Genomic DNA, 72,089 nt, shown 5'->3' on the forward strand with positions numbered 1-72,089 from the left:
TATACAAATACAAAAACATGGGCCGAAAATTAGATCTAAAAATATGAATTCCCATAACCTTGATAGATACCTCGATTAATTGAGAATCTGTCGAGCTTCATTCATTAAATCTTGATAGATAGTTATCTGTCGAGCAGCTATCGAGCTATCTGTCCGTAGGTGTCGAGCTATCTATCTAGCTTTAATGAATAGCCCTTCTTCACTTGTATCTTGGTCCGATCTTCATGGCTTTAATACTAGACTTGAACAACATGTTTCTTGAAGTATTAAACACATCCTAGATCTACCCAAATACAAGTAAAGTGCGTTTTGTCAAAGGATAAGCCAATTACATAAAATAGTGACATATGTTCCTAATAAGTGAATCACATATGTCCTAACACTTAGTTTAATTGGTGATTTGTTTGTGTTACCATGCATTTGCATGTTAATTTGATTAATTAATAAACTTGGCTAATTAATCAATTAATTTATCATAAGGGCTCAATACGTTTTTGGCCTATCACATAATAAAGATGTGACCAGAAATTTATGGGCAACATCGTATGTCATACGATTAATAGGGTATATTTCAGACCCGGTACAAAGAAGACTGCCCATGAATTATGGAAGGGAAGAAAGTCAAATGTGAAGTATTTTAAAATCTTTGGAAGTACTTGTTTCATCCTTAAGGATAGAGAGAATGTGGGAAAGTTTGACTCTCGAAGCAATGAAGTAATATTTTTAGGATACTCCACAACCAAAGCTTATCGGGTTTACAAGAAAAGAACCAAGAAGGTGATGGAAACTGTCAATGTCGTTATTGATGAAGCTTCAGATTCTGGTTTTGAGAAAATTAGTGAGGAAATACCTAAGGAAATTCTTCCTTCAGAGCCTAAGGTTGTTCAAGAAGAAGTTGATCAAGAGTCTGTCTTTCCAAGTACTCTAAGTGTTGTAAAAGTCTCAGCAGATATTCCTACATCACCTGAGTCTGAATCTCATTAAGAGAAAGGACCTTCCTCAAGGATCAAGCTGAATTAGCCTCCTGAAGTTATTGTGGGAAATATGAATGAACTTACACTAAGAAAGCATACAGTTGATAAATGTGTTACTAACTTTTTGTCGTATTCTTGCTACTTGTCATAGGTTGAACCCACCAAGATTAAGGATGCTCTCCAGGATGAAAGCTAGGTTGAGGTCGTGCATGATGAACTACTCTAGTTTCAAAGGAATGATGTTTGGACCCTAAGACCTAGACCAGAAGGAGAGCACATCATTGGCACAAAGTGAATATTCCGCAACAAAACTGATGAGAAGGGAAATGTGATCTGCAACAAGGCTCTTCTGGTGGCCCAAGGATACTCTTAAGTGGAAGGAGTGGATTTTGATGAATCATTTGCTCCTGTAGCTCGCATGGAATCCATCATGGTTCCCCTAGCCTTGGCTTGTCACTTGAAGTTCAAGATTTACCAAATGGATGTGAAGACTACATTCTTGAATGGTTTTCTTAAAGAAGATGTCTACGTTGCTCAGCCAAAAGGATTCATTGATCCATACTTTCCGAATCATGTGTTGTACCTCAGGAAGGCTCTCTATGGATTAAAGCAAGCACCTAGAGCTTGGTATGACTGACTTACAGAATACCTAGTCTCATATTGCTTCACAAGAGGACAAGCTTATCAAGCTCTTTTTATCAAAAAGGAGAATGGCGAGTTAATAGTAGCTCAAGTTTATGTTGATGATATCATCTTCGGGTCTACAAAGGATGAACTTGCTCAAAATTTTTCAAAGCTTATATGTAGGTCGAGTTTGAGATGAGTATAATTTGAGAGTTGAATCAATTCCTTGGATTGCAAATTTGTCAGTAAGAGTCAAGTATATTCATATCTTAATCTAAATATGCTAAAAATCTTATAAAAAAGTTTGGATTGGAATATGCTAATCCTGTTAAAACCCCTATGAGCCCACATGTTAAACTCACTGTTGATTTGTTAGGCAAAAGTGTTGATTCTTCTTTATTTAGAAGCATGATAGGTAGTCTCCTGTGCCTTACTGCTAGTAGACCTGACATTAGTTATAGTGTAGGAATGTGTGCTAAATATCAGGCTATCCGCAAAGAGTCTCATATGATTGCTTTAAAAAGAATCATAATATATGTCAAATCCACAGTTGATTTCAGAGTATGGTATAGCAAGGACACCAATGATGTCTTAGCTAGGTATTTTGATGCAGACTGGGCAAGGAATGCTGTGATGGAAATATGCATGTACGCAGTAGAAAATTAACGAATCTACTTCATTCGCAATTGATAACATGTGCTATGTAAGTTTCAGAATATAAGAACAAGAGAGTGTACTTTGGTGTGGTGAAATTCAAAACCAACGATCGGAAGTTCTTGAGAACACCTTTAATCTTCACTCTAATTCCACTAACGTCCAAGAAGTGTGGTCTCTCAATCAGTTTCTATAAGTTTGTTCAAAGGAAAATGAATGAGTGTCCAACACTCACATACACCATTTCATGTTCATACAAAAAATATATATATATATGTATGTTTCTCCTTTACAACTGATTATCTAATTGGACTAGCATTTTGGGCCTTTTCAAGTGGGTTTTAGTATGTGGCTTGGAGTGGAACCAAAATGGAACAAATAAAATACTAGCTTTAATAGGCCTTGGGCTTTTCTGTTTACTCTTGACAAGTCCAAAGTTACCATTAATTATATTTAATACCACTATATATATATAATTGTACTTTAGACCTCATTAATAAATTATATCCCAATACTTTATTATACATGCAACCCCTTCATAAAATATTCGTAGTAATACAAAGTCATAAATGAAGACTGCCACTTTGTAAATTACTACATCTTAATCCTTGAGTATCCGGTTTAATCATTTTAAGTTATTCATTATATATTTATGAAATCCAATTCCATAAATATATACTTTAGTAATTTCTTACTAAAATGGTTAGGCCTAACACTCTGAATAACCGTACCCATTAAATTAATCTCAAGGGAATATTTTATATCTCCATTAAGAGACTATAAATTTCATTTTGAGAATATATGTTCCATCAACACTAAATGTGGCTGCAACATACTGAGGTTTTAACCGTTACTTTAGATCTCACTCCTGATATATCAAAGCAACCTACACTTCATGATCATGTCCATTATTCTCTCAGGATTAAGAGTTTATGTAAATAGAAGTCGTGAGATTTATTATTGAATTGACAATCATTAGGAGAATAATAAATCTCACAGCGGTCCAGTTCAATATGTCTTAACTCTTAAAACATATCAATATATCAACTAAAAGTCTCCACTTCCATGATCAAGACAAATCATCTTAGTTGATATGTTATAGTATTCGCAGATGAAATGTCCAATTTCATCACCGACTATGAACTATAATTCTGAGTTTACAAAGAACTTGTGATTTATATCTTTTGTGACTTTTCACATAAATCACATACTATGCATCTCATGGATTATATGATAATGTTCGAATATTTATGTTACCATTATTTCAGATAATAATAAAACAAATTTATTAATCACAATATTAAGTCATACATAATGTCATACTTAATATCATACATAGTATCATACAATAGAATTTAAGGGCACTAATCCTAACAATCTCTCACTTGCCCTAAAGACTATTGTGCACTAATCTAACTCCCATTCCCTCCAAATATGACTCTAAAGTCCTTTGAGGTAAGGCTTTGGTAAATAGATCTGCTAGATTATTTGCACTTTCAATCTTTGCTACCACCACATCTCCACGAGCAACAATATCTCGAATAATGTGATACTTTCTCTCAATGTGCTTTCCTTTCTTGTGATTCCTTATATCTTTAGATTGTGCAACTGCTCCACTATTGTCATAAAACAATGTAATTGGAACTTGCTCCATTCTCATTACACCAAGGTCAGAAAGAAATTTCTTGAGCCAGACAACTTCTTTTGCCGCTTCACAAGCAGGAACATATTCTGCCTCCATGGTGGAGTTTGCAATACAAGATTGCTTAATACTCCGCCAACTAATGGCTCCACCTCCCAAGGTGAAAACACATCCTGAAGTGGATTTTCTAAAATCTAGATCCGATTGAAAATCTATATCTGTATAGCCAATGGGAATCAAATCCTCACACCGGTAAACAAGCATATAATCTCTCGTTCTCTGTAGATACTTGAGAATATGCTTTACAGCTTGCCAATGTTTTGGCCCTGGATTTGATTGATTTCGACTGACCATGCCAACTGAATAACAGATATTTGGTCAAGTACAAAGCATGGCATACATGAGACTTCCCACTGCAGAAGCATAAAGAACTTGTCTCATCATATCTACTTCCTCTTGAGTTTTAGGCCTTTGGTCATCAGACAGAGGAACTCCATGTCTGAAAGGAAGTAATCATTTCTTGGAGTTTTGCATGCTAAACCGTTCTAGAACCTTATCTATATATCCAACTTATGACAAGCCTGACTTCTTATTCTTGCGATCTCGCCAAAGCTTGATCTCTAGAATAAAGTTAGCCTCACCCAAGTCCTTCATATCAAATTGGCTTGACAACCAAACCTTTACTAATGACATTACTCCTACATCATTTCCAATGAGTAGAATATCATCAACATAAAGCACTAGGAACATTACTACTTTATCTCGATGTCTTTTGTACACACATGGTTCATCAAGATTTTGCTCAAAACCAAATAACTTGATTGCTTGATCAAATTTGATGGTCCATGACCTAGATAGTTGCTTAAGTCCATAAATGGACCTTTTTAACTTGCATACCATATGCTCTTGGTTCTTTGCTATGAAACCTTCTGGTTGCATCATATAGATTTCCTCTTCAAGATTGCCTTTGAGAAATGCAGTCTTGATATCTATTTGCCAAATCTCATAATCATAATGAGCAGCAATGAATAAGAGAATTCTGATAGATCCTTTTGCCACTAGCCTTACTTTAAAGGTTTCAACCTTTCCATCTATCCCTCTCTTTCTCTTGTAAACCCATTTGCAACCAACAGGTTTAATGCCGTTAGGCGCCTTTACAAGATCCCAAACTTGATTGGAATACATAGAATCTAATTTAGATTTCATAACTTTGACCCAATGATGTGCATCTATATCATTCATTGCCTCTTCATAAGTGTAGGGATCCAATTCAGCCTCTTCTGAGATAGCTTCATAAGTTTCTCCCAAACCTATGAATCTTATAAGAAGCCGAACAATTCTCCCACTACGACGAGGCACCTTTGTACTAGACATCCTATGAGTGGTATCTTATGGTGTATCTAATATAGCCACATCATCCCTAGTTTCATCTATTGATTGTTCATTTACAGATTCTTTCATTTCAGCCAAAACAACTCCACTTCTAGGAATATAATCATTCATATAGTCATTTTCCAAGAATTTGGCATTTGTACTAACAAACACTTTTTTATCTTTATGACAATAGAATAAACCTCCAACAGTTCCTTTTGGATACCCTACAAAGAAAACCACTTTTGTTTTAGACTGTAACTTGTCAGACTTTCCTTTCAACACATGTGCTGGACAACCCCAAATATGGAGATGTCTCATACTAGGCTTACGCCCATTCCACAATTCTACAGGTGTTTTAGGAACAGATTTCGAAGGTACTAAATTCAAAAGATATATTGCAGTATTTAAGGCATATCCTCAAAAAGAAATAGGTAGAGTTGAATAACTCATCATGGACCTAATCATATCTAAAAGAGTTCAATTCCTTCTTTCTGCTACACCATTTTGTTGTGGAGTTCCAGGTGCAGTTAATTGCGATATAATCTCATTTTCAGTTAAGTAATCCTTGAAATCCCCAAGAAGGTATTCACCACCACGATCAGATCGAATGGCCTTTATGCGTTTACCCAATTGATTCTCAACTTCAACCCTAAATTCTTTGAACTTTTCAAAAGTTTTGGACTTCCGTTTCATTAGGTACACATAACCAAATCTAGAGTAATCATCAGTGAATGTAATGAAATACTCATAGCCACCGCTTGCCTGGATTGACATAGGATCACATACATTTGAATGCACTAGCTCTAGCAAATCTTGTGCTCTTCTACCTTTTGCATTAAAAGGTCGTTTGGTCATTTTACCTTCCAAACAAGATTCACAAATTGGAAATTCATCAAAGTCCATGGCTCTAAGAGTCCATCTTTGATCAGTCTTTGAATTCTATTTGAATTAATATGACCTAAACGCAAGTGCCAAAGATATGCATTACTAGTAGAAGGAAACTTTCTCTTTAATGATTTCACATGAGAGTCATTATCTAATTCAGAATTATATAATTCATGCTTATTAGGAGTTAAAATATAAAGACCATCTACAATATTACCAGAACAAATAAACATTTTACCCTTCTTTTTTACAACATTGTCTTTAAGGATAACACAATATCCATGTTTACCTAAGTAAATAGCAGAAATTAAATTCCTACGAACATTAGGTACATATAGACAGTCTTCCAATATTAAAACTCTAGACTCAAAACATAAATTATAAACACCAACAGCTACAACCAGAATCCTGCTCCCATCAGCCAAAGTAAGAAACAACTCCCCTTTTTTAAGCTTTTTGGTCTCCTGGAACCCCTGCAAGGAATTATAGATATGATTAGTACAACCTGAATCCACACATCAGGAATCTGTGGGATTCTGTACTAAACATATTTCAAGAAGGAATGTATTTTTCATACCCTTATTCTTGGCAGCCTTAAATATTGGACAATTCCTCTTCCAATATCCTTTCTCACCACAACGGAAACATTTTCCTTTGAGCTTCTTTCCTTTATCAGCAACCCCTAAGGCAATTTGTTTATCCTCTTGCTTAGTGAAGTCTTTCTTCTTCTTTTTCTTACTTTTGCCTTTCGACTTAGGTTGAGGTAGAAACTTTAGCCCTATTGGCATCAATACTAGAAGTACCAAGAATGCCTTCCGCCGCTACCAATTCATTCATTAATTCAGACAAAGAGTAAATTTTTTGTTCATATTATAATTCAGTCTGAATTCCTTGAATGATTCCTGTAGTGACTGGAGTATCATATCCACTTGGGATTCTCCATCAATATCAACACCTAAAACCTTCAATGTATTCAAATTAGAGATCATTGTAAGACAATGCTCTCTCATTGAACTGCCTTCAGTCATTTTGGTATTATAAATTTGCCTCATGGTCTCTTGCCTTGCAGAACGGTCTTGCTCACCAAACATCTCCTTCAAACTTAGCATGATGTCTGAAGTTAGTTCTACATCCTTCATTTGATGCTATAGAACATTTAAGATAGATGCTAGGATGTAGCACTTGGTCATCTCATTAAATTTCTGCCAATGATCATATCGTTGTTTTTCCTCAGGAGGAGCATCTACTGAAGGAAAGCGAGGACATGGTTGAGTAAGCACATATTTGTGCTCTTCAGCTGTAAGAACAATGTCCAAATTTCTTTTCCAGTCAATATAGTTGGATCCAGTCAGTTTGTTTTGATTAAGAATAATAACAAGTGGGCTAAATGATGCCATGTTCAAATCTGAAAATAATAAACATGAATATAATAAGTAAACTGGACATTATCAATTTAGCATATAAACATATAGTATGGAACCTTAATAAAACCATAATATAATATATGTAAAGACAACCCAATCCCATATTCAATATCCCTCAGTATAGAGTGAACATTAAATACTATGATTGATTGAGAACTATTCTCATTATTAATGTTATCATGATAACTCTTATCAAACACTAATAATATGCCGTTATACATTTGGCCTCTAAATAACAATAGTAAGAACTCAGCATAGAGGATACTATAATATTTAGTCTATTGTATACCATTGTCTAGAATCATGTGTTGCCACATTTCATCACCTTAACAGGCTTATTTTATAGTACCATGATACAAAACACCCTCCGCATGGAATGCAAAGCTCGAAGCTAAAATAAGGTGTTTGATCAAACCATTATAAACCAAGAACTTCAATCTTATAGGACCATGAAATAAATACTTTCTGCATGGAATGCTAAGCTCGAGGCAAAGACAAAGTATATATTCCACACTACTATGAACCGACAATGGAGGCTATGAGATCCAACCTTTGTATCTCTCTCCCACTAAATGTTTTAAAAGAAAGGTTTTTCATTTTGAAACATGCATAATCTAATTACACATAGCCTTGCTCTTTATAAATGTGAAAACACTTAGAAAAATTTTTGAATTCCCAATTTTCGATTGATCGATTGTGCCCCTCGATTGGTCGAAAAAATTAAAAAATTCGAACCTGACCGTCTGCCTAGCTCAATCGGTACTCGATCGCTTCTCAATTGATCGAAAGGCAAATTCTATCGATCAACTAGCAATCGAATATCAATCGATTAAAAAAGATTGGTCAATGTTTCACTCGATCGATCGAAAGCAATTTTCGACTGATCGAAACCCGTGAAACTCGACTTTCTAGAAATTTTCTATGGTAGTTTTCTACGGTTTTTCCTGAACAAACAACCAACATATGAACATGATAGATAGAGATTGGTATCAAAACTGAATTTCATTGATGCTATAGCCTTAAATATCAATTTCACATACTTAAATTCAAATTTAAACAACATCATAACATCAATATCAGTTTTTATCAAATCATAGTTTCAACAACCATGCAGAAAATTAAATATGTAATCTTCTAACAACATGAAACTATAACCTCTAATTCCAAAACTCACAAAACATGTTATACAATTCGAAATTAAAGACCGCTCTGATACCATTTGATGGAAATATGCATGTACGCAGTGGAAAATTAACGGATCTACTTCATTCACAATTGATAACATGTGCTATGTAAGTTTCAGAATATAAGAACAAGAGAGTGTGCCTTAGAGTGGTGAAATTCAAAACCAAAGATCAGAAGTTCTTGAGAACACCTTAATCTTCACTCCAATTCTACTAACGCCCAAGAAGTGTGGTCTCTTAATCAATTTCTGAGTTTGTTCAAAGGAGAATGAATGAGTGTCCAACACTCACATACACAATTTCATGTTCATACCCAAAAAAAAAAAAAAATTGTATGTTTCTCCTTTACAAGTGATTATCTAATTGGGCTAGCCTTTTGGGCCTTTCCAATTGGGTTTTAGTATGTGACTTGGAGTGGGACCAAAAGGGAACAAATAAAACACGAACTCCAATGGGCCTTGGGTTTTTTTATCAACTCTTGGCAAGTTCAAAGTTACCATTAATTATATTTAATACCACTATATAAATATATTTGCACTCTAGGCCTCATTAATAAATTATATCTCAAGACTTTATTAAACACGTAACCCCTTTATAAAATATTCGTAGTAATACAAAGTCATAAATGAAGACTGCCACTTTGTAGATTACAACATCTTAATCCTTGAGTATCCTATTTAATTATTTTAAGTTATTCATCATATATTTACGAAATCCAATTCCATAATTATATACTTTAGTAATTTCTTACTAAAATGGTTAGGCCTAACACTCTGAATAACCATACCCATTAAACTTATCTCAAATGAATATTTTATATTTCCGTTAAGAGACTATGAATTCTATCTTGAGAATATATGTTCCATCAACACTAAATGTGGCTGCCCAACATACTGAGGTTTTGACCATTACTTTAGATCTCACTCCTGATATATCAAAGTAACCTACACTTCATGATTAGGTCCATTATTCTCTCAGGATTAAGAGTTTATGTAAATAGAAATCAGAGATTTATTATTGAATTGACAATCATTAGGAGAATAATAAATCTCACAGCGGTCCAGTTCAATATGTCTTAACTCTTAAAACATATCAATATATCAACTAAAAGTCTCCACTTCCATGATCAAGACAAATCATCTTAGTTGATATGTTATAGTATTCGCAAATGAAATGTCTAATTTCATCACCGACTACGAACCATAATTCTGAGTTTACAAAAAACTTGTGATTTATATCTTCTGTGACTTTTCACATAAATTACATATTATACATCTCATGAATTATATGATAATGTCCGAATATTCATGTTACTATTATTTCAGATAATAATAAAACAAATTTATTAATCACAATATTAAGTCATACATAATGTCATACTTAATATAATACATAACATCATACAATAGGATTTAAGGGCACTAATTCTAACATGCTGATGATGGAAAAAGTACTTCGGGGGGTTGTTTTTATGTGGGTAATAATCTTGTCTCCTAGATGAGTAAGAAGCAGAATTCTATCTCATTATCCACTGCGGAGGTTGGATACATTGCTGCTAGTAGCTGCTGCACCCAACTTCTATGGATGCAAAAACTCCTCCTTGATTATGGTATTCGTCAAGAACATCTTACCATTTATTGTGACAATACCAATGCCATCAACATCTCTAAAAATACTATTCAAAATTCTCGAATAAAACATATAGAGATACGACACCACTTCATTCGAGAGCTTGTCGAAGATGGCACACTAACTCTTGAGTTCATCCATACTGATGATCAGAAGGCCGATTTGTTCACTAAACCTCTTGATAGCAAATAGTTTGAATTCCTACGCCAAAACATTGGTGTAATCTCCATGGAGTGATCTCTCCTCTTTCTCATGCATTTGCATTTAGTTTTATGCTTTGTTTTGTTTAACATGTTTTTGTTTGTTTGTTTTCAGTTTTTTTTTTTTAATAAAAATAAAAAAAATTGAAAAATCAGAAAAATACAAAAATAATGTGTGTTTGTGCATGTTGGTACTTGTGTACCTTGGATGGCCATTGAAACAAAATTTTCTAAACTTTATATCTTTTGTAGTTTAGATAAGCATATCAATGCACAACTAAGCAAGTGAACTTTGTGGCTCGTGTTTGTGATGAGTATAATTAAGTAATCTCTTATACTTAACAATTATATCACTTTTTTTTTTTTATGGAAATGACTAAAAAATCCTAAAAGAAAGACATAAATAATCATCTTACCATTAAAGCCTGCCAATCATGTATAAAATTTGTGTGCTTTGGTATATCAAAATTGTGATGTTTTTGACTTAACATAATTGGGTATTTCTTCTCTCTCTTATATGCCCATGCATGATATTTTCAAAAAGAAAAATATGCAAAAAAAAAAAAAGTAAAAAGAATCAAAATGCTTTTAAATATGGTTGCAAGCGTGTTTCTAGGAGGATGTGGAAGTTATAGGATGTACTTCGAAGGAGATAGTCCTCATCAAGTAGTTATGATTGTGTGTGAGTGTATTTTTTTTCTCATATCTTAAATCTTCATAATATGAGACACTTATGCACTTTTGCTATATTTTCACACACAACATGCAAATTCTTTACTATTTTTAATACATGTGTAGGTACAATGTGATTTGGTCATCACAAGGAATACATGTGTTAATATATGCTTACTAAACTATCATAACTTATCTTTGAAATATAAAATTGGTTAGACTTGTTTTTTGTGTGTGTGTGTGTGTGTTTTGAATCTATGAATGCGTTGTTTTTTTGTTGAAAGATGTTTTTTAGAGCTTAATATGTTGATTAGATCTATGTTTGAGTAGCTTGCTTGTTGCATTCATCTCTACGTGTTTTTCCCTTCTTTGAAAACACCTTTTCTTTGAGATCAACAGCTTCTCGACAAATCCTTGACAAATTCCCTTCTATTGAGCCCCTCTTTCTTCTTTTCTCGATAGATCTTATCGCAATCTCGATCCATTGAGGTTTCTGGATTTCTTCTCGATAGATTCTCGATAGCTTCTCGATCCATCGTGGTGTTTTTGCCGTTGACAAATCCTTGAGAGCGCCTCGACAGATTCATTTCTGTCAAGATTTAGTGCTCGATAGATCTCGATAGCTCCTCGATCCATCGAGCTGCGATTTCTATTTATATGTTAAACGCGAAATCAGATTCATTTTTTCATTTCTCTCTCTCGACAAATTTTCTCCTCTCTCACCCCAAACACTTCTCCCTCACTCAAATCTCTCTACCCGCTTCATTTTCGACCTATATCAAGCTCAGATTATTTGGTATATGTTCTAAATCCCTTCATTTTCATGCATTCATGCATTTTAGACCTAGGTTTTGGGGTTTTTGAAAATTTTTTGGATTTTTTAGATTTTTGTGAAATTTTTGGGTTAGGTTGTGTTGATTTGATTCTATATGATCATGCATTGCATATTCCTTGCATTTAACAATGTTTCATGCATTTAGATGTGTGCTGATAGGTTTGGATTGGGTTTTTACCCATGATGTAATTTCAATTTTGCACGTCACATATTCATACATATTTCACGCATACTTATCCTTTCATTCCTATATCTAGTTGTGATTGTATTTTCTCTTTCCCTCTTTCACAGATAGACTGTGTTATGGCACCTAAGTGCAAATCTACTCCAGGCTAGAATCCTCTTCAAGGTTCTGGTTTCTTTTCCTCTTCTGATTTTATCCCTCATTTTCATGTTTGGTTCCATGATAGGAAGGCCCAATAGGACTTCCTTGAGAACTTTTAGAAACGTGGCGTTCATTAGGAGCGTCATGTTGTTTTCTCGGACTTTTCTAATAGTCCTCTACCTAGTGGCATTCAGACTCGGGGCTGGGATTCTCTTATGGAGGAACCCTTGAGGTGTCATATCGTGTTTATATAGGAGTTTTACTCTATATACACAGTATCGATAACTTTTTACCTCGGTTTGCCACGACATTTCGAGGTACACGTGTCGTAGTTACCCCAAATCTTATATCCAAGGTACTACATGTCCTAAGGGTATCACATCCTGATTACCCCAGCTGTGAGTGTCTTCAAATTGTGTCCAAAGACAAGCTTCTGTCTCACTTCTGTGAGACACCTTCCATATAGGGTGGGAAACAAAACACCCCATGCTCGAGCTTTGCAAAAGGTATGAGATTCCTTAACATGGTGATGACATTCACTCTTACTCCATTGTCTCATTGTAACTCTATCACAGAGCCTTGTGCTCGTTTTCTCTTGTCCTTCTTAGAGGATCTTTCTATTGACTTTCCCTCTCACTTCATCACTTCTATCCTTGATGTCTATCAGGATATGGCAACCCGTGATAAACTCATCTTTCCTTTAACTATCACAAGGATCCTTCATCATTTTTCCATCCCCATTCCTGACTCTTCTTACTACACCACCTTAGGTGCCATATATGCCAGTTCTATTCAACAGAGTGAGGCCCAACTTCGACTGAAGTGGCCACATGTGGAGACTACCGATCTTGCGACTTCTGTTGTTTCACTGCTTCTCCATCTCTTTCTCTAGAGGCTTCTAAGGATTAGGATCCGATGATGGTGATGATGAGGACATTACTAGCTCTTCTAGTGATGATAAGATGACGACCTCTCATTGACTTATCCTTTATCATTTGTGTCAAAAAGGGGGAGTAGTTTTGGGATGAGAGTAGTCTTGTACTTAGGGGGAGAGTTAGCATAGGATATTTTTGTTAAGGGGAGTGTCTATACATTTTGAGGGAGGTAGTGAGGTTTACATGTTTTTTTTTTCCTTTTACTTTAGCTTCATGTATACTGGTCTTGTGACCATTTATTGACATACATTTTACTGATCTTTTATATATATATATATATATATATATATATGATGATGTATGTTGTTTTTCTCCTATCTCTCTATGTGTTGTTTCTTTTCTCTGTTTATACACATGTTTCTTTATGTATGCAATCTTTATTTTTGTTTCACACTAAGATGCCTTGATGGGTTTTGTTTAAAGTGTTTCGAAAAGTCAGGTTGTGAAAATCTATCATGCCATGAACTCTCCTCTTGCAAAGTTTTTCAAGAGTTTATGTCAGGGTTAGATTTTTTTTTTTTTTTTTTTTTTTTTTTGTATTCCAACAAGTGGTTATAAGTTTAGTGATTTAAGACTTCTCTCATGATTCATTTGTTTGTTGTGATTTTGTCATGGATTGCCAAAATGAGGAGATTGTTAGGACATATATGGGAATTATTAGAGATATATGTGATGTAAATTGGCTAATTATTTGACAAAACGCACTTTATTTGTAATCGGGTAGATCTAGGAAGGGTTTAGTACTTCAAGAAACAAGTGTTCAAGTTTGGTATTGAAGTCATGCAAGTTTGACCAAGAAATAAGTGAAGAAGTGCAGTTTATTAAAGCTCGATAGATGTCTCAACAAAATTCTTTTCTCACAACCCTAAACATATATAAGGATTACTTTATGGGCCATCACGTGTGATGCAAAGTGATGCAAAGGTTGTTGCAATTATTGTTACAACGCATATTGTGATCGGAGACATTCTTGCCCTAGTTCATCATATTCTTTGTAAAAGTTTTTGCATCTTTGCACCAAGGGTTTTGTAACCAAGGAGCTTCCTGATCTTCATTGTTGGATGAACTGAAGAACTTTGTAGCCAACATCTTCCTCAAGTTCGTGTGTTAGTCATGTATTGGGATCTCTACATAATTAGTTAGTCACGTACTAGAACCGTGCATTGAAAGTAGAGATTGCCACCATAATATAAGTCCAATTGGGCATTGGGGTAAGGGTTCAACTGTAGGTTGGTATTAGGTACTAGGATTCCTTTTACTTGTAACCGCTTGTTTTGATAATAGTGGATACTTGAGAGTGGTGAACTTAAATTCACCCAGTGGAGTTCTACCTCGGTGGTTTTCTCCATTCGTAAACAAATCACCTATGTCAAATTTATTTTTTGCTGCATTTAACTTAGTTGGTGATTTATTTGTGCTACTACGCTATTGCATGTTAAAATGACTTAATTAATTTACTTGGATAATTAATTAATTAATTTGCCAAAAGAAGTCAATATATTTTTGGCCTATCACTTTCTATGTCCAAGCACGATAAGATGCTAGGCTTGGCTCCCTTAGAGCAAAATCTCCCCTTACTTGAGAAACCATAAGGTTGGAATCTCTTAGTACTCTTATGTGCTTGATCCCCATGCTAAGGGCTATGGTTAGCCCTGTCAGATATGCCTCATACTCAGCAACAATGTTTAAGCAAGGGAACTCAAACTTGAAGGAGAATGGTATGGTTCCCCCATCCTCACAACTTAGCACAATCCCTATGCCATTTGAAGTTACTATTGCTGATCCATTGAAACTCATGGTCCACTTCTTGCCTAGGAGCTCCACCACTACTACTTCTCCTAGGATCTCCTCACTCAACGGACATTCTTCTTCTCTTCAGAACTAGGCAAACAAGTCTGCTATGGACTGACTTCTAAAAGCCTTGGGGGTCCTCATGCCTATATCATATTGAGAAAGCAGCACCAACCACTAGGTCACTCTTCCAGTTAGCAAAGGCTGATGAAGGAGAGCTTTTATAGGATGAGACCTTGTTACCAAGAGAATTTGATGAGCTGAGAAATAACGCTTCAACCTTTGAGAGGCATAAATGACCACCAAGCATGCCTTCTTTATCTTGGGATACCTTGTCTTTTCATCTTTCAAAACTTTATTCACATATTAAATGGGATGCTCATTTCCTTTGTCATCTTCTTGAGCCAACAGTGCTTCAATTGCTTGGGAGTTGGATGCCAAATACAACAATAGAGGCTTTCCACGTACTAGTGCTTGCAGGGTAGGCAGATGGTTCATGGTTTGTTGGAGTTTCTGGAAGGCATCCTACTGCTAAACTCCTCACATGAACTTAGTTTCCTTTTTCACTAGTTTGGATAGTCCATGAGTGACTGAGGCCAGACCTGGTATAAACCGCTTGATATAAGATCTCTTCCCAAGAAACTCTTGAGCTCCTTAACTGTGGTGGGTCTCTTTATGGTTGCTATAGCAGTGGCCTTGGTCGGATCCATATTTATTCCTTTATGATGTACTAGGGAACCAAGGAACTTTATAGCGGACACTCTAAAGGCACATTTTAGTGGGTTCATGCATGGCTTGTACATTCTGCATCATTCAAAGACTTGTTTAAGGACCTGAAAGTGCCCTTTCTTGCTCTTTGACTTTACTACAATATCATCCACATAGTCTTCCATCTCCTGATGCATCATATCATGGAAGATGACTGTCATGGTATGCTGGTACATGACTCCAGCATTTTTAAAGCAAAACAGCATTACAGTATAATAGAAATTTCCATATGGGGTCCTGAATGCTGTTTTCTCCGCATCCTTAGCTATCATTTATATTTGATTATACCCACTATATGCATCCATAAAAGAAAACATTGAGCACCTTGTGGCTAAATCTACAAGGAGATCAATATTAGGCAAGGGGAACTCGTCTTTAGGACATGCTTTGCTGAAATTATGAAAATCCACATAGCATCTTATCTGACCATTCTTTTTCTTTATAGGAACTATATTAGAAAGCCAGTAAGTCCATGCAAATACATCTACATATTTCTTCAATAACTCCACTAATTGCTCCCTTTCTTGTGCTGACAGTTGACTGTTGATAAAAACGGGCTTAGGATTTCCTAGGTCAGCCCCCAGGTTTACCTCTTCCAACTCCTTTTTGGGTAGGATCTGTGCTTCCTTCTCCATGTCCTGTAGGATCTCCTCTTGAGCCATCATACAATCCGGTGGTCCAGAACTTTCCTACGGGATGCATTCAAGTCCCGCGTACCTTCATAAACAATATATCAACCTTCCCCAAGGCTCTCAGACAACCACACACTCCTGGGATCTTGATGAATTGGCCTCCTTCTTCTGTCTTTTTCTATCCAAGAGGTCCCTCAGGTCAAGTGTATTGCTTCCTTCTTCCTCTTTCAAGATAGGAGCCCATAGGGTCCCTGGCACAAGAAACTCATCATTTGGGGCTAATTCATCATAAAACATAGTCTCCAAAAAATTTACTTCTCCCCTATTAAAAGGGCTAGGATCTGGTTCTTCTCTCTCGTTCGTTTTTCTAGATAGAACTTCATTTTCTCCTATGGGTTCTGATGCTGTAGGTGGCACATTGGTACCTTTGCTGTTAGTCTTGGAGTCATGCTTGCGAAGGGACTTCTTCTTCCCTCCCATTTTCCCAGTCCCTAGTAAAGTCACCATTTAATGTGGGTTCCTTCTTTGGACAGAGCCCAGGCCTAATGGGCTAGGGGGATCTTGGGCCTCCAAAGGATGGTATAGATAGTTGGTGGACTGGGCTTTGTTGGACCATTTACGAGCCAATCTATAGACAAGACATGGGAACCACAACACAAATATACATGGACATATATATATATATATATATATATATATATTTATATATATATTTGTAAAATGAATAACTAAGGAATAGTGAAAATTCTAAAAGAGTGTAAGTAAAAAGAACATTAGGGATCCTCAAAATAGAGTGAGATTATTATTTTTATTATATCAAGTATTTGAATACATTGAGTCCTACTTTGCTGGGATATATCACAAGGTTCAATAAAGTTCAAAAATCACAAACTTAGATAGCTCTCTTTGGGCTTCCAAGACTTGTGAAGTTTGAATCCCTTTGAATCCAAATGTATCCTTAAGTATTTTCTGTAGGATCCTTCACAGTATCTCACTCTACACTCTATTTCAAACTCACAGCTCACTTTCTAGTGCATTTTCTAGTATATTAAGTGCTTCTTGCTGATCCCCTTTTTGGCTAGAGCTTTAGCCCCTTTTACAGTGCTACTTCTAGGGTTTTTCCAGGCCATTGATCCATTCTTTTGGTGTTCTGGGTACTAGAATCAATGTTATGTTCTACCCTTTCAGTAAAAAAAAAGAACCAATGTTATGTCTGTAACATTGGTGGTTGGTCCTTTCCTTTTTCTCTCATTATTTCCTCTTTTGAGGTTTGGCAACCAAAAACCCCTAACTGACCTTCCTCTTATGGGAGATCATGTTTGAGTAAGCCCAAATGCTTTTCCCAAGGTCTTTAGAAAAGACACCTTAGAGCTCTGATTGCTTGACACTTCGTCCTTTTCCTCTAAATGGGCAGATTCCTCTTTGTTGATGATGAAAGCCAGAAAGGCTTCCAACCACCTTCCTTCTTGGACCACCTTTCCTGCTTTACCTGAGGTCCTAGGCTCCTTCATCAGATACTGACTCTTAAGCCACCATTTGTTCTCGTAGTCTTTTTCTGAATTGTGGGTGGTTGATGGGACATAACCTCCTTCGTTTCTTGTGCCCATAGGCATGCCACCCTGAGCTGTCGTCCTAGTTGGTTTTCTCCAGCATTTCCCAAGGATCCCCCCTAACTCTGATGGATCCTGTGCAACTTGACCTAGCTCCTACTTGCCTCCCTTTTGGGCTTCCTTGGATGCCACCTCTTGCTTAAGTCTTTAGCCTATGCTTCCCTTTGTGCCTCTTTTTCTTCCTAAGGCCTAACACTTTATTCTTTTCTCCTTATGGGCTGGGCTCTTCCCTTCTTTATTGACCAAGCCTTTCTTCTTTATGTGCTGGGCCTCCCCACTTTTAAGGGCTTGGTTCCTTCTTCATGTTCCTCTCCTTCATTCAAATTCTGCTCCATCAACTAAAGATGACAAACTCGTGAGTTGTGAGAGGAAATTTTTATAGCTGCCAAACAATGAGCATCAGTTAATTCCAATCTCACACATGATTGACAGAAAAATTGCTGCTCCTTCAGGCAAGATTGATAGAGAAATTGCTTATTTGAGCCCAATGCCTCTACAATCTGCTGGTGCTGGGTTATTGAAAGCGTGGGTGTGTAGGCAGATACAGCACATTGAGTAGTTACCTTAGAAGCTTTTGTCTACTAACTGCTTTAAATATTTCTAGGGGTTCCAAAACGAAAAAAGAGAAGGCCCTTATGTTGGAACCAAGGGGTTCTGTGCTCCAGAAGTGAAGTCTTGATGCCGTCTTATTCCTTACATGCATTATTATTTAGGCACTTACAAATGCATTTTTATCATTAAACCTAGAATGCATTCAATTGTTATTTTATTGGGCTCATATGCAGGTCCTGTTAAGATTTCTGAATTCAGGTCCCAAGGTCCACCATCTTTTATTTTTATTTTTAGGAGGCCTTCGGCTAATAATACTGCAAAATGTATCAACATCTTTCCATCTCACCAATATTCACATGAATCTACAAGTTTGTTGCAGTTGGAAATGAACACTTCTTGGAAACATACAATGAAAGCTTTCTCAAAACAACCTTCCTTCCTATGCAGAATGTCCAAATTTCCCTGGTTATGTAATTAATTTGCATTGATTAAATATTGTTATAGTTTAAGATTTGTGTCTTTGTTAAGGTACTTGTCATTGAGGTACAGATCTCTTTGTTCCTTCCACCCACATTCAAATCTACCTTTTTGTTTTTGTCTGTTTACTTTCACATCTTCTACTAGATTTTTCTCAACAAAATTCCTAAGAAAAATTTGAGTCTTTAATTGCTTCTAATTGTCTTTCTTTATTTGGAAAATTATGGTTGTTTTTAAATTTACAAGTTTTGCTTTGGAGATCTTTGATGGATTTTGACTAAGTTGTTGAGCTTTGCTTTGATTAGTCTTAGCTTCCTTTCCAGGTTTGTTTTCTCACACTTTCTTTCTTTCTTTTCTTTGGGTATATCTAGATGCACAAGGCAAGTATTATTTTTTTGGGATTTGCTAGAGTAAGATGGGAGTACTATATATATATAAATATATATATATATATATTTTTTTTTTGGAATTAGTAAATTTATGTTTATCTAGTAGAAGTTGGGTTAAATAGAAAGTAATTAAGCTATTTGATTCTCTTGGTGCTCGATATCTTGGCTCTATAATGAAAGTTATGGCTCAATGATGCTAACAATGATTAAATGTGCTAACTTATGTTTATGCATCCTATGGATAGATGAATGCACCCTAGGTGGCTGACATTCAGTACTACTTGAACTACCTTGGGAAAAATGGTGACTCTCTTGGTGGAATTGGATGGAGCATGAGTGAGTTCAGTTGGGAAAAATGTGAATTCATATGTTTGTGATAGATAAAAATTAATTTAGTTTGCCATTTATATATTCTTGTTCTGCACACTTTTCTTTCCTTTATCTTACAGTCTTACTATTGATTTAGTTGAGTTAAAGAGAATTTGAAGGGTTGGTTTTTTTTGTATAGCTAGTTATTTGTATCTACTTGTTGTGCACACTTTTCCTATCCTTTGTTTTTAGTTATGTCAAGAGTATTATGACTCATGTTTTGGCTGTTAATGTATATGTTACAGATCTTCACTCAATTAGTGGTTTGGTTCATCTTCTTTGTTACTTGAAAAACTCCCGCCCAAATATTCATGCCAAGGTTACAGAAGTTGTAAGAACTATTGTCTAAAACAATCCTCGTAGTCAATAACTAGTCATGGAAGCAAATGGTTCAGAACCTCTCATTTCTAATTTTACTTCAAACCCTGATGCGACTATTTGAACCAAAGCACTTGGGGCGATATATTGTGTTTATAATGAGGATGGGGAATTGTGGCTTAGAAAACTGTTAAGTCAATTCTTCAACTAAATGAATTTATCTTCTACATTTGTATTTGGTTATAGTACATTGGACTTTTGATGTATTTAGTTGTAGTATGTGGTTTTTGTGCATGATTGGGGGTTTTTTTTTTTTTTTAATAGAAAATCTTATTTTAAGGGTCAAAAGACCCTTAAATAACCTTATTTATCAAGGGTTGTACATGTAAGGGTCCATTTGGTTCGATGTCAATCGAATTTTGAGTGTAAAATGAATGCAAGGAAAAATGAATTCCTGTAAGGAAATTAAAATCCGGGCGTTTGGGTGTGCAATGGAAAATAGTTCGGAAAACGATTTCTAGTGTTTGGTAACATTCTGAAAATGCTATTTTCCTACAAATTTTTCACATTTTCTCAGCCATTTTTTTGGCTTCCAAACAAATTTTATATTAGAAAATCCACCAACACCCACACACCAGCGCCCACAGTAAATCCACCACTATCCACACAAAACCCACCACCACATAACACAAAAACCACCACCCACACCATCACAACAACAACAAAAAAAGATCAGAGATCAAAGAGAGAAAGTTTAAGAGATTGAGGGAAAGAGAGATAGCGGTGACATTAAGGAACAACCACCATTGAAACCCATGAATCACCCCAACCACCAATCCTCCAAAACCCAAGCAAAAATGTTATTTTACAATTAAAAAAAAAAAATTTAAGGCAGTGACGGCGTGGGTGGAAGAAGGATGGGTCTGATGAGAGAGAGGACGAAGGTGAAGTAGATGTGAAACTACCTTCATTGGTAGAGGGGCTTGCAGGCACAACGGTAAGGCTGTGGGTCGGGGACTGGGATGTGGTGAAATCGGGGTGGGTTTAGCTGGGTTCATCGGAGATGGGTTTGAGCACGACGAAGAAGCTGAGGCGACGCGATTAGATCAGCGATGGGTTTAAGTGGTGCGATCAAACCAGCGGGGCCGTGGGTCGGGGACTGGATTTGGGCTTCACCGACAAAAGCTCTCTCCATCCTTCGGTTTGGGCTTGGCGTGAGTGATGTGAGTGAGTGAGGCGAGAAATTTTCTGAGGAAATGGTTTGAAGGTAAAATAAAACTGTAATTGGTTTTCAGTTGTGAGGCTCTCTATTTTATGGTCAACTGAAATTCATTTTCAGTTTGACCAAATTTTCATGCGTATCCAAACACTCTCAAGGGTGTAAAATATTTTCCTGATTTCCTTTACCACCGAAACAAACGGACCCTAAATCTTTTAACCCTTGGTAAATAAGGTTATTTAAGGGCCTCTTGACCCTTAAAATAATATTAGAGCACTTGTTTTGAGGGTTACGAAGGACTTCAAAATTTCATTTTTGACGGAATAAGTTTTGAAGGTTATTAGAGGTCGATTAAATTTTTAAAATAAATTTTTTCGAGGTTTTTTAATACCTTTTTGAAGGATTATTGGCCTTTGAAAAAAGTCAATTTTTTTGTAGTAAGTAGAATAACACTATGTTAGAGTTTAATATAGGTTGGGGTGAAAGTATATGGTTTAATTTGTTAAAATTTTCAATATTCAATTTGTTATTTTTGAAATTACATGGTTACTTCGAGATTATAGGATTTAATAATCTATGTAAAATTAAAGAAATTCGACTATTAGTTGACTTCATAATACTATGCTACATAAACTTTCAAAACTTCACAATTTTACAAATATTTTTCAATTGAATTTAAATTCAATTCTATATTTAATCTCCATTAGAATCTTATTATATCATTTTTTTTTATAAATTTTAAAATATATAGTGTCATATATAAATATAATTGTAATACATATACCTATTACTAACTTCCACAAGTATAGTTTTCCCCAAAAAAAAGAACTTCCACAAGTATATTCAACTGATTGACACCTGCAGTTTCTCTGTCCACTAGCAAAAGGTGGTGCTTCTATGTTTTCCTAGGGCTATAGAATTTTGTTCCTTATGTGTAAGGATTCTTTTGTTCCCTTGGATAAATATTTGTTTATCCATAGGGCTTGTGGGTTTTTGTTCTCTGGGGTTTGGGAAATACTTTTTGTCATGGAAGGTATCACCAAAACTTGGAGTCATATGTCTCTCTTTGATCAGGAGGATGGCAGCTTCCATCTACGTAAAGAGCTAGGTTCTAAAGTTTATTATTGCGGCTAAATTCTATACGAGGCGGACTCTAAATGTAGAAGTTGTAGCCAGGACTTTCAAACAACTTTAGAGGTCTAGGAATGGCTTTAAGATTAAAGATTTAGGTAACAATATTCTCCTTTTTATTTTTGATAATAAGCTTGAAACTGATAAGGTTTTTGCGAACGAACCTTGGAGTTTTGATAAACACCTTGGTATAATTCAAAGGTATGATAAGGTCAGGCATATTCATGATTTAGATTTCAAGCTGGTCACTTTTTGGGTGCAAGTCCACGATATCACTATTAGATTCATGAATAGGGAAGTAACGGAGGGCATTTGCTAAGGCATTGGGATTTTATTTTTATTTTTTTCAGTTAGGGGAACATGGATGGCGAGAATGGTATTTTTATGAGAGTGCAAGTCACTATTGATGTGTCCATACCACTTAGTTGTGGGAGAGTTATCTCTTTGGATGATGAGGGTAGGGACTGGGTGTTGTTCAAATATGAGAGATTGTCGAATATTTGTTATTGGTGCAGTTGTCTCACTCATGCTGATAAGGATTGCGATTTTTGGCTAGATAGTGCAAGTACTTTATCTACTGAGTCTCAACAATTTGGTTCTTGGCTTCGAGCAGCGTTGGTTCTCCCTTCAAAGAAAACCATGATCTCTGTGTCGAGTTTCTATGACAAGATGAAAGAAAAAGCCACCAGACCCTCCCCTGAGGTGCCTTTGTCCCTAGTGGCTCCAACTATTAATTCAAATGATCCCCCAGTTTAGTTTACTGATAAGGAAACTCCCCCTATTAAGGTAATTTCAAATTCACCTTCTCCCCAAAAAAATTCAATTCCTAAAGATATTCCTACAAAATTCGAGGGAAATGTTAATGTTGGGGATTTATTTGATATGCAAATTAAGGGGATTGACCATGATTTACGGAAATATGATTTTATGGACCGTGATGGTATTATTGAGGAATCCTTTCATCCCTTATTCCCTCTGATCTCTTGACCCCAATTAGTGCTCTCTTAAATATTTCAAATCATAGAAAATTAAAGACTTAGAAAAAACAAATGCAAACCCCAAAATGGAAAAAAATTGGTATGATCTGAGCTTTCCTTAGGTAACAGTTTTGATCCACTCTCAGGTTAGAAATGACCCCCCCTCTTTTGACAATGATCTCCACGGGGTACCAACAAAAAAAAAAAGAGTGGTTTCCAATGGCAACAAGGAAAATTCAAAGGGTTTCGCGGCAACTAGTTCCCAGTCCCATGGGGCAATGAGTATTTTATGTTGAAATTGTCGTGGGCTTGGAAACCAAAAGACAATTCAGGAACTCAGTGATTTAGTATGGGCACAAGATCCTATAGCCATGTTTATAGCCTAAATATGGATGGATGAAGAAAGGCTACATGGTGTGTTGAAGAAATTGAGTTTTAAGCATAATCATTGTGTGACTAATGAAAATTGGGGTGGGGGTTTGGCCCTACTTTGGAATGGTGACTTGGATATTTGGGTGGAAACGTCTTCCCTTAATCATATTGATGCTCTTATCAATAAGGGGATGGTAAATGCATGGAGGTTCACTTGGTTCTATGGTGCCCCTGAAACACATAAACATGGTGAATCTTGGGATTTATTGAGAAGCTTGGGTCAACGATGTGATCTCCCTTGGCTTTGTGTAGATAGCAAGTTTACTTGGAGTAGGCAGATTATGGGTGAAACTACGATGTGGGAAAGACTTGACAGAGCTCTAACAAATGATGATTGGATTTCTATGTTTCCAGCTACCAAGGTTATGCACTTAGAGTGTGGTACTTCAACTATAAACCTCTCATTATCCTCCCTTTAGTATCACTCCTAAGCGACAGAAACCTTGGAGATTTGAACAAGTTTGGTTGGAAAAGGAAGGCTGTCATGCCATGGTCAGATTAGCTTGGAGGAGTGAAAATGTGGAAGTTTCCATGGCAATGGTGGAAGAAAATTTACAGTAGTGTCAGATTAATCTAAAATGGTGGAGTAGAGTGGTGTTTGGAAATATAGTACGCAAATTGATTGATAAAAGGCAATAGTTGAAGAAGCTGGAATGGGTAGCTATTAATGGTGGTAGTGCAGATCGGGTTCATCAGCTGAAGGGTGGCATACGAATTCTTCTATCTCAAGAGGAGAAATTATGGCAACAAAGATCTAGAATTCCATGGCTAGAAGTTGGAGACCAAAACTCTCACTATTTCCATAGTCGGGCCTCACAAAGGTTCAAGAGAAATCAGATTAAGGTTCTAAAAAATTTGGCTGGAGTGTGGTGTAAGGGTGAAGATTGGGTTGCTGACTTGCTGGTTGATTATATATATATATATATATATATATACTTTTAAAATAACACTCCAATTTAGTCTAGGAAGATCAATCCCACTCCAATTAGTACTCTTAAATAAATTCAGGTTTACACGTTAAATTCATTTCCTATTTGGGCTAGAATTAATGTTTACTACTTGAGCTGGAATTTAAAACCCTCTAAAACTTATCTCTTTAGCCTTCAAGAAGCCCATAAAACTTAAATAAGCTTCCAAGACTTTAATTCCTAATTAAACTCAAATTAAGGTTGTTTAGATAGGCCAGAACTTTAATCCAAATAGGTTTTAATCTTTTATCCTTTTCTTTAACTGATAAGGAGACTAAAATTTTAATATGAATAATCCATAAAATAACTCTCTACATTACATTTTCTTTTATTCATTTTCTTTGTAAATATAATAATATAAAATAATACCACCTTTAAAATAAATTAAATAATTCATCAATTTCACTCTAAAAACAATTAAATTAACTTTAAGTATTGTCTCAAAAAAAAAATAAATTAAAGTAAGGTGGGTGTTGCATCTTTTCTATCTTTCTACTTTTCTATCCTTTTAACATTTTCTACCCTCTCACTTTCCACTCCTCCAATCAAACGTACTCGAAGATTATAAATTTGAAAAACCTTAGGACAACTTGTTTTTTACTCTACTTTACCAAGTCCGCCAAAAACAGACTCTAATTCGATACGGTAAAACCATAAAAACAAGTGATTCAATTGTGAGAACAACCCATCCAACTAGGAAGTCTCGTTTTTAAAGCCATGGTAGGAAGTAGAAAAAAAAAAAAAAGAAAAAGAAAAAGAAAGAAAAAAAGAAAAAAGAAAAAGACTTTTCGGCCCAAAATCAGCCCGTGGGCTATACCACTTTTCAATTCAAACTCACTCTTATGGGCTTTTCATGCAATTCATTCACACCATTCAAGCTCATCACAGATTCATCTCTCTCTCTACGCCCACGGACTCTGGGATCAGAGGCAGCCGGCAGGAACGCATTGAGATCGGTAAGAGACCACTCCCAATTTTCACATTCATCGATTCGCTTCGCTTCAAATAGTAATCTTTTATTTCCTTTTTCCTTTCTCAATTATTCAATGAGGCTGATTTTGAATTCCTGCTCTATGTTTGGTTCCCGAGAAAGCTCAGCTCAGAAAATGAAAATAAAAAATCAAACCTTTAAGTTTCGAAATTTGTATTTCAATACCGTTTTCGTTGTAATGTAGATACTGTTACGAGTCTTTTATCTGTTGCCTCTTTACGAATTTCCCCGGATTTTGGATTTGAATTCTAGGGTTTGTTTTATATCTCTTATCTTCGATCCTAATTGCAATCTTTCCTCCATTTTAATCTGTTTGGTTACCGAGAAATGAAGAAAAATGCTTGCAATTTTATAACAAATGCCGGTTATGTTATCGGCTGTAGAACTTCCATGTTCTCCTGAAATTGTTAATAACCAAATAGAGCATTGGTTTAATCTACGTGTTTGATTAATTATTGGGAAATTATAAATTTGGAATAACTTTAAATTTTGCAGTTAAAGAATCTATTTTACTTAAAATTTAGTCTTCCTTTGATAAATATGGAGTTTATCATTATAATTGTATTTGCAACAATTTTACAAGCTACAATATGGTTACATTATGTATAGTGTTGTTGACAATATTAATTGTTTGAAGTTGTTAGATATATTTGAAATACAATGTCTATGGTTGAAGAACCACTATATCCAATTGCTGTGCTCATAGACGAGCTGAAAAATGATGACATTCAGCTACGATTGAACTCGATTCGGAGGCTATCTACAATTGCCCGTGCTCTTGGGGAGGAGCGAACCAGAAAGGAACTGATCCCATTTCTGAGTGAAAACAATGACGACGATGATGAGGTACTTCTTGCAATGGCAGAGGAATTGGGGGTGTTTATTCCATATGTTGGGGGAGTGGAGCATGCCCATGTTTTGCTCCCACCGTTGGAGACCCTTTGCACTGTTGAGGAAACCTGTGTGAGGGAAAAAGCGGTGGAGTCATTGTGTAGAATTGGCTCTCAGATGAGAGAGACTGACTTGGTTGACTGGTTTATTCCTCTGGTGAAGGTTAGATATTTGTGTGTGGCTTAATGTTTTACTGGTGGCTTATGCATAATATCTTTGTTTCCATCAATAGTTTGCCTGTGTCTTTTTGTTCAATGTATAATTATTTTACCTTATTCCTTTTACCTCCAAGTTCTAATTTGTTGTGTTACAGAGATTGGCAGCTGGTGAATGGTTTACAGCACGAGTCTCTGCATGTGGGTTGTTTCATATTGCCTCCCCAAGTGCCCCAGAGATGCTGAAGACAGAATTGCGGTCAATATACAGTCAATTGTGTCAGGATGACATGCCTATGGTTAGGAGGTCTGCTGCAACAAATCTGGGAAAATTTTCTGCAACTGTTGAATCTGCTCATCTGAAAACTGACATCATGTCAATGTTTGAGGATCTTACGCAGGATGGTAATTAAATTTCTAGTTAATGTTTGAAATGGTTCATCTTTTGTTTTGAACTTTTTCCCTTGAGTGTTGATCATCTTGATTTTATTTGGATTCCTTGTTTTTTTGTGTTTGTCATCATCGTTGACTTTAATATACCATTTATTTAATATACAACCCCCAAACCCAGATTCTTTTCCATGGAAACCGTTGTGGAAACCAAAAGTGCACAACCCCCAAACCCAGATTCTTTTCCATGGAAACCACTGTGGAAACCAAAAATGCCTCCAAAGGTTAGTTTATATATTTGGACAGTGGCTTTGGGGAGAATTTTAACCATTGATAATTTAAGGAGGTGAAAAGTGGTGGTGGTGGATTGGTGTTGTATGTGCAAGAGGAATGGGGAGACCACTGACCACGTACTCCTACACTGCCCAGTAGCTCAAAAGTTGTGGAATATGGTGTGTTCGCTACTTGGGGTTCATTGGGTCATCTCGTGTGGTGTTGTGGAACTTTTAGCAAGTTGGTCAGGCAAGCTTAATAGACTCAGATCTAAGGTGCTTTGGAGAATGATCCCTCATTGTCTTATGGGTGTCATTTGGAGGGAAAGGAATACACGTACCTTTTGACGGGGATGAAAGATTGATTTATGAGTTGAAGCTTCTCTTCTTTTAGACCCTGTTTGATTGGGCAAATGCTACGGGTGTTACTTTTATTTCTTTACCTAATATGCTTGATTTTTGTATTTTCATTGTTGCTTAGTTTTTTCACTTTTGCTTCTAGCACATGACCTATGTGCTTTGTTTCCATTGTATTTTCTTACATCATTTTTCAATGAAGTTTATTACTTATAAAAAAATACCATTTATTTATTTTGGGTAAGTATCACATCTGGTGGGTAGTGAACCCACAATCTCATCCTCCACCATATTCATTTGTTTTTTTTTTTTTTTTTTTATAATAAATAACATTAGAACTTTTTATTAAAGAATGGCCAACCCAAGTACACTAGAAATGTACTACATTGGCAAAAATTAAGAACCCAAATTACAATGACCAACTAGAACAGGGAGGGATAAAGAAGAGCAAGAAGGTAAAACTAAGCTCATTCAAGGAGAGTATGGAAGAAAAATGACTTTAAATCAAGGTTCGATGGTTCAGAGTCCTCGAAGCATCTAGCATTCTATTCCCGCCATAAACACCAAAACAGACAATATGGCACAAAACTCTAGAAATCTATATTTCTGTCTTCCAAACTTGTCTTTCCAAGAAGCCAACAACTCAATAACTTTATATGGCATAACCCAATGGATACCAAACAGAAAAAATACCATAGACCTCAACTCATATGCTATCAGACAATGAAGAAGAAGATGATCCATTGATTCCCCACACCTTTTGCACATATAGCACCAATCAAGCAATACAATATGCCTATTCCAAAGATTATCTGTAGTTAGAATCCTACCTAAAGCGGCAGTCTAAGAAAAGAATTCTACTCTAGGAGCGTTAGATTGTTACTCTTATGAGGAGAGTATGTGCCATTTGAGTTAGAGCTCATTGGCTACACTAATATACCATTTGGAGCTCATGGTTGGATGTTTGCTTTGAATGATACTCAGTTGTAGTAAAATTAAGCCAACCCTGTTTAGCTCAATACATGCTACCTGCTTAAATTTGATAGATCTTCTCTTTTTATTTTTGATAAGTAATAAGATTTTTTGATATAAAAAAAGGGACGCCCTAGTACACCAGGAAGTGTACAGGGGTTAAACAAATCAAGTTCAAAAATTACATAAATCAAGAAATTCAAGAAAAGAAGTGAATGATTGGTTTCGCAAAGTAGACAGCCAATCCACTAAGGTTCTAAAGAAAAATAGCTTGAGGTCTGATATGGATCTCTCATTATCTTTAAAACACTTACTATTTCTTCCCCTCCAAAGACACCACATTAAACAATGGAGAACAATTATTAATATACGACTATTTTGATGATGGCCAAACTGACCTTGCCAACAAGCTAGGAGCCCCACAATTGACTTTGGCATAACCCAACTTACTCCAAATAAACCCAAAAAACCATAGACCACAAATCCATAGCAACCGGAAAATGAAGGAAAAGATGGTCAACTGATTTGCCATTGCACTTGCATATATAACACCAATCCAATATCCAAACCTTCATTTTTCTTAAATTGTCAATTTCAGGCATTTCCCCAAAGCAACACTCCAAATAAAGAAAGCCACTCGAGAGGTCTTCTGCTTCCATATGCTTTTCCAATGGAAACATATCTTCTCCTTTGGAACATTAGAGTATTAGCTGGTGCGTCATAGCATGGAGTTTGGAATGAAAAGGTCAACTACAAGGATATATGAAGTTTTAAAGGTCAAGAAAAAATTCTAGAGCATTTACTAGTTACTAATCAGATCCATGTAGCTGGCCTCAATCTTGAATAAAGGAGGGTTGCAATTGGTTGATGACCAGCATAGAACTAGGTCACACACCTTATGAACACCAATCTTGTAGAATGACGAGGAAGGATTTATGTATATGACTCCAGATTATTCAGATTAAGGCTTTGGTGGATGAGTTGAGGTTATATATAAATAGGAGAGACGATATCAATTGGGTGTGGGATATGGGAGAAGGTGAAGATGGCTGCTATTTTAGCAGGTGAAGTCTTGTAAAGAGAAGTGCCACAAAGTTTCAAAATGGAGATAAATTTAATGTGCCTAAACCCATCATATTTTCCTTTTTATTTCTTCCATGAATTTTAAAAGATTGCAAGAAGACATGTTTTAGGTTGAAACTATGCTTGATTTTCCTTCACATTGTCTTGGGCATGGCTGTATAGTAATTTATTTGGATTCCTTTTTTGTGCGTTGAGGAAGGGGGTGGGAGATGGGTAGGATGGGTTGCCTAGGTTGGTTTTCATAGGAAGCATGAAGTATGATTGAAACCATGTGAGTATTGACCACAGGTGTCTTGGTGTAGATGTAAGTTACAAAACTCCTTGTAGTGGTGATGTAGAACGGAAAGCATGAAAGGGCTAGATGTTGTTCTTGCTAAATGCAAACCCTTAAATCCATTAGGGGTTCGTTGAATCCACAAGGAAGAATTGTGGAATCTTCCAGAGGAATGAAAATAAATTGATAGCAATTTCATTGAGAATAGGCTTCTTATTTTTGTTTTACAGATTGTAAGCCTATTCAAAGGCAGTTCCGTAATAGGACACTAATTTGACTAGAAAAGTCTTAAAAACACAAAAGTCAAGGAAATAAAATCCTAAATTCTAAAAGTTTCAAAAATTGTATGTATATTGAAATAACAAACTATAAAAATTGACTCGCATATTCTTGGTGTGGAGGGTTCATTCTTAAGGAAGCCTACTTGGATTGTTTCCATGTTGTTTGGGCTAAAGAAGCTTTCGTGGCAAATTACATGGGCTATCATAATGGAAATGATCATTGGGATGTGGTGTTCATTAGATGTTGTTATGATTGGGAGTTGGAATCTATGCAATCTTTCTTTGCTCATCAATATTCTACATCCATCAACAGAAACAATGAAGAAGTTATGCTGATGGAAGAAATCAGTTGGAGACAAAAATCAAGGGCAACTTGGATTTGCGAAGGTGACTGGAATACAAAGTTCTTTCACTGTATGGCCAATTTTCACAGATGCAATAATTTCACTAGGAAGTTGCAAGTGGGAGATCATTTATCTATAGAATAGGGTATGATTCGAGATGAAATTGTCGATTTCTATAAGAATCCTCATATAGAATTAGATTAGTGGAGACCGAGATTGGATGGGGCCAGTTTAATGTGTTGGATAGTGCCACTATTGACTAGATTGTGCAATCTTTTACAAAGGAGGAGATTACTCAGGCCGTGCAAACTATGAGTGGGGTGTGGTTAAGGTTTATATTCTAAAGTTTGGAAAATTACATTTTACCACCCTAAACTATACCTCGGATTACGTTTTGCATCCTAAATTATTCGAATGCATGTTTTACACCTTAAACTATGACCCTTGTTACACTTTGCATCCATATAATATTCCATTCTGGCCCTCACTAGGTCTTTGCTTGGTTGTACAATCCACAAACTGTTCCTAGTGTGGCATGCCTTCCTTGATTTTACTGTTATGTTCTCAAAGCATGTGACTTGCACATGTGTATTGTTTAAGTGACACAAAGTTAAAAGACCAAAAACCCCCTCTTCCCAACCAATTAAAAGCTTCTTTCTTTATTATTTTACCCAGCTCTCTCTCTCTCTTATCAAAATCATCAATGGCAACACCACTGCTCCACCATTTCGATGAATGGCCAACTTGACCACTTGGATATAAATGGTTAAATTGACTTTAGAAGAGCCACTGAACATGTCCTTGAGGGAAAACAAAGAAACAACTTTTCCTTAACAGCTAACATGTGGCTTCGTAAATTCCGTGGGGCTGTTAATCTTATGGCATTAGATATTTAATTAAAATTAACTTGAAAGCCATATATTAGCCTTTTAATAACCAATTATTGCAAAAAAGGAGTGCAGACTTACCTTGAACTTAATTTTGATACTCAATGGAAAGACAAAAGATATAAATCCAAATGCTCACATTGACCTTTTTCCTTTCGTGGAAAATTAACCAAGGTCTTACCTCTGTGTAGTATAACATTTCATAAGTATTCCAATAGCAAAATTAACGTCTGTGAGTCACATGCTCAAAATTTTTGTCAAACATAATTGTAAAATTAATGTTGTGGTGCAAAGTGTAACAAGGGTCATTGTAAAATTAATATTGGGGTGCAAAGTATAACAAGGGTCATAGTTTAAGGTGCAAACGTGCATTTGAATCGTTTAGGGTGCAAAGTGTAATCCGGGATATAATTTAGGATGATAAAATGTAATTTCCCCCTAAAGGTTTTTCATGATTTTTATGAGAGTGGGTTGTTTGAAAAGAGATAGAATTATGCTTTTCTTGCCCTTATTCCAAAAAAATAAGGGCAGTAGATGTTAAGGACTTCAGACCATTAGTTTACTCAGCAGTGTGTGTAAGATTCTCACCAAAGTTCTGTTAAATAGATTGAGGCAGGTTATGGGGGAGCTTATTTCCGATGCTTAGAATGCTTTTATCCAGCGAAGGCATATCCTAGACTCAGTTATTATAGCTAATGGGTGTTTGGAAAGTTGCTTGAGGGAGGGGAGACTGGGAGTTTTCTATAAACTAGATTTGGAGAAAGCATATGACCATGTGAATTAGGACTTCCTCTTTGTATGTTTCGAGTAGATATGGTTTTGGGGTAAAATAAAGTGGATTCATTCCTGTATATCCATGGTATGGTTCTCTACTTCTCTGTATTGGTGAATGGTGAGCCTAGTGGTTTTTTTGCAAGTTCTAGGGGTTTGCGCCAAGGTGATCTGCTATCACTGATTTTGTTTATTTTTGTGAGGCTTTGAGTCATTTGCTTTGGAAGGCGGCATAGGGAGGCTTCTTGGCTAGATTCTCTGTAAGAGGTAATGGGGAGGTTCATGCTATTACTCATTTTCTTTTTGCAGATGATACTCTTATCATGTGCGAGGCCAATCAGAATCAATTGAGATACTTGCAGTGTACCCTGCTTCTTTTTAAGGCGGTCTCTGGGTTGAGAATTAATTTGGGAAAATTAGAGATGGTCCCTATGGGGGATGTCCGTCATACGGAAGATTAGCTCAGAATTTGGGGTGTAAAATTTCTACCCTTCTGAAATATTTGGAGCTTTTTTAGGAGCTCAATTTAAGAGTAAAGCTATTTGGGATGGAATTTTGGAAAATATGGAGAAAGAGACTTGCTAGTTGGAACAAGATAAATCTATCTAAGGGTGGAAGGCTTATTCTTATTAATAGTACGCTCTCTAGTCTCCCAACTTATTTTGTCTCTTTTCCCTCTCTTGAGTTTGATTGCCAATATAATGGAAAGAATCCAAAGAGATTTCTTTGTGGTGGTTTGGGTGGTGAGAATAAATTCCACTTGGTTAAGTGGGATTCTATTTTTGTCATTCTTTTCAAAGGGGGAAGCTTGGGAATAAAATCTTCTGTTATTCAACCACGCCTTATTAGGTAAATAATTGTGGCTGTTTGGGATGGAGACAGGTTCCCTGTGGAGGGAGGTGATAGGGATTAAATATGGTATTTCAAAGGGTGGCTGGTTTTCAAACAGGGTTGGGGGGGGGGGGGTTACATTAGTAAGGGTTGGTCTGAATTTTCGAAAAACACCTCATTTGAAGTGGGAACATGTCATAAGATTCGGTTTTGGATTGATAATTGGTGGGGAGATGGGCCTTTAATGAACGGGTTCTAGGATCTTTTTGCTATTGCAAGAAATAGAGATGCCCTGTATTTGACTATTTGGATGTATCTAATGGGTGGAATCAACGGAATCCCACTTTCAATTGTCCATTGCATGATGGGGTGTTAGAGAGCATGGACCTTTTTTTTTACAGAATTATATTTTTTCTGGTTAATTCCTCTTAGGAGGATAGATTGATCTGGGTTCCTTCTAAGTCTCTAGGATTTTCCGTACTTTCTTTCTACAAATTTTTGAGGAGTTGGGGGGGGGGGGGGGGGGGGGGGGGAGGGGATTGTTCCTTTCCTTGGAAGGTGAGAGCGCCTTGTGTCAGATTCTTTGTATGTTCTACAGTGAAAGGAAAGATTTTAACCACTAAGAATCTGCAAAAAGGGGGATTCGTTATTCCTGATTGGTGTGTCATGTGCAAAGCGGATGGGGAGGATATTAAACGTCTTTTTTATTTGCATTGCACTGTTGCTGGTGATCTTTGGGCATTTATGTTGACTCTAATGGTTCTTAATTGGGTGATACCTAGAAAGATTATTGACCTGTCTCTCAGTTGGTAGGGGCTGTGTGGTAAGAGGATGCTTTCCAGTAGTTGAGGGGCTATTCTGTCATGTTTAATGTGGACAAAATGGGGGAAAGGAATCTGCCTCATTTTGAGGGGAAGGAATGTTCAATTATTCAACCTAGGAAGCACGGGTGTGGATTCGGGTTCATGTGCGGTGTGGCGACTTGGAAATTTTTGAAAAAGTGGGTGTGGGTGTGACAGGATACGTTTATTAATAAATTACTAAATATATTTTTATTTATATTTTTTATATATTGCTAAGTATATTTTTTCATATAATGGTAAACATATACCAATTGAGACCGAGGTTTGAGATTTTATTAAGAGCTGGGAGAGTGAGCTTGGGTCAATGAGGCAAAGGAGAGATGGAGGGAGTCTGAGGGAGAGCCGTGTGTTAGAGATGGAGAGTGTCAAAGAGAGTTTGAGATGAGTTTAGGGTTTTTTCTTTAAACTAGGATGTCAAAACAGTGTGTTTTGACAAATTTTTTTTTAAACACTTATTTCGGCCCATATCAGACCAATTTGGGGCCTGTTTCAGACCATATCGGGCAGAATTGGAAATTGAAAAAAAAAAAAAAAATGGTCACGGACACGTGTGCAGCTGCATCCACAACCATATGGCGCGTTTGTGCGTATCGGACTCAGGTGCGCCAACCCAATCGGCGCATCCGTGCTTTCCAGCTTAAATCTCAGCTATTATGTTCTTTATTTGAATGACAGCAAGCTTATGGTGTTAGGTCAGAGGTGGATCTCCTAGATTTTTTGGGCAGATTATCGAGAGCTTAATTTTTGTACAGCCTAATTGTCTATTTTTCTTTCTCTTTTGAGTGTTAATAAAGCCTTTTTACTTACTGATTAAAAAAAGGGAAAAAGAAGAAGAAGAGGAACAATGTGTTGAAGACCGAATTTGCTGGCCCCCCTACTACAAATGGCAATTTTAAGATAACATCTTTTTGCAAAGTTCTTTCCTCTAGGGGTTCCCTATCCATTCTGTGGAAGAGCATATGGAGAATAAAGGTTCCCACTAAGGGCTATTTTTATTTTTATTTTTATTTTTTTTATTTTATTATTATTATTATTATTATTTTTTGCGTGGACAGCCGCTAGGGGAGGAATTCTAACCATGGATAACCTTTGCAACTGGAAATTTTGTTTGGTAGATTGGTGTTGTATTTTCAAGTGGAGTGGAGGGTCCATAGACCATTTATTGCTCCACTGTTCCTATGCTCAAGAAATTTGGTCAATGGTGTTTTGTTTGTTTGGTTTAAAATGGGTTATTCCTAGTAGTGTACTGGACTTATTGGAGTGTTGGAAGGGGGGTTTTGGTTGGCAATGCAGAGCAGATATTTGGGGTGCAATGCCTTTATGTGCTATGTGGATTATATAAATAGAGCTTAATACTTGTAACGTTCGAAGGGACAGAGCACTTGCCTTTGCAGTTGAAACTGTTAGTATTCTGTGTTAAATGTATGATTGGATGGCTGGCTTAAGTAGTCATTCGTTCTCTAATATGCTTGAATTTTTGGACTAGTGTACTCTTATTTGACTTTTTAGCTACCTGTAGTCTGTTGCCTGTGTGCCTGGGTTATGATGTTTTCCTACTTTTCTTTAATAAATTTTTTTAGTTAATTATTGCCAAGAGCCTTGTAGCTCAACTAACACTTCCTAGTGCTTTCAATTGAGGCATCCAGGGTTCAAATCGTCTCTTTCCCCCAATTTTTGAATTATAATTATTTTTTTTCAGAAAAAAGAAAGGCCCTATTGTTTGGAAGGGCAAAGAACATATTGATGTCACTAAGGTCATGTCAACAAGAAAGATCTGTGGTTGTTAATGTTAAATTCAAATGATATATGTTGTGTACCAATTACCATATACATGTAATGTGGCAAGTAGGTTGAGATTGCCATTGTTATTTAACATTGCAACTGATGAAGAACCCTCATACAATTGAAATTGGCTTTGTTATTCAGACTGCTTTATTTTAAGTTTAAACCTTATAACATAAGAATGTACAAAGACATGTAAGGTATGAAACTTAGATGAGGGATCGTCCCGCTAAACAGAAGAGTTTACGAAGACATGTAATTGATAATCACTCTTTCCACTATATTGTCAAGTTAATCTTCTTTTATAATATTGTAAATGACGTTTAAAATTAATCCAATTCAGATCAAGATTCTGTTCGGTTATTGGCCGTTGAAGGTTGTGCCACTCTTGGAAAGTTGTTGGAACCTCAGGACTGTGTTGCACATATTCTACCTGTTATCATAAATTTCTCTCAGGTACATCAGTGGAGATGATCTTTAACTTTCTAATTCTATAATTGATATTGCATGTTTAAGCAGATTTTATGTTTAGCATGGTTTTGCAAAGCATCTATTTGATTATTTTCATAATAATACTTTAGTTTTTGTCTATTGCCATATATAATCATGTTTTGTTCCATTTAATTTCACTAGTGATGTACCTTTTGAACTTTTATTTGTACCTTGATTATGGATGATTAATACATGTATCGTAGAATGATTGACAAATAAGATATATATTGAATACATTTATGTTAGTATATATATAAAAAGGTGGAAGGAATTGAGAAATTCAATCCCTATAAAATCGAAGTGAAAATATTTCAGCTAAAGTTCAGTTAATAGACGTACAGGTGAGAACAATGAATGAATGTTTGCTAGGAGAAGAAAATGGAAATTGGGGAACTGGATCATGTTTATTGTATATATTTGGATTGAAGATTTTATGAGGCAGATCAGACTAAGGATCTTAGTTGAATTCAAGTTTTGTTGAGTTCAGTCATGTGGAATGAAAATCAACAACTTCTCTGGTAAGGATTTGGTTCAGATTTAGGTTCTGCAAGAACAGGACTAGAGGGTTCAACTTAAGTGGGTTTAGCTAAGAGAAAATAGATCACAGACACCCACAAAAAAAGGCATGGTACCTATTATTTTTGGGCACATTTTGTTTAGAAACCCATGATTAGATCAAAATGCATTGAATTGGAATTCATTCAGCCCAATTAATGTTTTTAAAATAAAAAATGAATTGAATTCATGTGTTTGTAATCCCAACCAAACACACGAATTGAATTGAATTAGAATTTATGTGAATTGGCCAACAAAGGACCAATTTGCATCAAATTTGCTTAGTCTTCTAACTCATTTCAATTTACTTAAAAGAAATTTTTTATTAAATCCCAAAAACATCCCTATTTTACTCATACTCAACACAACACATCAAATGAAATTCAATATTCAAATTGTAGTTAATTTTGTTTTTAGTCCTCTCTATATTTTTTTGTTAAGTATAAATAATTTTATTAAAACAAAGGAGTTAGTTCAAATACACAATGTTTGGGTGTAAAAACTCTGAAAGAATCAAAATTTGAGATTCAACAAATCAAAGAGATCGAGAAAAGAAGCTACCCAATGTAGTTATCCAATTGGACAAGGATTGTAATAACGATTGTTTAATGGCATGAAATTCTACTGTTCATTTCATGCCAAATTATTCATAAGATGCATAGTGGAACTGCTTTCCATATCTTGGAAACTCTAGCATCTGATACACTTTCTTTGGTATAATCCAAACTAATAAGGAAAACACAAATGATCAAATATCTCGAGCCATTGAACAATACAATAGAAGATGCTCAACTGGCTTCCCCACTATTCTTGCACATAGACCACCAAGCTCCAATCACCATATGTCAGTTTTTGAGGTTATCCACTGTAAGAGTTTCATACATTGTTGCTGCCCAAGAAAAGAAAAAAGAAAGAAACTGTTTAAGGTACCTTAGAACCCAAATGCATCTCCATGGGAAGTGAACACCTATTGATGCTCTCTGGATGTCATAGCACTTGCAAACTTTGAACCTTCCTTTCTTAGACAAACTCGATGATAAGATATCCTCTCCTTGGCTTCATGGAAAGTTAGTACAGAAAATAAAAGAAAAAAAAATCACCAGACTCTTATTCCTAATCCTGAAAGGATCAAGTGAATTGAGGATTCCAATATTGCATACCTCAATTATCAGCTAGATACATGGCTATTGTAATTAATTTCATCACAATAAATTGAATTGAAGTCAAATGCAATTTAATTGTGAATTGATGATTTGATTCCAAATTGTCTGTTGGTGTTTTGTATGTTACTGAACCTAGAAAAGAAAAAAGTAGCATGTCTCCTATAGTATTTTGACATGTTTACTCATCCAAAAAAAATGAGGTATTTCATTCAATTTGGGTTCCCTATAGAAAGTTTGTTGGGTCTGTTTCTGTGATCTTTTGAGTTGTCGTCAAAGTTGGTTTTGAAAGCTCCAGGAAGGGCCAGGCATAATGTGGAGATTTCATTTGTCTTATTTTCCCTTAACATAATTATTGATGCTATGCTTAATGAAGACATTCTATGCTTGAGATAGATTTCTCATGTCGTCAAGCAAGGTATTTGATTAATTTTTTTCTTTGACAATCCTATTAAGTATCTATTTTACTATGATGGATAAAACATGCTCCCTAACATGGCACTTATCTTACTTGTTTATTAAGCTCTTATATTTGCTTTGTTATTTCTGAACAGGATAAGTCTTGGCGTGTGCGTTACATGGTTGCTAATCAGTTATATGAACTTTGCGAAGCTGTGGGGCCTGAGCCTACTAGGTAGTCATTTACTATTAAGCCACCATGGTATCTTGCTTATGCTACGTAGTTGACATTTTTCTGCTGTATCATGTAAACATATGTATGGTTTTAATTTCGTTCTCATGTTTTCATTGTCTTTCTCAGTATCTTTGACAATCATCCTGAAATGCTCATGATTTCTGATATAATGTCTACTTTTATATATATTAGACAAAAAGAGAACCTTACATAGACAAAATTGCTAAACAAATTGTCTAATATATATATATATATATATATATATATATATTAGACAATTTGTTTAGCAATTTTGTCTATGTAAGGTTCTCTTTTTAAGTGTGGTGGTGTAGCAATAATGTTTGTTTGTGTAATCTCTTCTGAAATATTTTGTTTATGGCAATTATCTTCTAAGGACGGACTTGGTCCCTGCATATGTCCGGTTGCTTCGGGATAATGAGGCTGAAGTACGTATAGCAGCTGCTGGCAAAGTAACTAAGTTTTGCCGGATTTTAAATCCTGAACTTTCAATTCAGCATATTCTTCCTTGTGTGAAGGTACATGTGCTTTTTAAAAGATTTTCTTCTCTCTATGATGTTACCTCTTAGCATAGGAATTTACTCCTCACCTATAGCCCTTCTATTTCAGCAATCTCAATACCTTGCAATGATTGTTGCAGGAATTGTCATCAGATTCTTCCCAGCATGTTCGTTCTGCTTTAGCTTCAGTTATAATGGGAATGGCTCCTGTATTAGGAAAGGTAAGAATGTTGTGTGCTGGTAAATGCTGATGCAGTTATCCTAGTCTAGCAATGAAAGCATCATTGCTCATTGTGAACTACACCTGTTGACTATTTTTATTGCATTTTCCTTCTAATATTACAAGAAGATGAACTAAACTTCTATCTAAGCTTGATTTTTAGGTGGAACTTCTTAACAAAAAATTAGCTGTGTCCAATTTTTTGAATTTTGTCAAACATTCTACTTTCAATTTATATCTGATTTGAAGGATTTGGTCAAATTTCCTTACCAATTATAAGTTATTTGTTCAAATTTCAGACACAGAATATAAGTTATAGAAATGAAAATGAAAAGAAAAAGCTTTCAAGCTTCAAGTTTTTAAGTGTACAGCCAACAGTTTCCCTTTGATAGGAATTTGATTGCATTTGCAATTGGTGCTTCCTCAAGACCCAAAATTCAGCTGAGCAATTGGCATAAGTAACTATCATTTAAAACAATGATATCCTCAATTAAATGTGTCAGTGAAGTCCTTGTCCTGTGAACTGGATTTACGCCTCTCTTCTTGTTGCTGGTGTTATGCTTGATTTGCAAGTTGCAATTTTGATAACCAGTTTCATTGTGCTCCTTTATTATTTTGCTTGTGAATAGGTATGTAGTCTGTAGATTGGTATTATGGGAATAAGTTACTTAGGTCTTCTTTGATGACCATGACATATTTTACATTTTTACCATCTTTTTTTTTATTATAAAAATTACATATTTTTTCCATGTCTGCTTTGATGACTCTGACTTTTTTGAGCAGATACATAATTGAAGTAAATACTTCCATTTCCTTGTATATTTTTCTTGGATTGGCATTTTTGTACTTTTTCAATGTATTGCTTTCATATGGAGATTGGAAATCTGGCATGCACATCATGTTCCATGCTGAAATTGGACATTTTTCATTTCAAGGTTTTACTCTCTGATGTGTTTCCTATATTAGTGCTGCTAGTTGGCAGTTAGAAGTGTCTGGTTTCTGCTTATATGAATGTGATCTTTCTCTTGGGTTCCAACTTGCACTGAACTTTTGAATCCCATTCTGTTGTTAATGCAGGATGCCACAATTGAACAGCTCCTTCCAATTTTCCTTTCTCTTCTGAAGGATGAATTTCCGGATGTACGCCTTAATATTATTAGCAAGCTTGATCAAGTGAATCAGGTCTGTTAAAATTTTAAAGATGAACATTTTGTTTTTAATTTTTTTGCTCTTATGTGCATTTCATGTCTCCTTTCTTATGATGCTGTAGGTGCTTTTAACAATTGCGCATGTGATTTTAACATGCATGCATTTGTTTTTTTCTCAAGTCCTGTTGAAATAAGCCATTTTTGCAGGTCATTGGAATTGATCTGCTCTCTCAATCCTTGTTACCAGCCATTGTTGAGCTTGCTGAGGATAGACATTGGAGAGTAAGGCTAGCAATAATAGAGTATATACCTTTATTGGCAAGTCAATTAGGTGTTGGATTTTTTGATGACAAGCTAGGTGCTCTTTGCATGCAGTGGTTACAGGATAAGGTTTGTGTTTTTTCTTATTTAAATAAGTAGAATGTGTGAACTTTTTTTCTTGCATTTAGTTCATGTTGTTTTTTACTCTCTCTCTCTCTTAAATTTAATGTTAGTTCCTACCCCTGGTAACTACGACATGTATGTATAACTTGTCTGTGTGTCATTTTTCTTAGAAGTAAAATAATTTTATTCAAAAGAGGAAATAGATCAAACACACAACATATGTATTGGTCTATTCCTAAAGAATTACTCAATCAAAGTATGAATGTCTAGAAAGTCTACAAATGAAGAGGAAAGGATACTGCATAAGACAGTTATCCAGTAGTATGAAGACCTCAAAATCATTTACTGGAGTACATGAATAGGCCACTCAACACCTTTAAAGGTCCTTCTATTCATCTCTTGCCAAATGGTCCACAACACATAAAGGAATAGCTTTCCAAATCTTCAAATGCCTATGGCGATGAGACTTTCCTTGCTAGCAATCCAACATTTGCATCAGTGTCTTTGGCATGACCCAAGAGATCCCAAACAGGGTAAACACAAATGGATACAAGTCCATTGCCAAGGGACATTGCAACAGAAGGTGATCCAAAGACACTCCATCTATGTTGCATGGGTACCGCCATGGTACGTGGTTTGGGGATATGGCATTTTTTTGAAAAATTAGGGTACCTCGGTGGGGGCTCCAGGAATTTTTCTCAGGGTGTTTCTTAAGAAGCATAAATTATACAATCTAATAAAAAGAGAAATTCATATATCGACAACAACAATAAAAAAACACGCAAATACATAAAGTTTACAATTGTCTTCTACGAGTTTTCATATTTTGAAATTGGTGCATGATAGTCTCATTATCAATGCTACGATCTACATCTCTTTTAATGTAGACAACCAAGTAATCATTTATCTAAAGAATGTAGAACAAATTATGGAGCAAAATTTAATTTTATTGGCATAAAAAAAAACTAAGGGTGTTCCCAATTTTTTTTTGAAGGGTAGACAAATAATTTTTTTTTTTTAAATTATTATATATATATATATATATATAAATTCAGGTCAGGGTGGTCTTGGGACCACCCTAGCCTTAAGGTGGCGCCGCCCTTGCCCTAGGTTGAGAATACAGCAATTAATTGATTAATTAATATTTATTTTTAGGTATATTTTATATACTTTTGATATAACTTAAGTTTTAGGGCACTCACTTTAACTACGAATAATTCAATTTAATAAATAATAATGTTAGGTAATGTTGTCCACAATAACATATATGTGCATTATATTTATATCACTAACAAATATCAAATAATAAATAATAACAAAAAATCAATATTATTAACAATAACAACCTTAAGTTCTTAACCAAACCTATTACTGATAATAAATTGCTCTCAACATATTTTTACATTATATCAACAAACTAACATATGAAAAAGAAAAAAACTAGATTTGTGATGTGAGCAAGACTCATTAAGTTCAAGTGAGCGAGATACTGGCGTGGTGCTTTGGTGGTTGATGGTTGGTTGGCTGCGATTGGACACTCTGTGGCTGCCAAAGGCCTAGAGTGATGTTGTGAGAGCCAGAGAGAGAGAGAGAGAGAGAAAGAGTGAGAATGAGGGAGAGAGTATGGGTGAAACTAGGTGCTTTTGAAGATGGTTATCAACAATGGTGTGCTTACCAGGTGAGTCAATCCTTTTTTTTTTTTGCTCTGCTGTGTTTGAGCAATACCCAGATTAAAAAAAATTGTTTTTTGTTTTGTTTTTTATTGCTGGGTGCATATTTGACATGACTGTACCCATGTCAGAGCAGTACCTGTGTCCAACACGTGTTTCACGTGGATGTTTTGCCAAAAATGGCATGTCCATGCATCATAGCTTTCAATTACTCTTGCACTTGCAACCAAGGTAGTGAATTGTAAGCCCCCTGAAATGTACTGGTTTTTTCTGGCCTGTATCGACCTTTTCCATCTGTTTTGCCCATTACAGCTGGTAAATTTGAATTGGACTGGTTCACTTTGCATCTAATTTTCTTCTTCTCTTTGTCTGCCACTGCTGCATCTTCGTCAATCCCTGCCACTGCTGCTGCTGCTGCTTCTTTTATCTTTTAGTTTTTAGTTTTTATTCTTTTCTACGTTTCTCCGCTCCAGTCCAGTCACTTTTTTATCCATTTCTTGCTTTATGCCACTTTTGCTTTTCTTTTTTCACTTAAGGTTTCAGTGGGGTAGGTCTACTTCCTAGGTCTTTGTAAGTGTTATCATGTGTACTACTTGATTCTTCATGTGTGCTTTCTGGTGTTATATTGTCAAACTCTATTTATACTTTTTATTAATTAGATGCAAGTATACATTTAGTTAAATTAATTAGGGTGGTGTGAACATGTAATTAGGCAAAATATTAGAATGTGGGCATTGGATACTCATAATAATTTATGAACTTCTAATTAAATATATGTGCTCATGAATATATATAAAATTTAATATATATATACAAATATATAAATAGCAATAATCCCGAAATGGTCACCGGTACTGTATTGACTAATTTGCTTGAAATACCAATCAATAATCATAAGAGCACGTTTACATGCCAGAATTTAAACTGTCAAAATTTAACCCAATGCTACTGTCCAGATGAAGAAAGCCATCTTATGAGGAACCTTTACACTCCAAATAATCTTCCAAGGAAAGTGATCTCCTCTGGGTTCTTTAAAATGTTCATAGAAAGAATGTTTGATAATCTCCAGGAAAGCTGGTTTTCACCTTGGCCTTGAGGGTGGTGAGAGTACAACAAATCAATGAAACTATCCACAGCTTCCAATTCAGAGTCTTGGAAAACCTCCAAAAATGAGGATCCCAAACATGTCCTCCGCTTAGGTATGATGTAATGGAAGCATCTTTTGCCATTGCCAATGTATGCCACTCCATAAAGATATCCTTGAGACTAAAGTCACTGCACCAAAGATCATGCCAGAATCTGACCCTAGATCTGTCTTTAAATTTAGAAACCTGCTAAAGATATCATTCTTGTTTGATTTGGAGGTACTACAGATGTTTTTTCCTTTTTTATTTTGGTGGAAGGACTAACAGATTTTGACAAAACTAGAAGTAGGAATGGGAGGATTTGATGTGAGTCATAAAGATAGCATTCTTATTTATCTTGCAATTGTATTATGTGATTAGGAAGTCATACAGGAAAAAAAGTTTGTTATTACCCTATGATGATTCTCATTGCTGTTGGCTAGGCTAGACTTCGGTAAAATTTTTTATTCATGTTATTGTGTAAGATTGAAGAACTTGTATATTATCTGCTTCATTTGGGAAAAAAAGTCCTTGTTAAAACTCTTATCATGAGAATGTTACTCACCTTATAGTATTGACATAGTTTTAAGGTTTTAGTGATTAAGAATCAATCTTGATCTCTTGTTTCTTATTGTTTGTTGCATGTTATATTTGATTTGCTCATTATTTGGGGTGTTTATCACAGGTTTACTCAATTCGTGATGCAGCTACTAACAACTTGAAGCGACTTGCAGAAGAGTTTGGCCCGGAGTGGGCAATGCAGCACATAGTTCCACAGGTTTATTTAATGACTTGGTCCATTAAACATGTCTGGCTATGCCTGTAAGATTGCATTTAGCATGAAACATGGAAACCTATATTTTTTGATCAGTAACTTAACAAATTTTATTAATAAAAAAAGAAACCAACCAAATACATTGGATTTGCACATAATTCTTGGCATTGAGGCAAGAGGGTTCTGAATGGTTTTTTATGAGTATCTTCCTGCCAGGATTATACAAACCCGAAAAAAAAAAACTTTTATTCCTCCATTATTGAGAAATATTTCAGTTAACTTCTGTTGCCGACTTCTTTCAAAGTTTCAATGCCTGAATGGATGCTGCTTTTCTCTCTCTCTCTCTCTCTTTATTTCATTTTTATTATTTTTTTAATTTTTTCCCTGTACTAGTTTGACATGTGGGTTTTTCCTTCAGTTTGAGTCATATTCCACAAAAATTTTTTTGGGTTCATTTTGTTATTGTTTGTTTGTTTGTTTATTTATTTACTACTTTTTGAATAACGGAGGTTGGCATGCCATCTGGGCAGGTTTTGGATATGATTACCAATCCACATTATTTGTATCGAATGACCATTCTGCGTGCAATTTCCCTCCTTGCCCCAGTAATGGGCTCAGAAATCACAATTTCAAAGTTGTTGCCAGTGGTTATCAATGTATCAAAGGACAGGTATTTGGGTTTCTTGCACTTTGTTTATCCAATGATAAAATTGTAAACCAACTTATCACTAAAAAAAAAAAAAAAAAAAAAAAAGAAATGCAAAAGATGTAATCAGGTTGAGTGTTTTGAGTCTTGGCCTGAATCTCACTCTTCAGGGTACCGAACATCAAGTTCAATGTGGCAAAGGTGCTTCAGTCACTCATACCTATAGTTGATCATTCTGTAAGTATCTTGTGCATTTATTTTTTCTGATCTGCTCTTTTATTTTCTTCTGCATGTCTATAAAATCTTGATGATTTTATTTTTGACATAAATTGTTTTTGTTGTTTTGATTTATTGTATTTATTTTTTACTGCTATTTCCCTCATTTGGTCTGAGAATTCTTATAATGCAGGTAGTGGAGAAGACAATTCGTCCCTGTTTGGTCGAGCTATGTGAGGACCCGGATGTTGATGTCCGATTTTTTGCCAACCAAGCGCTTCAGTCAGTTGACCATGTTATTATGTCTAGCTAGATAGGATTCTTCTCACAATTTCTTCCACTGAACTTACGTTTGGATGGAAGTTCATTTTTTTATTGGAGGTGCTATTGCTTTTCCAAGCCGAAATAGCCGTATCTTTTTTCCCAGTGCTTCTGAGTTCTGAGTGGTAGTGTGCTAGTGTAATGTGATTCACATGCAGGGCCATCTGTGCCTACCGAATTTGTGTAGTCTAATATATGAGAAAGATACATTCTTCATTTCTGTTTTTGCTGTTTTGCATATGTTCGCCTATTTTAGGCCCTCCTTGTTGCAAGAAATTGTTTCCAGCAACTGGCAAAAATGAGTTTGGTGAGGTTGAATGAATGCTATCAAATCTTGTGATATTTTTAGGTATGTTTCAACTCTGATAGAAGCAGAACCAAGAAAGAAAAAAGAAAAAAGAGTTCAAAATTGAACTTACTATATTTATTTAATTTGTGTAGACTTAGAATGAATATTGATGGGAATATGTATGTAAAAATATCAAAGTAAAACTTTTTTGTTTTTGTTTTTTGTTGTTGGTTTTTCTTTTTCTTTTTGGTGCAAACATGCATGGGAAAATCACTAAAATTTTCTTTGATAGGTACTAATTTTAACTCTGGTCTTTGCTTCAATTGAAAAGAGTTGAGTCAATTTTTGATGTAGGTGAGATTTGAGCCTTATATCTTCTATTTGATAAGAAATTTTATCAGTTAAGCTTATTGGAACCACAAAAACACTAAAATTTAAAACTTATTTTTTAAGGAATGTGTCAACGTGCAAATGTGCTTTTTAATGAATAAACCAGGTTTTATTGAAATATAAACGTGTTAAATGATATAAAGGTCCAATTGTAGTTATGGGCTAAGTTTGTTGTCCAATCTTACTTGAAGTTTTAACAAAGAAATCCTAATTTTACTTCTAATACAAGTATTGTAACCATCGATTAATGAATTGTTAATGTGGGATTTAACTTATTTCTATTATAAATTAGTTACCATGTGTTTATTATAAAACAAAACTGAAAAGCAAAATTTTAGCCATCAAAGATTTCTGCTGCGGTTGTAGCCAACCATGTTGATTTTTTGTGTTCACCTATTGCTCCTTCCTCTCATTCTTCTTGTTCTGCTCTTTATATTTTCTCTAGTACATCAATTCAATTTTGCTCTCATTCTACATGGTACCTGAGCTATTTTAATCTTTTTTGATATGGTATTATAACCAAAAAAATCTAAGACGTTAAGGACTTGTTTTATATTATGGAGGTTCAGTGAACATCATGCAGAGTCTCTCTACCATTTCCTTCTCTTCTGTTTTGGTCAGTTTGTTCTTCATCACTTTGGGTTGTGGGGCTTACTTCCTAGCCCCAGTGGGAGTAGTGACAAGTGTAATAAGTTGTTGGGTGACTGGAAGGTTGTTATGAGATTTCTATTGGATTAAGCGCGCATTTGGCATGCTGAAAAATTGCTGCGTTTTTGCGTTTTACTCCCTTTTTACTGTTCATTGGGCCCATAGCCGAAAGCAAAAAACATAGATTATTTTTAAGGAAACAGTGCGTTCAGCAATGGATAGTTTTTGAATCTGGCGTTTCTCTTCAACCGTATCTTGCAAGAAGATCTCCCTTCTTCTTCCTCATCAATGCCCCCAACTTCTTCCTTATCAATACCCCAAGTTTTTTCTGAAGCTCTTTAATTTTACATCTACCACCAACTGCCCCAATTTATCCATGGTTTCTAATACACAAAAACTCTCTGATATACAAAAAACTCATCAATACCCCAAGTGATACAAACTCTTTGGAACAACCCTTATCACTGTGATTTTCTTGGCTTCAAGAGTCTATCTACCACAAAGCTGATGCCGCCGCTGTGAGGGAGAGATGCTGATAGCAGACCATTGTGAGTTGTATTTAAATTTTTGGAGTTTTTTGATGTGTCGGTGTGTTTTCCCTTTTTGTTGGGTGTGGCCGAATTTTGCATGAGCAAAATTTCAATGGAATTGTGTGGGTTTGTGCGACTTATCTATGGGTTCCTCTGTATTTCATTATTTTGTGGGAGTCTTCCTGTTTTCGAAGTGGCTCTAATTGAAATGTAATTAACTGTTTGTTGAAATGCCTCTATGAGCTATCTATGGAAATTAGATACATCTGTTGAAGCAATCGCTGGTACATGGTGAAATTTTCTCTTTTAAGCATATTCTTTATGGCTTGGTTAGCAGGTTAAGTGAATCTTTCGCCTTGCTGGGAGAGTGGCTTTTCCTTTTCTAGTTTTCTTTCTCTTAACTTTGTATTCATAATCAAGTGCAATTTGTATTAAGCAAAAAGCAAAACGTAAATGTCCCACAAGTGGTCAAATGCTAGAGTAGCTCTAGATCTCTTATTAAGCAGAAAAAATTCCTTCAACGAGGAAGAATCCACAAAGTTACTCATTAACTCTTTTCTTTTGCAAATGGGGTCTCTTCCAAGTCTTAACAACTTCAAGATGGTGACAAGCTAGTGCACGGGTAAGCGAGAGTGAGAGAGAAGTAAGCAAAGTGTTGCAAGAAAATGCTCTCTTTTATGGTCTAGAAGTGAATTCAACTATAGCAAGAGAGAAAGCGGACCAAGAAGAAAGAGGAAAGGGGGAGGTATCATATGTGCAGAAACCAAAAACCAACCTGACCAACCCATCCACAACTCTTCTAATATGTGCAGAAACTTTGAGCATGGATGCTTTTACTTTGGTGAAGCATGCAAATGTCTATTTGTGACTCAACAACACCATAGTTCTATTTGCTACCACATACAAAGTTGTTCGCTTTGGAGACTGGGTCGCCATCTCTAATTAAGTTGTAATGTCCAAGGTTGATAAACGAAAGTCGATTTTGTACCAACTAGAAAGAGTATGGTGAGTTTGATTTAATAGAATTTAATTCATTATCATTATTTGATTAATCTCCTTTCCTTGACGAATTCAGCAAAATCAAATTTGTACCAACTAGAATGAGTATGGTGTGTTTGATTTAATAGAATTTGATTCATTATCATAATTTGATTGATCTCCTTTCTTTTGACGAAACTTCTTTCTTAGTGACCGTTTAGAAAAGTTTAATAACATAATAAATCTATTCTTTCACTAAGATTTCAAATTGTTTCTCAAGTTCAAGTGTTTTTTTTTTATTTTTAGAAAACTGTAAAGAAATTATCATTAATGAGGCAGAATGCCTCTGTCAAGAATTACAAAGCTCATTACATTACTGTGAATGTCCTCTAACCAAACTTTTGGCTCATACAAATTTCTCGCTAGCTTCGCGAGTTTGTCTGCAACAGTGTTTCCCTTTCGCTTTGTGTGTGAGAAGGATACCTTTCTCAACCTTGTTGATAAGGAGCCGGCTTCATCTATAATGTGTCCAAATGCAGCCAAGCAAGGCTGTTCAGCAGTGAGATGTTTTATAACTACCTCTGAATCGCCTTCAAAAACAACATCCCAGAGTCCAATTTCTATTGCGAATGAGACGGCTCTCCTGCACGCTAGTGCTTCCAGGTCTTCCACAGTAGGTGGTAGGGTGATACGTTTTGAAAGGGAAGCAATAACCATGCCATCCGAGTCACGAGCCACCACTCCCAGACCCACCGAAGCCATATCCGGGAAAGTTGCTCCATCAAAGTTTAATTTGTAAACTGATTGAGGAGGAGGCAACCAGTGAGTTGGGTGTGGTATCGCTGCTTGATTCAGTGGTTCTACTTGTACCGAATGAAACTCTTGCAAACGTTTGACGGCATCGTTATATATTTTCTCCATCGGCAGGGATGATGGCCCTACCCTCTTTGCATTCCGATTAACCCAAATGCTCTAGCCTATATAAGCAAATAACTCTGCCAGCTTCTGGTTATTTTGTGCGAGAATTTCCTGGTACAGGTCCAAAACTAGCAAATTTTTCTGATAGGAAATTTCTACAGCTTTCCAGCTCCCACCAGACGTGTTTAGTCATTTGGCACCCCTACAGTGCATGGACGGTATCTTCAACTTCATCACCGCAGCGCTCACATGTAGGGTCCTGAATAATTTTCCATTTTTGTAAATTAATTTTTGTTGGAAGTGAGTCAGTAGCAGCACGCCATATGAAGTGGCGGAATTTGTTTGGCACGTTAATGCGCCAGAGCTCATTCCAGAATTGCTTGTGAGCAGCTGGGTTTGAAGTGCTAGCACCTACAACTTCTACCGCCTTTGAAAGGAGTCAATATGCCGACTTAGTAGTGTAGTACCCGTTCTAATTTTCAGCCCAAATCAGCCTGTCCTCAGTGGGTAATGAACTCAGGGGGAGGCTGATGATTGCCTCTGCTTCATATGGGAGAAATTCCTCACGTACTCGGTCCTCAATCCAGCATCTGTTTTCTTCATCAATAAGTGCACAAACTCGACTATTATTTGGAAAATTTTTCTGAGGAAACACCACACCGCTGGAATGCATATCCAGTAACCATTTATCACCACGGATCAGAACTGACTTTCCATCACTAATCCTCCATTTTGACCCCAATCGGACCACCTTACGTGCCTGTAAAATGCTTTGCCAAGCATATGATCCCCTCTCATTCACCCCCTCCTCTAATATAGTGCAATTGGGGAAGTATTTTGCTTTAAAGACCTTGTAGAAGAGTGAGTCTTTGTTATGCAGCAACCGCCAAACCTGCTTTCCTAACATTGGTAAATTAAAGTTTTCAATATCCTTGAACCCCAATCCTCCTTGGCTCTTTGGCTTGCACAATTTTTTCCATCCCACCCAATGGATTTTCCATACTTACCCCTTGAAACCCCACCAAAATTTCCGGATTAGTGATTCTATATCCTTACATAGGCTTTTTGGGAGTTTGAAACATGCCATAGAGTAAGTTGGCATGGCTCGAAGAACCGCTTTGATCAAAACTTCTCTTCTACCTTGTGACAATAATCTTTCTTTCCAACCTTGTATTTTTTGCCAAATTTGTTCTCTAATGTAACTGAAGCTTTGCTTTTTTCCCCTCCCCACAAAGGATGGTAGGCCAAGGTATTTTTCATAATTGGTAGTGGCTGCCACTCCTAGCAAATTTTTTATCTCCTCTTGCATGTGTGGGTCGGTGTTGGGACTAAAGAAGAGTTGGGGTTTGCCTCGGTTTATTTGCTGCCCCGAAGCCTCCTCATATTGCTTCAAAATCTCCAAGACATTGCTACATTCTTGTTGGTTTGCCAAACAAAACAGCAAGCTGTCATCGGCAAAGAACAAATGTGAAACCTTTGGGCCTGGACTACAAAGAGACTCATTTGATTGAGTCCAAAATTTCAGCTTGTTGTAAGAGTGAATAAGGTGATAGTGGATCCCCTTGGCGGAGGCCCCTATTGGGATTGAAATTGCCATGAGTTTTACCATTTACTAAAACAGAGAAAGACACAGATCTGATGCAAGAACTAACAAGGGAGATCCAACTATTAGCAAAACCCATTTTTTCCATTTATTTTTCAAGGAAAACCCATTCCACTCTATCATATGCTTTGCTCATACAAGCTTGATGGCCATGTCATCTGTCTTTCCTTTTTTGTTTTTTGTTTTGAGGTGATGGAGAGTTTCAAAAGGTACGAGGGTGTTGTTTGAGTGTAGTCTATCTAACATGAATGCACTTTGGGATTCTGACACCAACTTGTGGAGTAGTTTTTTGAGGCGACTGGCTATGGTTTTTGTCACAATTTTGTACAAGACATTGCAAAGGCTTATGGATCAGAAATCATTGGCTTTTTCTGGATTTTTTGTTTTTGGTATAAGTGCTATATATGTGTGATTGAGACTAGTTGGCACATTTCCTGAATTTAGGATAGCCAAAGAAGCATCAATAACATCCTGACCAATAAAATTCCAACAAGACTTGAAAAAAATGGGAGACATACCATCAGGGCCTGGGGCTGTTAGAGGTTTCATTTGTTTTAGAGCAAACACAACCTCTTCAACTGTGTAGTCTCTGGTTAGATCTAAATTCATTGCTGGAGTGATCTTTGAGTCAACACCTTGGAGGATCTGATCAAAATTTGAAGGCGAGGTGGACTTGAAAATCTATTTGAAGTGGTCTACCAATGCCTCCCCAATATGCTTTTCTTCCATCACCACTGATCCATCCTCCAAAATAAGTTTGGAAATAAAATTCCTTTTATTTCTTTGTGTTGCTCAACTATGAAAATAGCTCGTATTCATGTCTCCACTCTTCAGCCAATCCACCTTGGATCTTTGGTGCCACAAACAATCTTCCCTAACCATGAGTTCATACACCTCGAGTCTAAGGATCCGAATGTCATTATGGTGGTGAGCTCCGGCCATTGACATTGCCTCAGCTTGAGCAAGCTGCTTCTTTTTTTGTACTAACATGCGCCTTATGTTACCGAAGGACAATTTGCTCCACTTTTGTAAACTCGACCTGCAAGCTTCTACCTTGCTAATTAGCCTCCCAACCGGTTCTCCAATGTTTTGACCACTCCAAGCTCTTTTAATAACCCCCTCGCATCTTTCATCCTTCAGCCATACCGCCTCAAACCAAAAAGGCCTAGATTTCTTATAAAATCTAACATTTTCATCATCAGAACATAACCATAATGGACAATGGTCAAATAATGTACCTTGAAGATGGTGAATGCGAACCGTAGGAAACAATTGTGTCCATGATGGAGTTGCCACCCCATTATCCAGCCGAATCCAAGTCACCTCCCCACCAAATTGGTTGTTGCACCAGGTAAACGGTGACCCAACAAATCCCAGGTCACGGAATCCACAAAATCCAACGCTTCTCTGAATTCCCTCATCTGACATTCCGGTCTAGTGGCTCCCCCCTTCTCTTCAGCTTTTGTAATTTCGTTGAAATCCCCCACACATAGCCATGGTAGATCCAATTTTAGGTAGAGGTGTTTTAGTAGCGCCTAAGAATGTTCTTGGTTGGCCGTTGTCGGATTTCCATAGAAACCCATCAACTGCTAGGCGTCATCCATTCCTGGGTTAACTACAACATCAATGTAGGTTGGTGTTGAATCTAGTACCTTGAGATCAATCCCCTCCTTCCAATAAAGAGCTAATCCACCCCACGTGTTCACCCACGGCTCAATGAAAACATTCTCTAGATGAAGCTTCGAACAAAGTTTTTTGAGGTAACTATCCTTTGATTTTGTTTCCATGAGAAAAAGGATGGTGGGATAATATTTTTCACTGAGTCGGTGAGTTCAAGAACTGCACGTGATTGTCTCAAACCATGGCAGTTCCAGCTGAGGCAGTTCATTGAGATTGGCGGGGCTGTTGAATAGCCTCCGCCATTTCGAGATAGTCATCACTACCGTCCTGATTAAATTGATGACGTTTGACATGAAAATCTGTTGAGAAATCTGAATCTGGAGCTTCACGTTTCCTACCAGAGTGGTGCTCAGAAACCAGAGTTTGATTGGCTATTATTACTCGTGTTTTACGTGTCCAAGTTGGGCGAACTCAAAGCTTGACAAAGAAGGATGGTGAAACCCTAGCCGTCTACTGTGAGTCATGTGCTTCACTTAAGTTATGGTGAAGTGCAGTTGAATTAAGATTTGAGTTTGTTAGGGATTGATTTTGTAACTTTAGAGATGTCTATTTTTTCCAAATCAGTGTCAATCTCCTTTAATTGCACATTTAATCCCTGAGAATCTGTGTGGCTAATGGACTGATCAATGATAGTGGTTGATTGCAATTCAAACTCTTCCTGAGGTGTGCCAGTAAACGTCTTAGTATTAACACCTGACTTTAATACTAAATTATCTTCGCAATTATTGCCCCTTACTGAATTCGTTTGCACCTCTGTCACGCGGGTAACATTTGTGTGTACGTTACAAATCAGATCAAGGGTTAACGGTTGGCCTACTTCATGGCCGTTGGTGCAATTCCGACCACCATCCTCCAGTTCCTTGGTTGTCGTCTGCGTCTTATCCGAATTAGTAGTCACTTCGGCTTTCATTAGTGAAGAAGGGGAGGTAACTTCAGTTTTTTTTTTCCTTGTAGTGTAGTAGCCCGGCACTGTCATCCCCGTCTTTCTTGTTGGAATGAAGGCTGAAGCTCATAATCCTGGACTGTACTGCCTATCCTCTAGTTTTAGAGTTCCCTCACTGTCAATCCAGGTTTCACAGTCCTTGTTGTCATGGGTGAGGCGACCACACCAATAGCATAGCTTTGGCAAACATTAGTATGTGAAGCTTATCCAAATTTGTTTCTGATTCTCTAGAGTAATAAGACAACCCTGACATAAAGGTAGAGTTAAATCCAAACTCACCTTTAGTCGCAGGAAGTTCCCACCATCAATCTCCTTGAAGTCTTTTGGCCTAGACACTTCCCCAATCACTTCACTGATCTTCAAAGCTGCTTCCATGGTCATGTATCGTGGTGGGATGCCATGGAGTTGAACCTAAAAGCTTGCCCTGTCAAGATTCACGTCACCTACCGGAGTTACTTTTTCATATCTCTACATCATAACCAAATGCTTGTCAAAGCTCCATGGCTCGCTTGAGATGATTTTCTTGATGTCATTCTTGTTATCAAAAGTGAACAAAACTGTATGATCTCTATAGCTTTGAATCTTGAAACCATTGCGAGCCCTCCATAAAGGGTTGAAAGTTCGGGCAATAACATCAATGCTTAGAGCTCTCTTCGTAAAGAACTTAGCAATGATGGAAAAATCCTCCAAACTGTCTACAGAAGTTAGGCTACATCCCAGACCCTCCCTATCAGTTAGGGTGAGGCGACTCCAATTTTGAGTTAGGTCTTCCATTCTCTTCAAAAGAATTCACTAACCAAAAAAACTTCCCTGTTTCTCGATTCCCTGGAAAAAAGACCCACTAGCCTAGGAGTAAACTTGTTACTCCAAGGAGACACTAACAGCACCTTCAAAGAGAAAGGGACAAACCAATTCTACTGAGCAAAGAAAAGTTGACAGCCAACCTACGTTGCTACAGAGAAACCCTTTCTTTCTCAAGTTCAAGTTGATTATGTTGCACCTCTTCCCAACATCTATTTGTCCCATATTTTGGACCTTTGCATCATGGAACAATATACTTACTACTATTTGTTGGGAAAATAAAGACCCTAAGGAGTTTTATTGAATAATTAATATAATGTACAAATACACATTTTATCCCAAAAGCCTAAGCCCTTATGAGTATGTAATCAATTATGTTATATTAACCACTTATTATTCTCATCATTATTCAATGTGGGATTTCACTCATAGGTGCATCCTAACAATCTCCCCCTCACATGTGAGTCTAGCATCTGATCGTTGCCTAGCACCATTGGCAATAATACTCATTTGTTGGGCCTTTTTGAAGATCATTTGTGTTAGCTTTATGGCTTTCTTGGTGCAATATACCCTCCTTGCTTCAACTGCGAAAGGGACTCGCCTTGCTCCATTTACGAAAAGGCTTCAAGTACACACACCCTGTTCCTAGTCCAAATGCGAAAGGAACCTTGCCACCTTTGCTTTACACCACCGTGGGTTTTGATACCACTTGTTAGGAAAATAAACACCTTAGGGAGTTTTATTGAATAATTAATATAACATATAGAGACACATTGTGGTGGGTCTTTCTGTACTTCTGAGCTGGACTGCTTCTTGCCGCGTTGTAGCCCAATAGTTCTAGGGCATGAGAGTCAGAACTAGCTTGATTGAAACTCACCTCAAGCCAGCTTGTGCGCAAGCTAGGACCCCTTTGCTAAGATCTTGGTCACGTGCCTATGATAGAAGATGCTGTCACAAAAATATTATAGCAGAAGGGTATAATATAATAAAATAAGAAGAATATATTTGTTACTAGCCAAAGACAATAATTAAACCACTTTCTTAGTAAGGAAAACACAGTGATATGAGTACGACAGAAATAGGTTAGTGACAATAATAAAAGAAAAAAGAATGATGTCAATGCTTGATCAATCAATAAAAAGAAAAAGAAAAAAAGGGATTAGTTTGCTGTACTTGGTTCCTTAGCAGATTTAAGTTCCAGAAGGGAACCACTCTCCAATGTGGGCAATCTCACAGGGAAATCCTACCATGAAAATTGCCTACTTTGAAAGAATGGGCCTAAATGGCTTATCCTCAAATACTTTAATCTTGCTAGAGAGTAGGCCGTTGAGAGGGAGAGAAGAGAGTAACCTATTGGTGCATGCCCTATCACAGTCTTGCTTCCTCACTTCCCTTTTTATCCATTCTGTTTTCCTTTACTCTCCATTTCCTTTCTTATTCCTATATTCCCTCTATTCTTCTTTATTTTTCTTTCTTGCTATTTTCCTCACTTGTTTTTCCTTACTCTTTACTTGCCTCTCGTTGTTCTTGTTGTTGCTTACTGTAAACATCTTAGGCCTTTTTATACTGCCTACCATGAAAAGTTTTACTATTTTACCCCTCAACGACTTTTGGCCTGGTGTGGGTGTCCTTCCCAGACCACCCACTAGTCTGTCAGCTGCTCAGCCATCACCACTACCCTATGCTGGCCGTGCCACGTTCCATTCCCAGACAAAAGAGTTTTGTTTTGTTTTCTTACTTTCCGTAGCATCCCTATCCTGATAAGGGTTGGGTATTCTCTCTTACTAACTCCTATGACATGCACCTAGTGATTCCAGCTCATCTTTGCTTCTTTTGGGTGGTATGTCATCCCAACAGGACATTTTCCCTAAAAAAGTTTAAGCGGGAATCCCAAAATAGACTTCCTTTTTCTACCCACCACCAAATCATACCCTTTCTTACCTTTGGCCCATGGCCCACCGCGCCTATATTGGCTGGGTACAAGTGGGTGGTGCCTGAGCCTTGTGCATGCTTCATTTCTAATTGAGTCCATGGTTTGTATGCCATTCATGCGTTTGCCATTGCCTGTGAGTTTGTTTGGTCTTGTTGTACATTTCTGCCGCTTATTTTTAACCTTTTGTAACGTGGGTGAGTCTGGGTCTTTATTCTTTGCATTTTGTTTCCTTCCTGGGCTGGGTCTTGCTTGGGCAAGGGCCCTTTCTTCTTCAATTCGGCCCTGTTTCTCTTTATTGTTGGTTTATGGGTTGACTATTATTCTTGCCATGCCACTCCATTGCTTCTACTATGTTACCACTTGATTTGTGCTTGCTGGGCCTCCTTTAGGCCTGCCATTTACTTTTCCTTTATTCAATTCACGTTGCCCAGTATTTCTTCTAGGTTAATTCTTATACCATCTTGGGCTCCCTTGGCCCATATCATTCTTTTGGGCATCCTCAGCTCGCTACATTCCTTTGGGCATCCTTGGCCCATCCCATTCTTACATTCCCATGGGCTTTTGCTACATATTTTGGGCTTCCCTGGCCTAATTACCATGTAAGGTTGAATTTAATCAACCATGTGTTGGCTTTATTCCATGACAAATTTGCTTGTAATACAGCACTTAGAAACCCTGTATTTAGGTGGGAATCATGTAAGGGTAGTGTGTGAGAGAGTATGAAGAAATGCTCAATACTGTGCAGTGAAGCAGGGACTCGAGGCTGGATCTCGCGGGAGGCTCGCGGCTTGCAAGCTGCCAAAAGATGCACACGCGTAAAGCATGCAGGGGAGCTGAACAGTCATGCCAGCTGGAGCACTACAGGACAAAAATCTAGACTGGCCATTCAGTTAGCTCGCGGCTTGAACTCGCGACTCAGTTAAGTCGCGAGGTCAAGTCGCCATCCAACCCTATTTTGGAAAAACTGACTCTTTGCATTCCATTCTCACACCAGTATAAATACCCCTCATTCCCACAAAATATGTGTGGCTATTCAGAAAGAAAAACCCTAAGAGAGGTTTCTTCAAAACACCCACCCAATTAGAGAGAGCTACTTATTCTTAGAGAGAAATTGTAGTCTCTTCTCATTCCCTCTCTCATTGTCATACCTATTGAGAGGAGATTTCTATCCAAACACTACCCACACCCATTTAGAGTGTTGAGTGTTTTTGGAGCTTTGGGAAGCATTGGAAGATGCCAAGGATGGCGGATGCTATGGATTATAGCGGAATACGGTAAGCTAGAAAAGAAAAAAGTTCGGCGCAACCTCGTTGGAGCAAGAAGCTTGGAGGGCTTAGGTACATCGGGTAGATTAGGCTTGGAGGGTCTATTGCTGTTCATGTATCCCAACTACATTTTCTAGTGGATTATTGACCGCTTGGAGGGCGGCGAAGAGGTTTTACGCCGAGGGTTTCGGTTCAATAACACATCGTGTGTTGTCCTTGTGTTTGCATCTCTCTTCCCTTTATCTTTGCCTTTTATTTTCTACTGTGGATGTGTTTTTAATTGGCTTAGATTGTTTACCAATTCTGTTTATAACTTTTGTTCATTTTCCCCACACTAGTTGTTTGACATAAAGCTTGAATTGGTTATTTTGTAATTGGGGGTCTAAACGTTCAAGGCTGTTTTATACACATATTTGAACTTTCATACCATATCCTTTACTTTCAGGGGTTTGTTGGCCTTTGCACCAACCCCATTTACTAATTGCTTTCTTTGGGCTCCTCCGACCCATTTTACTTGCTTTCCATTTCTTATAATTCCCATGGGCTTACTACTTCCTTCTTTGGGCTCCCTTGGGCCCGTTTGCTTTCTTTGGGGCATTATTATTATTATTTTATAGGCTTGTGAACCATTATTCCTGCCACTCGGACTTAATGGTTTTTTTCTCACTTTGCTAATTCTTCTTCCGTCTCTCCCTTCTTTATTGTTGGGCTTCTTCTTGTTATTGGGTCTTTTTTGCTAAAGTATTCATCAACATTCAGCTCCCTAAGCATAAGAAATGCTCCTGCAGTTCATATGTGAATATAAAGTCTTTTCTCCTTTTTTTTTTTCTTTGCGGGTTTTTTCAAATCTTGCTGTGAATAGTGTTGTCTCTTTGAATTTTCTAGTTTAGTAGTTATTCTGAAACACAACTTCCGCTTCATTAATATGATGCTTCTTTTGATGGCTGACTCATTGCATCCTTTCACGTCATCGTTAATGTCATCAGTATTTAAACTTTTTCCCTTTCCATCATTTGTGCAGAACATCTTTTCATTCCCTTTTCTCTTCACCGTGTCTTCTTCCCCAAACACTTTTACCCATCTATTCCGACCAAATATCTCATTATGATGCCGACAAAAGGCCAGGGTTTTTCCCGCTGTAAGAGGAAGGAAATTGCCGCCGACGATCCTGCCGTCAAAATCGTGGGCGAAGACGCTCCCCTTTTCAAATTGAAGCACGCCGAGGTCGAGGAAGGGGGTCACGACCCCGATAGTGAGTGCGCGCTCGCCTTATTGACCCGTGGTACGATGCTCACACCCATTTTCCGGTGGCACCTGGTGACTACTTGCCTCCACTACCGAGTTGCGTGTGGCTTTCTATTTGCTGTCGAGACACAGAGGTGTCTTGGGCCCCTTTGGTTTCTTCGATCCCCGATCTTGATATATGCCAAGGTACTTCACTCCCCGTGCCTATTCTCTTTGAGTTCGGATCAGGCACTTTGTTGGGTTGGAAGGAGTGGGTAGATGAAGAGTTGGCCGATATGGGTTTCATGGCTATTAAGGACATATTTTTATGTAATTGGCATATCCTATGAAAAAACATACTTTACTTGTATTTGGGTAAATTTAAGAAGGTTCAAGATGATCATTACAAGTGATTAAATTGAAGAGGTGAAGATTACTCAAGAAATGCTCAAGAAAAGTGAAATCTGCAAGTCTCAATATCTCATCGACAGAAGCTCAATTTTTTGAGATTCATTAAATCTCGACACATGTTTCGATCTATTGAGCTTACGGGATTCAGACTATAACCAGCAACGTTTTTATTCTAAAAGGCTATTTGTTCATGGGTTTGTATAATCCTTATAGGACTAGGGAAACCCAAGATTTGTGGGTTTGTATAATCCTTATTGGACTAGGAAAGCCCAAGGTTTGTGTAAACATATTTGGAATAGGAGAGCCCATTAAGCTCCTAATTAAAGGAGGTGGAAAAACGAAAAACCTAACCCTAAAGGGCTTCATAAGGTTTTCTTTTTGAAACCCTAGCCTCCTCCTATAGAAGAAAGGGTTCTTGCTACCTTTCTTGTACGCCTTTGGGTTTTTTAATCAAGTAAAGTCTCTTGCACCAACATTGAAGATCTTATTGATGTTTCTACATGAAGCTGCTGCAAATCAACTACAACAATCAAAGGGTTGCTGTGGAGTTAGTCATGTACTGGGATCTGTGCATTATTGGTTAGTCACGTACTAGGATTTATGCATTGAACGAAGAGATTGCTGCTACATCACAAGTCCAATTGGGTATTGGGGTAAGGGTTCAACTGTAGGTTGATATTAGGTATTGGGATTCCTTTTACTTGTAACCGCTTGTTTTGATAATAGTAGATTCTTGGGAGTGGTGACCTTAAATTCACCCGGTGGGGTTTTGCCTCGGTGGTTTGCCCTATTCGTAAACAAATCTCCTGTGTCAAATTTATTTTCCATTGCATTTAACTTAGTTGGTGATTTGTTTGTGCTACCACACTTATTGCATGAAATTGAATCTAATTAATTTCACTTGGCTAATTAATTGATTAATTTCCCAAAGGGGTCAATACATTTTTGGCCTATCAATGGTAGCGTTATAGCAGGTCGGTGTGTTGAAGGCCATTGTTTCATCGTGTTGCCTATCCAACTATAGGGATTTGTTCAACCTTCGCCATTTGGTTCGTCGATGGTGCATTGCAACCCATATCTTCTTCCTTTCTTGAGGTGAGATCACTGTGACCTTAGAGGATGAGGCAAATCAACTGTTGTTGCCCATTCTTGGTGATGTGGACCCAAGTGGTATGGAACTTTCTCTCGAGGAGGAGGCCTTGGAGGCCAAGTTGAAGAAAGGGATGAGCAGTAATGTGAAGTTGTCACATTGGGTTGGGGTTTTCTCCAAGGCTTCTGATGTAGTCCGCTGCACGGCCTTTGTTATGTTCTGGCTCTGTAAGTTCATCTTTGGCTCTCAGCCTTATTATACTGTAAAACCTCTTTATTTCCGATTAGCCGTAAAGATATTTGCCGGGTGAGTTTGTCATAGGCCCCTATGATTCTAGGTCATCTGTATGTGTAGTTAGATATTTTGTAGAGTGATGAGAAGCAGGTGGGTTCCTAACATATAGTCACCACTTCCACCTATAGTACTATGTAGCATCTACTATGGGAGCGTTGTGCTAGGCACTTGGCAAAGTGCAAGTCCGTTCGTTTTGCTAAGTAGAAGTACCATTTGTGTCCGAGGGTTAATACTGATTTTTGTGATCACTTTGTATCTGACTTTCCATTAGCTTACTGTTTGGTTGGGTTGAATCCATTTGGGGATCCTGTCATGGGGTTCTTTGATAAAGGAGTTGGATTTTGTTGGAGAGCATACAAGAATTTGGGCATTGGTTACACATGTGCTAATGCAGTAATGGGCCCCTTTACTAATACTGCTTGGACCACCACCCTGTTGACTGCCTTTGATGAGAGGGGGATTACATACTTGGCAGCCACTAATGCAGGGTGGTTGCCTTATCTTGCTGACGAGGGCATTCGGTTTGTGCACTATTTTGCCAATAGAGTGAGGAGGCAGTTTGGGCTGGATCAGGACATACCTGATGATTTCTCTGCCATCCTAGAGTCTGCTATTTTTGTCTGAACCTTCCATCCGACCCTTGTTGGGGTTTGGTGCTTTCGAGTTTTGGAGCAGGTGTTTCATGGTAGTCACTATTTTGGGATCTCAAAGAAAGGGTCTTTGTACAGCTGTGATGCATGGGTATTGGCAAGCTGTGATGACTTCATTCGAGGAGGAGTTGTTGGGTAGCCGTGGGTTTTCTCTCATTCCTGCTGATGGTCTTCATGCCATTATATTTGCTAACTCTTGGTTACTTCTTCCTACCAAGTTTGTGGTGGCATATGCTAGGAAGTAGAGTTGATATGCTATATTTGAGTGGTAGGTAAAGGAGAAAGGGTGGTATTTGTATGCTAGTGAGTACCTTATAGGTTGGGAGAAGAAAGTGAAGGTGGTGAACCTTCCTACGCTTGCAAATAAGGGGTTAGTGTCTCGGTCCACCAAGCCTAAGTCTACCAAGAGAGGTGATGACTCTTTTGAGACTTGCTTTGACATTGTCTCTTATGAGGGCGGCCTTACTCCTATAAGTAATATAGTTCTTGAGGGTTCTCCTCCCCCTTCTACTCATTCTCATTCCAGCAAGCGGCCTACTATAGGCAGGCCTAAGCCTGTTGCTCCACGGCCATCCACGGATGCTCTTCCTTCTATCAGGACTCGAGGCAACAAGAGGAAGACATCTCCACCACCTTCGTCTTCCACTACTGAGTGGAGAGTATGTTATCTCTAACCTTACTTTTTCTTTATTTTATTTATTTATGAGGCATTCCTACGGCTAACCCCACATGCATACTTATTTATTTCCCCTATCTTTGTTCCTCTTTTCTTTTTCTTTTATTTTCAGGCTAACCTCGAGCCCTTTTCTATTTATCACCCTACGACTGAGGAGGTCTCTGCTACCATTGGCACACCCATGAAGGGTTTCTTTGGTGGGGCAGATATTATGGCCGAGCCCATAGCCTCTACTCCTACTCCTGCATAGGGGGTTCCTGTCGATGCTCCGATTCCTTCACATAAGCTTGGTCCTATTGAGGAGAGTGCCCAGACTGAGAGGGTTGGCGAGTCTGCTTCCATTCCTGCCGAGATCCCTACTCCTCAAAAAGGAGTTACTTCTGTAGGTGCATCTTAGATTAGGAGCGCTTCTCTTGCTACTCCTCTTGTCATCTCCGCTAGTGATCCTTTCGTTGCCCTCTCTTAGGCTGTGAAGGATGGCTCTTCCTTGGTGGTTACTCCCTCATCTATTCCCAGCTCTGCCATGGGACCGATGCAGATTTATCATTTGATGAGGGATCTGAGGAGATCCTTGAGGATTCTAAGGATGAGCCCGTTACGAAGAAGAGGGTTTCTGATTCTGATGATGATGTTGTTGGTAAGCACAAGATTGAGGCCATGGGTATGTGTCTCTTGCCCTTGTTTGAGCTTCTCTTCTCCCCTTTTCCTTCCTTTTCTTTTAATAGCTTTCTTATGCAATTCTTTGATTATCTTGTATATTCATTCCTTTAGCCAAAGATATTCCTGAGGAGCCCAAGACTATAGCAGACACTGCGATGCCTACAGCCCCCATTCCTACCACACCTGTAGCCCCCATTTCTGCCATACTTATAGCCTCCATTCCTTCGGGTCTCAGTACTTTCTTTCTTTCTTTTTCTTTCTCCGATATCTTCCTTAATCTCCATTACAAATTCATTCCTTCATTTTATCCATCCCTCATGCTATGTTTCATGTTGCTCTCTAGGTCTGATTCTTGTTGAGGTGCCTTCGTCTTCCCGATTTGAGGTTGCCAGCAGTTTTGCCATAGTTCCTAATCTAGTGAGTGAGGTTGCTGCTTTCTTCACTTGGTTTGACTAGCCTGAGACCAATGACCTTGATCCTGCAAAATTCTGGGGTGCTAGGCCCCCTTATGTTGATTTCCATGGCTTTTGGATCACTAGAGATTGTATCTCTCATTTGGAGGCAGTGTATAATAGCCATGAGGACTTTATGCAGGAATTTCCTTTTGGCCAATCCACGAGGGAGCACTTCCTCAAGCTATTTGGAAGCGTGATGAACAATATTGAGCATAACTTTTTTGACATCGTGTTTGCTGAGAGGATTCTGCAGTGGAGGGCCGCGGTTCAGGAGTTGATTAGAGTTGGCATTGCTATGGAGTTCCTGTTGGATCGCCTGCGTGAGATTGTTCGAGACTTCTTTATGAAGAAGATTCAGCTTGCTGTGGACACCATAGATGCTCATATTGAGATTTTGAAGAAGGAGGTGGCAGACCTGGAGGCACGTCGCGAGCGTTTCCTTTCTGGTGCTGCTTGCCCTAGCCACTATGGAGATCAGACCCTTATCTCAGGCCTTTGATGAGACTTATTACATCGTGTAGTTTCCTATTTATTTTCCCCATGTCTATTTTCTTTCCCTTTTCATTCTACCCAGTACACTTCCTTATTTTCTCTAGTACTTATTTGATAAGTCTGACATGACTTATATATTTTTGGTTTGTAATCTATTATGATACATCTGTTACTACATCTGCTATGGTTATAACTATGATTATGATACAATATGTTTTTGCTAATACTCCAATGTTTTCATTACTTTTTACAAGTGAAAACATACTATAATACTTTCTTGTGACATCATCCTTTGTAAGGGTGATCACTTGGAGGAAAAAAAAAAAAACTAAACAGGAAAAAGGAATAACTACATGATGTTTCTTAGGCATAATATCACTTTAACCATTTGCCATTAATGGGATCCATCAGATCTTTTCCATTCATCTGGACCAAACGGTAATACCCACTTGCAGGTGCTTCCCTTACTATAAAGGGTCCTTCCCACTTGGGTGAAAATTTAGATGGTCTTGCCATACCTCGTTTGACGTGGTCTGCCGTTTTTAGTACGAGCTGTCCTTCTGCAAATACCCTTTCTTTGGTCATCCTGCCATAAGCTTCCATCATCTTTTGTCTATATCTGCTGCTACGCTTTTGGGCCTTCTCCCTTTTTTCATCTAATCCATCTAGGTCTTCACATCTTTCTATCGTGAAGACTTCCTTCTCCTCATCTTTCTTTTGTACTTGCATGACTCTTAAGGAAGGTGTCATCACTTTTGCTGGGCTTATTACCTCCGTTCCGTAGACTAAGGAGAAAGGTGAAAATCTTGTGGTGGACTTGGGTGAGCTTCGGTAGGCCCAAAGGGCGTTTGGCAGATGCATTGCCTATCCCTTAGTATATTCTTGATTCATCTTGCTAATGATCTTGATGAGGGTCTTGGTTGTTACTTCTACTTGCCCATTCCTTTGGGGGTAATAGGGCAACAACCGGTGGTATTTGATTTGATAGAACTCCAGCATCTTTCTTACCTCACTGTTGGCAAATTGTGTGCCATTGTCATTAATGATGCTATAAGGTACTTCGAACCTAACAATTATGTTTTCCTTGATAAAATTTGCCACGGCTTCTCTTGTGGCCTTATAAAGTGGTATGGCCTTTGCCCATTTGGTGAAGTACTCCATAACTACAATGATCCATATGTACTCACGTGAGTGTGTATTAACTGGTCCCATTAAGTCAAGCTCCCAACTGTGGAAGGACCATGGGTGACGATGCTGTGTAAATTCTGTGGGTGAGTGTGGATTAAATTGGCTTGTACTTGGCAGCTGTGGCACTTCTTCACGAATTCTGCTGTGTCTTTCTTCATGGTAGGCCAATAATAGCCTATCTGTAACAGGCACTGGTATAGCCTTTTCTTCCTTTGATGCTCCCCGCATTCCCCTACATGTACCTCCTTTATCATCTCTCTTGTTTCTTCAGGACCTAAACATCGTAATGGGTCCCCATCATATCCTTTCTTAAAAAGGACCCCCTCATGCAAAAAGTATCGTGTTGCTAGCCTTTTAAGTTTATATTTTTCACTATGCTTTTGTGGCAGGATACCCTCTGTTAGGTATTGCATGAATGGACTTCTCTAGTCTTCGTTGGTGAAAACAGTGTAACTCTCTTCCTTGTCAGCTGCAATATGGCAGGCCACGCATTGGGTTTGGACCTCTGCATCCTTCCCCATGCTTGGCCAATAAAAACTTGCTCTCTAGAGTCTACAGTAAAGGCTGATCTCTCCGCAGAACCAACAGGTTCTGTCATGCACTTCCTTCAATTTTCTTTGGGCCTTCTCTTGCCCCATACATCTTGACAGAATTCCTCCTAGCATTCTACAGTACAATTCCCCTTTCACCAGGGTATAATCCTTTAATGTCTTCAAATCTACCGTATCTCCTTCTTTTAAGGATTCCTTTATGGGGATTCTCCGGTGCTCCTCACACCTCTCTTCTTTGAACCTTTTCTACCATCTTTCAACAATAGATTCCCTTCACTTACTGACTTCAAACCTGGTGTTAATTCCTTCGAATGCTATTTGTGATCCCAACGCGGTCAGCATGTTTGCATACTGATTCTTGCTCCTCTGAGTGTGCTCTATCTCAAATATTGAAAATCTTTCCTCCATTTTCTAGGCCATCATCCTGTACGGGGCCAAACTGAGTTCCTTCAAAGAGAAACTTCCTTTGGCCTGGTAGACCACTTGATTGGAGTCACTTATCACCTTCAAATGTTTGATCCCTGTTTCGAGAGTGGTGGCCAACCCAGTGAGATAGGCCTTGTATTTTGCGGTATTGTTTGAACAAGGAAACTCCAATTTGAACGAAAGTGCCATGTCTTCTTCTCCTTCATGATAGAGGACTATTCTCGCACCTCCTGAATGGGTTGTGGAAGAACCGTCAAACTTCATCACCAATTGCTCTTCGATTACTTTTACTGTGGCTACTTCCCCTAGAACCTCGTCATCTAGCAGGAATTCCTCTTCTTCTGGGAATTGTGCTAGTAAATCTGCTATAGCCTAACTCTTTACTGCCTTGGGTGTCCTCACCTTCAAATCATATTGTGACAATTGTAACAATCACTGGGATATCCTCCTAGAGAGGATTTTTTGTTGAAGCAGAGCCTTGATTGCGTGGGACTTTGTCAACAACTATATCTCATAGGCTAAAAAGTAATGACGTAACCTTTATGATGTGTACACTATTGCCAGGCATGCTCTTTCTGCCCTAAGATAGCGGGTCTCTGCATCCTTCAAAGTGCGGCTTACGTAATAGATTGGTTGCTCAACACTGCCTCCATTTTCTTGGGCAATCAAAGCACCTATAGCATGGGGGCTGGAGGCCAGGTAGAGCAACAATGGCCTTCTGCCCTAGGGAGGTTTGTCATGATCTGTTGTAGCCTTTGAAAGGCTATCTGCTGTGCCTTTCCCCACTCGAAGCTTTGTTCCTTCTTGAGTAATTTGGCAAAAGCTGAAGTGATTGATACTAAGCCAGGGATGAACCTTCGGATGTAAAAGACTTTCCCCAGAAAACTCTTCAATTCCTTCATCGTGGTAGGCGGCTTCATAGTTGCTATAGCTGTAGCTTTGGCTGGGTCCACATCTATTCCTCTACTGTGGACCAAGAATCCCAAGAATTTTCTAGAAGAAACTCCAAAGGAAAACTAGAGGGGATTAATTCTCAACTTAAGTACTTTGCATCTTTCAAACACCTTTCTCAACACTCTGACATGGTCTTCCTATGTTTTTGACTTTACAACTATGTCATCCACATAGTCTTCCAGTTCGCAATGCATTATGTCATGGAATATGGTGGTCATTATGCATTGGTATGTTGTGCCTGCATTCTTCAACTCGAAAGGCATCACAGTGTAGTAGAAATTGCCTATAGATGTTTTGAAAGCAATTTTCTCCGCATCTCTTAGCGCCATTCGAATCTGGTTATATCTGCTGAATCCATCCATAAAGGAGAACATGGCATTTCTTGCTATAGAGTCTATCAAGAGGTCCATGTTTGGGAGCGGGAATTCGTCCTTTGGGCAAACTCGGTTGAGATTCCTGAAGTCCACGCAGTACCTTATCTACCCATTTTTCTTCTTCACTAGCACGATATTAGACAACCACCACATGTGCTGGATGGGTTTAATGAAACCAGCAGCTAATAGCTTTTACACCTCTTTTACTATCTATTCTTCTATTTCGGTGTGAAATACTCTGGTAGGTTGAGCCACTATCTTAGCCTTGGGATCTACGTTGAGCGTGTGCACTACCAATCCTAGGTCTAGCCCAGGCATCTTGCTGTAGTCCCATGTAAAGACATCCCTGAATTCTTTCAATAATAGTATTAGTTTTGTCTTTTCTTCTCCTGATAGTTTCGGACTCTTGGCCTGGGTCTTGGCCTCTGTGGGTCAGTGCCCAAATCGACTTCTTCTAATTTCTCTTTTACTGCTATCTGTGTATCCTTTTCGCATTACTTTCTTCTTTTGAAATTTCCTGGGCCACATAGCACACTAAACTTTTATGCTGTGACCCTTACATGAAACCCTCTTGCGGATTGCAAGTGGGCTTCATGCACCTTCATAACTTGTAAACTATTCTACCATCAGGGGTTTGAACCCTAACGCATCATGGTGCATCACTTGACTCCAAAGCGGGCGCTTCTTTCCTCTTCTTCCTTTGCATTAGCAGTCCCCTTAGATCGAGCTTAGGGTTATCTTGAATATCCTCCCATCTAGGGAGGAAGGTGCCTTGTGGTTTAGACACTGAGCTTTCACCGGATGACGCCTATTCATCATAAAACATGGTCTTTACTAGATGAGCTTTTGCTTGCTCGAATGGTGACAGTTGCTATTCATATCATTCTTTTGTTTAGCTTTCCCTTCACGCATTAATGGTAGGTAGATGGGACCAATCGATGTTTATGCAACCACGACCTTCCCAATAATATGTGGTATGATACTTCTGTTTTCACTACATGGAAGCGGGCCAAGAGGCTATTTGTCCCACTTTCAACCACAGCTAGATGTGGCCTGTGGTATATTCACCTCTTCGCCCAAATCTTGTAACCTCTATTGGGTAACCTTGTATTTTCCTTTCTGAAATTCTTGCTGCTTGCAATATGCCCAGTGGAATAAGGTTTATGGAGGTGCCCGTATCGACCAAGATCTTTTTTATGGGGATTTGGTTTATGGAGGCCGCCAGGTAGAGAGGTCTCCTATGATCTGAATACCCCACTTCCATGTCTTTATCACTAAAAGTGATCTCATTTGTATCCTGTAAGAAAGCTTTATTAGCTCTGGCTTCTGCCGATAAGCATTCTACTCCTGCCCTTGAAGCAATGCTTACTAGAGCCTCTATGGCAATTCTCCGCTCATTTACTGTGAGTTCCAACTAGTCAAATAGGTTCTCGAAACTAGAACTTTTCTACAAGGTGGTAATTGCTACGGTAGGCAGGGTTGGCCTTTCCTCCTCATCTTCCCTTGGGTTCGCGCAAATGACAACCGTTGCCACTCCCTTTCCCTTAGGGTTCAGGAGCGGGTTTCTTTGGACTTCTGGTTGAGATAACTCAAGAGCTCCTTCTTTGATTTTTTGATGTACTAGTTTGTAGAGTTCCTAGCATTCTGTGGTAGGGTGTTGCACATAATTTTCCAAATGACAGAAACGCGGGGTCTTCGCTCCTCCTCACTAGGTTCCTTGGAAACTTGGTTGGGCTTGAAGACCCCATCTGCAACCCATTTGTCTAGGAGCACATCTAGCTCCTTTGGTGTACATGGCAATGGTGGAGGAGTCTCGTACTCCTTTCCATCTGATTTCCTTTTCCTTTCGCTAGTGGAGTGGACACCGCCATGGCTTGTGGAGTGGCCTTCCGTTCTTTAGGCCTATCAGAGCATGGCCTTACCGATTGAGTGGTCTTCCTAGCTTACTGCAACAATTGTGTGAACTGGGAGATCTCTAAGTTCCCTAAAACAGCTCTATATTCCATAATCATGTTACCTATACACATCTCCACTAATGTCTTTTCCTTACAATGATCATAACAGTCAAGAGCTGTCTCTGAATCTCTTGATGTATTCCATTAAGTCTTTGTCGCTTCTTTGCTTGGTTGCTTGCAAAGTTACAAGCGTTACTATTTCCTCTCCATGAAAGTGTTTGGTGCAAAACATGTCTACCATGTCATCCCAAGTTGGGATTGATCCTGGTTTCAGACTAGTGTACCAAGTGTACGCGTAGTCACATAGGGGTTTGGAAAATTCCCAAAGACACAAGTCCTCGTCTGCCACGTAGGGACCAAGGGTGTCAATGAATTTGCTCACATATTCGATAGCACTTCCTTTTTTGCCATCATATTATGTGAAAGTTCGGGGCTCATACCTCCCAGGATATGGCTTGCAGTATTCTCAACGGATAAGGGGGTCTTTGTGCATAAAATCTCTCCTTAGGCGTTTTGGCCCTTTCTTGTTCTAGAAGCGCTGTAACTTCGGTCATGGTAATGAAACATTGCTCTATATTTTGCAGACCACCTCTCACAGGGGTTTCTTCCTTGTCTACCACATGCTCTGGGTCATGCTAGCTTCCTTTTTCTTTCGTCTTATCTGCCTTCATTTGGCGAGTTTCTTCCATTATCTACTGCTGGGAATGTTGTACAAATTGCAGCACCTCGATGAAAAAGTTGGCATTATCAGTGGGAACTCTTTACTATTGCTGAGGTCTAGCCCTCACTCCATTGACATCTTCCACTTGGTTGGGCTAGTGTTGGTGGGGCATTACTGGTCTTGACTCTTCCTGCGAGGGCACGATGCTCACGTTCCACGTCGTCTTTGATCTTAGGGGCATTACTTGCGAGGGCTTTTGTCTGCTTTTCCTGTCCTTTTCCCAACTCTCCAACGGAGTCGCCAATTTAAATGTGGTAGGCCTTTTTGTACTTTTGGGCTGGACAGCTTCTTGCCATGTTGTGGCCTAATAGTTCCAGGGTAGGAGAGTCAGGACTGACTTAATTAAAACTCACTTCAAGCCAGCTTGTGTCCAAACTAGGACCCCTTTGCCAAGATCTTGGTCACATGCCCATGGCGGAAGATGCTGTCACAAAAACGTTATAGCAAGAGGGCATAATATAATAAAATAAGAAGAACATATTTGTTGCCAACCAAAGACAATAATTAAACCACTTTCTTAGTAAGGAAAACACAACGATATGAATACAGAAGAAATAGGTTAGTGACAATAATAAAAGAAAAAGGAATAATGTCAATGCTTGATCAATCAATAAAAAGAAAAAGAAAAAGAGGGATTAGTCTGCCGTGCTTGGTTCCTTAGCTGATTTAAGTCCTGGAAGGGAACCACTCTCCAATGTGGGCAATCTCATAGGGAAATCCTGCCATGGAAATTGCCGACTTTGAAATAATTGGTCTAAATGGCTTTTCCTCAAATCCTTTAATATTGCTAGAGAGTAGGCTGTTGAGAGGGAGAGAAGGGAGTAGTCTATTGGTGCATGCCCTATCACACTCTTGCTTCCTCACTTCCCTTTTTATCCACTCCGTTTTCCTTTACTCTCCATTTCCTTTCTTATTCCTATATTCCCTCTATTCTTCTTTATTTTTCTTTCTTGCTAGTTTTCCCACTTGTTTTTCCTTACTTTCTACTTGCCTCTCTTTGTTCTTGTTGTTGCTTATTGTACACAGCTAAGACTTTTTGTATTGCCTGCCATGAAGAGTTTTACTACTTTACCCCTCAACTACTTTTGGCTAGGTTTGGGTGTCCTTCCCAGACCACCCACTAGTTTGTCAGTTGCTTAGCCGTCACTACTATCCTGTGCTAGCCATGCCACATTCCATTCCTAGACAAAAGAGTTTTGTTTTGTTTTCTTACTTTTCATCGCATCCCCATCAGGATAAGGGTTGGGTATTCTCTCTTACTAACTCCTATGACATGCACCTAGTGATTCTAGCTCATCTTTCCCTCTTTTGGGTGGTATGTCATCCCAGCAGGACATTTCCCCCAAAAGAGCTTGAGCGGGAATCCTAGAATAGACTTCCCCCTTCTCCCTACTATCAAACCATACCTTCTCTTACCTCTGGCCCATGGTCCATTGTGCCTGTATTAGCTTGGTACAAGTGGGTGGTGTCTGAGTGTTGTGCGTGCTCCACTCCCATGTGAGTCTATGGTTTGCCTGCCGTTCATGTGTTTGCCATTGCCTGTGAGTCTGTCTGGTCTCGCTGTGCGTTTCTCGCTGTGAGTCTATGGTTTATATTCCTTCACTGTTCCACTCCAACCAAATGAGAAAACTAAAATCTCTTCTATCATTCCAATTTTCAACCCCCTTCACATTTTCTTTTCTCTCACTTTCTATCCCTCCAATCAACCATCCAGATCTTGGGGAAGGTTAATACTATGTGAAAGTTCAAAATAGTGTAAAAACACCCTTGAACGTTTAGACCCCCAATTTACAAATTAACCAATTCAAGCTTTATGTCAAACAACTAGCGTGCGAAAAATGAACAAAAGTTATAAAACATAATTGGTAAACAATCTAAACCAAATTAAAATCACAACTCACAGCAAATAATAAAAGGCATAGATAAAAGGGAAGGAAGATGCAAACACAAGGACAACACGCGGTGTGTTATCGAAGAGGAAACCGAAGCCCTT

The 72,089-nt window shown here is 37.8% G+C and overlaps 2 protein-coding genes across 4 annotated transcripts; one reads left to right on the top strand and one right to left on the bottom strand.

Annotated features, from left to right (window-relative positions):
- Positions 1-25,817: 25,817 nt before the first annotated feature.
- On the top strand, positions 25,818-46,339 carry LOC115990743 (serine/threonine-protein phosphatase 2A 65 kDa regulatory subunit A beta isoform). 3 transcript variants are annotated; one of them, XM_031114539.1, is made up of 13 exons: positions 25,818-25,946; positions 26,714-27,034; positions 27,186-27,432; positions 36,478-36,590; positions 38,896-38,975; positions 39,370-39,511; positions 39,634-39,714; positions 40,791-40,895; positions 41,069-41,251; positions 44,725-44,817; positions 45,345-45,484; positions 45,631-45,697; positions 45,870-46,339. In XM_031114539.1, exons 1-13 carry the CDS (start codon positions 25,833-25,835, stop codon positions 45,987-45,989), a joined length of 1,806 nt encoding a protein of 601 aa, XP_030970399.1. In that variant the 5' UTR covers positions 25,818-25,832; the 3' UTR covers positions 45,990-46,339. The 3 variants fall into 3 exon arrangements, with proteins under 3 accessions (XP_030970399.1, XP_030970405.1, XP_030970408.1); XM_031114545.1 differs by having other exon boundaries at positions 25,858-25,946; positions 26,619-27,034; XM_031114548.1 differs by having other exon boundaries at positions 25,858-25,946; positions 26,626-27,034.
- A 2,820-nt stretch (positions 46,340-49,159) lies between these two features.
- Positions 49,160-49,753, bottom strand: LOC115954531. Its single transcript, XM_031072405.1, has one exon. The coding sequence runs from the start codon at positions 49,751-49,753 to the stop codon at positions 49,160-49,162; it is 594 nt and encodes a 197-aa protein (XP_030928265.1).
- Positions 49,754-72,089: the final 22,336 nt, after the last annotated feature.

This window comes from Quercus lobata, chromosome 1, assembly GCF_001633185.2.
Source record: "Quercus lobata isolate SW786 chromosome 1, ValleyOak3.0 Primary Assembly, whole genome shotgun sequence".
Lineage (NCBI taxonomy): Eukaryota > Viridiplantae > Streptophyta > Magnoliopsida > Fagales > Fagaceae > Quercus > Quercus lobata.

What these genes read in the sequence shown, in the direction of transcription:
- LOC115990743 (XM_031114539.1), top strand. Translation starts at nt 25,833, where the DNA reads ATGGGCTTTTCATGCAATTCATTCACACCATTCAAGCTCATCACAGAT. An exon ending in GTGGGGCCTGAGCCTACTAG is followed by an intron (nt 38,976 to 39,369) that starts GTAGTCATTTAC and finishes TTATCTTCTAAG; the next exon opens with GACGGACTTGGTCCCTGCAT. An exon ending in ATATTCTTCCTTGTGTGAAG is followed by an intron (nt 39,512 to 39,633) that starts GTACATGTGCTT and finishes TGATTGTTGCAG; the next exon opens with GAATTGTCATCAGATTCTTC.
- LOC115954531 (XM_031072405.1), bottom strand. Translation starts at nt 49,753, where the DNA reads ATGGAGAAAATATATAACGATGCCGTCAAACGTTTGCAAGAGTTTCAT.